At 36.3% G+C, this 70,608-nt stretch overlaps 1 protein-coding gene across 9 annotated transcripts; it reads right to left on the bottom strand.

Annotated features, from left to right (window-relative positions):
- Positions 1-11,100: 11,100 nt before the first annotated feature.
- On the bottom strand, positions 11,101-50,671 carry LOC131560487 (sodium channel protein type 2 subunit alpha-like). Of its 9 annotated transcripts, none has more exons than XM_058809243.1 (26): positions 50,399-50,671; positions 48,631-48,762; positions 47,252-47,346; positions 46,274-46,402; positions 45,548-45,639; positions 44,468-44,704; positions 43,385-43,448; positions 42,121-42,262; positions 41,092-41,298; positions 39,988-40,278; positions 38,963-39,343; positions 37,329-37,461; positions 36,264-36,502; positions 34,278-34,451; positions 33,152-33,508; positions 30,878-31,327; positions 24,394-24,511; positions 22,392-22,546; positions 21,057-21,230; positions 17,920-18,042; positions 17,375-17,656; positions 15,805-15,858; positions 14,872-15,009; positions 13,142-13,246; positions 12,467-12,737; positions 11,101-12,284 (listed from the first exon to the last, which is right to left on the bottom strand). In XM_058809243.1, exons 1-26 carry the CDS (start codon positions 50,669-50,671, stop codon positions 11,101-11,103), a joined length of 6,000 nt encoding a protein of 1,999 aa, XP_058665226.1. The 9 variants fall into 9 exon arrangements, with proteins under 9 accessions (XP_058665226.1, XP_058665228.1, XP_058665230.1 ...); XM_058809245.1 differs by lacking the exon at positions 45,548-45,639 and adding an exon at positions 45,739-45,830 and having other exon boundaries at positions 47,252-47,341; positions 48,644-48,762; XM_058809247.1 differs by lacking the exon at positions 45,548-45,639 and adding an exon at positions 45,739-45,830 and having other exon boundaries at positions 38,996-39,343; positions 47,252-47,341; positions 48,644-48,762.
- Between the last annotated feature and the right edge of the window lie 19,937 nt (positions 50,672-70,608).

Below are 70,608 nucleotides of genomic sequence, written 5' to 3'. Positions count from 1 at the left end.
CACACAGAACTGCAGCACAGCCTCTTCTGTGCTGAAATGGAAGTAGCCTGTGCTGACTTAGTCTATCTCAAACACCCCTTAACTTTCACTGGTGGAAGACAGTGTTTTCGGAAGCTGGAATAACCAGAATGAGCACATCTCAACAGGTGGAACTATGTATAAATTATGGACTGCATTGAAGCCATACTTAGGTCTAATTACTTGTGGCAACATTGGGCAGGGAGAGATATCCCCCAGGAAATGCTACAAAGGATTCAGGTTTAAAACTCATCAATCAGAAGTGAAATTGATCATCTACACAACTTTTAATTCTCTTACAGGCAGATGAAATGACTGGCTGGTAAATCAGTAGCTACACAGCTACAGTAGGAATAGCCTACTTTGGAGGTGACAAAAAAATAGATCATTGCGAATAAAACATTGAAAAAACACGAGAGCAGTTTTCTGTTGGGCAAAACTTTGAAGAAAGTAATGCCTGAGCTGCAAATTCAATGACTGAAAGACAAAATTAAGGAATTTTGCATCACGCTTTTGAGGCTATAAAACTGCCAGCGGCAGAGGCATGGAAAATAAAGCTATGTAATTTAAAGGCTGCTCCTGAATATGTTTAAATTATTATGATTACATTTATGGAAGAACATAAGACTTGCTATGAGGTAACACATCCAAACTACTGAGAAAGCTTAGAGCAATACAGTAACGGACAAAAATATTTCCCAAAAAATCATCTTAGCAGAACAAAAAATTATATACTGAAACTTGAAATATTAGGTGTACACAGACAAGTTTTCTATTGGTCATAAAGAATGAAAGTTCTAATAAAATGGTGTTGAGTTTCTGAGTTTCCATACACATTTTCTTGCGTTTTTACTTGTGGGTTTTTGAGGTGCTATTTTCCTGGGATTTGGGGTTGTTTTTTTTTTTTTTTTTTATTTCTTTCGTTTATTTGTTGTAGGGGTGCTTTTTTAATCAACATTATTTCATAACTTTGAAACTATGGTAGAGACAAATGAATCAGAAAAATATAACACACCATACTACTTGAAGTAGTGTGAATTGAATGGAAAAATTATCTAGGTTAAGGATAAACTTCTGTTCTCACTGAGTTTTTAGTTCCCCAATCCAGTCTGCTGTAGGAAAGTATAAATGGTTCTTCTAACTGGGGGGAAAGGACTTCTTCTTTCACATACATTGCCACCTTATGGCAGTTAAATATGTTTGTGAAACTATGGCCTAATTTAGACCTTCTACTTGACAATTAGTACGGATAAGCAAATTCAGAGATGTCAGCTGTCAGAAGTGCTACTGAAACAAAAATCACAGTGAGGCACCAGCATCAGAGCTTACTCACCAGAGATGTCTAGAATTCTAAAGAGGGAATGAGAAAGTCACAGAGATATAAAGCATACCTACATAAATGAAATTTTTACTTTATGATAACTAGATTTATAAACATTATGTCTGTCAGTATTACTTTTACTATATTCACACTCAATCAGGAGAGTCAAGACTGGTACATTGCATTTTAGGGAAGGAAACTGGAATGCTGGAAAATAATTTGATGTAAGTCAATAAAATAAGAAAATTATTTTGCATTAATAATATGTAAAGAATGACATCTTTTTCTAAATCGCTCAAGATCAAGAAAATACACTTTTTGGTCAGATTTGACCCTAACTTCCCTGTGCCCATTAACTACCCAGAAGCTGTGTTAATGCATCTCTTACATAAACCCAGAACATTGAAAGTACTTAACAGCAGTGAAACAAATTATTTTCATAAACACTTTGACATTGCTTTCCTCCAATGCCTTTTACAGCTGAGTTGTGAAGGATCTGCAAAATTGTCATCACATCCTAGCAAATTTTTGAGCCCCTTGGAGTATTCTTCAGTTATACCAGAACATAGAAGTGCCCATGTTTTTAAAACTTCTTCCAAAGTCTCAAACAATTGCAGTTTCTAAAAGTATCAGGACAGCATTGATAAAACCAATGAGCTGAACCAACTCCTCTGCTACAACTAAGATTAGGAAAAGATAATGATATGGAATGCTAATTGAAATACACCAACTATCTGTGATTGTAACAATTCCTCATAACATGTCAGTATAACTGACAGCAATTGATCTAGATGGTTTCAGACAAATCTTCAGTAATCCCTTAATATATAAACTGAGCAGAAGCAGGCAGAAACTCTTAAATCATGCATGTTTTAAAAATACAAAGAAAGCGGTGCAATTGCTCAATACCTCTTACACTAAAGAATCCTCACTGGTATCAAGTTTGTATTTTCAGTGGACTTATGATTTTCCAACTTTTGTTTTTTTTAATACTAAATTACACCAGTTAAGCTAGTTCAGTCTGTGACAGTCTGGAACAGAAGTTACTGCCCTGCTTAATTTTGTTCCTTTCCTACATCTTTATCCCCACTGTTCCAGCTCCTGTCAGCTTTCTGAACTGAGCTGCTTCTTCTCTTCCTTTCCATACCTTTACTTTTTTCCCTCACCTCACAGCCTGGTAAACAGAGCAGAAAAATGGGATGGAGAAACCCTGCCTCATCTACCAGAGAAATTGTTGGTTATGCACTCACAGCTCTCCCCACAGTGTGCAGGGTGGAGAAGGGACTCGTTGGCTGTTGTGCTTTTACAGACTTATTGAAGCATTAAGGTGCTGAGCAGTTGTTTGTGGCGTGCTGAAAGAACTTTCTCCTGCTTGGTAACTACCATGACTTATCCAGTGCATGTGCAATCAACAAGCTGGAAAGAATCAGAAAGCAATTGATTGGTCAGTCTCTCACCCTGGGAATCAGATAAACCTTGGATTAGCTTGGTAATGCCTCTGGTGGCTTTTTGGCACTAACATTTTTTTATTTTCACTGTCAGAATGGCCAGCAGCCAGTAATATTCAAGGAAGCTTTTTCAGACCAGCATTCCAGCTCTGCTCAGAAAGACAAGAAATTTAGTAGAAGTTTATATTACATTCTGCCTGATCAGTTACAGGTTAGCAAGCAATCAGAAAAGCCCTAAAGCATCATGAGAAAATTTTTAGAGCTAGGGCAGTTCATAGCTGAAATTGTCCTAACATTAACTAGAGACTTGAAACTGTTAGGAAAATGCAGTCACGTCTCAAGAAACTCTCATAAAGTTATGAACAAACCAGATACTTTACAAAAGTACTTCTTACTTTCATCAGATAGGACACTTCTTAAAGAGATAGAACCAAGTTCTCTGTATGAAAAATATAAATAAAAGGAGGAAGATGTTTATCAGTCTTGGAATATCAAATTTATCTGCCTCTGCTTACAGTTAAATGGGACATTTTAGGATGGTATTTTTGCCATGTTTTAACATTATTTAAAATCACCTCTAAATGTCCTTTACCTCCACAAGGGAGGTCTGAGTACTGTGCATCTCTTTTTTACAGAATTCATACATAAAGTTGTAATTTTATGTGGAATAAAATTACCTATAAAACCTAAAAGACCTTGTCTCCAATTTTTGTTCATAAACACCAATTATCTTCTCTCTTCACTCTTTAACATTCATTCTAATTGCTGCTGAAGTCTATTTGCTAATAGAGTTACCGTCCATCATTTGCTGGCGCTGTCACACATGAAAAAACTGCTGCAGCTGATCCAGTTACTCTTCAGCTCCACCATTTGAATCATCTGCAACAATAAATTGATTTGTGGTCTTCCTGCTTGAATAGCAACTCTTCTGTCTTCCAGACTGGGAACAGAGGAGAAAGGAAAAGGAAAGGAGACACAATTACACTCTACTAGAGCTGCTCGGAAGTCAGAAAGAAGCTACAGGTAGGGGGACAGGTATAGGCTCTTACCTACCAACTTACATTCTCTTCCTTTAGACTTCCACAAATTTACTCCTGTAAAACCAGAGGCAAAAGAGATTGCAGACTAAATGCAGCTCTGAAGAACTAATTTTTTATTCTATGTCCTCTGTATGAGGAAATACTGAGGAAACCTTTCAAATGCAGTTCCTATGACTTAATACAGAACTTTTAAAAAGCCAAGAATTGCACAAGTGGTTTTTGGACAGCATATTACTGACAATGCCAGGGAGACCTGGAAACTCAACCTTTTTCTGTTCTTCAGAGGAGAAAAGGCATTTTATTTTACTTCAACATGGATTTTTAAAAAGATTACATTCCACCACATCAGTCTGAATTGCCATGTGAAGCCTTCACCTCATGGAAAGGGATTGATAGTGGAACAGGGAATGGGAAGCTGGAATGTGAATAGGTACCAAGTCATACAGAAAAACTCAATCCACATGCCTTCCTATTATGCCTTTTCCCTTTTTTTCTTTATAAAATTTTGAGAATTTTTAAACTGTAAAATTATTAAAGACATTTATATAGTAATAGATGTGAATAAATAGGGTACATATACATAGACATGTTTTGGGTATTAACAGATACGTAAATTATTTTTTGATCCTAGCTTTTAGTATGAAGTATTCTCTCTAATCACAAAAGTAAAACAGTTTATGTGTAAGACAGTAATTTCTAATTGCATTCTGCTGCAGATTTTTCTTACTCCATGTTCTGTGGCACAATCTTTTATTTTCAGAGTTCATCAATTTCCAATTAACTTCTGCAAAAGACTTTATATTAATAACCTGTCAGCAAGTAATATCAGCACAATGATTTCTTTTCCTGTCACTTCCTCTATGTAGCTTTTGAAATTTCCTGTTGGATGCTCTCCTCATATGTGGTAGAGTTTAACTGTGAAAAACTGTTTTAATCCTGAAATACAAGTAAAAAAAATCATGTCAACACTGTATTATTTTGTCTTTGTATGTCATTGGTTACCATCTTTTCAAAGCAAACATTCTCCTTTCCTTGTTCTTCCAGTCTTTATATAAAAATAACAGAATTCTAAAAGATTGATGCAACATAGGTAAATGAAATTTCAAGTAACTGATTTCAAATAAATGAGAAAGAGTGCTAAAGCTGGTGAATTCACTTTAGCATCTTTAGCATCATTCTGGAATTTTATTTTTTTTTTTGGATGTACATGCAGTTCCAGACAGAGGCCATCAGGACCCTGCATTTTTCTGCCCTCCTATTCAGAATCACATAAATCACATCCAATTTCCAATGTTATATAGTTAGAGCATTAGCATCTGCTTTCCATCTGTATAAATTAATTTACTAGTATTTGCAGCAATGCTGCAGCAATCACTGTGAGACCACATTTGGCAACCATCAGGGCCATGAAGAAGTTAAGACAAGAGAAAGGGTATTCACAATGTCGATTATTGGAGAGATTATTTTATATTTTTGGCCTGCCTGAGACCACTGCTGGCATAGTTCAGTTTGCATTATGTTATTGATATAGCTACAATTTTCACTAAACACTATATAAAGACATATAAAGATATTAATATTCACTATATAAAGATATTAATGCAAGTATGGCTGCAGAATATTAACATAAAGCTACTATACATCTTGGCAATCAAAAAGTACCACATGATGGGTTGCTATGGTATCTGCAAGCATGACTTTTTTCTAAAGCAATATTGCAAATAGCAATACAGCATGTAATTCTCTGACCATTTTTAAGCATGACTGTTACAGAGACTTACTACTTTGGAAATCAAAACAGTTTATTACACTCGATTTCAGATATACATTGCTTGAAAAATATTTTGTGCTGTTTGTTAATCAGCCGTCACACTCCACAAAGATGATTATCAAGACTGCTGTTAAAGAGAAAGTAACATGCTTTTAAGACAATAGAAAATGGAAGTGCAGAGCATGTCTGGAACTGCAGGGTTTGATTGTTATAAATTGTTTATGAAATGCCACTCCTTATTTTCATCAAAAGCTTTTCTTGCAGCAGATATCATGTGTGCTTCAGCATGCAATTTTTCCTCTCCAGAGGGATGAGAATGTGCCGCAGTTTACTTTGCTTGGGCTACACTGCAGTCTTTTTTTTTAAGGCATGCACTAGAATATGTTTCTTTCCACCGTGCAACAGCTCCCACTGATCAGCGAGGAAAATTAAATATGCTGAGTGACAGAACCTGCATGCTGTATCACATAGACAAAACCTAGTTGCGCTCTAAGGATGAAAGAAATGGTACCATCCCCCACTGAAAAAGATGTTGCTAATGCAGAGGTTTGTGAGCCATTAAATATTCCTACACTGCAGAGATTTCAGATTATTTCTCCTAATGCCTTAGTGAGCTAGATAAGCCTTTCTGAATCTATACTATAGAATAAATATCGTAAGGATTTTCTATGTCCAAAAAAATCCCCTGCATTTTTAATAATACTTCATTATACATATTATATATATGTACATATATATATAAATATATATATATAATATGTATAATGAAGTGCAAATGACACAGATACTTTCATATATGATTCTTTAGAAGGCTGGGGCTGTTTCAGGGGTGCACCATAGGATTAGATGAATAATGCCTATTAAGAAAAGTAAACCCAAAGCTATTTGAGGAATTCCTCACTGCATCAAACCCTTCAGCTGTAGCCGTAAGCTCAGATGAGCACGGCAGTTGTCACCAACGTGGTATCAGGTCTGGATATAGGTCCACATGTCCTACAGGGTTCAGAACTGAAACCCAAGGAGCGGCTGTTTCAGTCACAGAAGCGCTGACAGTGACCATCTCCGCACCACCAGAGCGATTATCAGGCTGCACCGAGCGCAAGCCCGGTCGCTCAGTGCCAGCCGGGCTCTGGCGGTGCCCGTGCCCGGAGCTCGCCGGTGCCGCCCGTGGCTCCGAGCGGGCACGCCGGGCTCCGATCCGCCCCGCCCGCCCGCAGCAGCCGGGAGATGCTCCCACCGGCCCCTGGAATTCACGCAAATTCCTGTCTGAAAATACCAACTACCCCCGAACCTATTTTAGGTGTCTATGAAAACAAGCGAGAAGCAATATCCTACCTATTCCCCCTGCTATCTTCTCCCTTTTTCGTTTTTACAGGTGATTCCATATGATGGATGCGGGACTTGTCTTTAGAAGTGAAGCCTTGTCCTTAGAAGTGAAACATTTTTGTTACAAGATTGAGCCAGACCAGGATTTGAAAAATTCCAAAAATGGTTCACTTTTATGTTCCCATACAGGTTTGAGGAATAGTTGAGGGTTTTTTTGGAGGGTGGGGAGGGGAGTTGGAGGTTGATGACACCTTCAAAAAGTAAAATACACCAATATTCCTGGATTAGTAAGAGACAGCTCATTTCTTAGGCAGTTCTAAAGGAGGTTTTCTTACTAATTTTTCCTTCTCTGTGAGCTGGGACAATAAGAGAGTGGAGTGGCCTATTGCTCTAGGAATTTTGTTTAATATTTTGCATAATGATTTATGACTGATCCATTACCTGAAACCACTGTCTGGTATCAAAACTAAAGCACAGATTAATTTCATACCTGTGGGTTAAGGAGGAAGTCCGCAAGTCAACTGTGTCTTCCATAAGTTTTTTACTTTCAAGGTATACTGGAATGATTTCAAAGAAATACAGAAGTATCCAAATTTATTCAAATATATACACTTGGAATCCAAAAATATATTACTTTTTTGGTAAAGGTCTGAGATATTGCATTTAAGATACTAAAAATGGAGTGACTCCAGCTGTATTATTGTTTCAATAGCCATAACTTTAAAAATAACAGAAATTGTATAGGGTAAAATTATTTTATAAATGACCTTATATATTCCTGTGCCCTACCAAATTTGTAGAAAAATTATTACATAAATATTTTATGCTTATTCCACATAGAATTTTCAATTTACCTACACACACATCCAGCACTGACTTAACTTTAAACAGCAATTTAAGAGTATAAAGTATAATATTATTTTAAAGTATTCACATTATTACATTAGTAATAATTATTAGCAACTGCCATATTAAAATATTAGGTATTCTGGATTGAAAAAAACATCCATATTAATTCAAATCAGGTATAGTTACTAAAAACATGCATGTTATCTTTCAAAGCATAGCATAGTTCAGTGTTTTTTCCTGTTAGTTATATTGGCCCATGCATACAGCAGCTTCTCTTCACAAAAGAAATGAGAACACACACACACACACAAAAAAAGCATTCATCACGCCATGCCCACATCCAATGCACACACACCATGTCCCTCATCCTGCCACCTGTGTGCAGCAACCTCCAACCAGGGACCAGCCTGAGAGCCTTGCGAAGGCATCAGCTGCCTGACGACGGATGTGACACGGCCCCTAAAACCTCCAACAGCTCCTGTTCCCTCCTCTTGGCAAGGATGGATTTCTTCAGAGAGAAAGGAATTAAAGCAACTCTGTTATGCTCCCATGGGGTTATTTTGGTGACAGATCCAGGCTGCCCTATCCCACAGTGAGCAGTGTCTGCAGGAGCAGCTGTGGAGCCATCCCACACTGGACTTGCCCAACAGAGAATAACTCTAGAGCTCTTCCTGGACAACTCAAAAATTTGGCAAAAAGACACATAGTTGAAATACATTATTTTTTCTGAATTCTAGAAAACCTCCTCTGGTCAGGACAACATCAGCATTTCATTTCATCTTGATAGTGACAAGTTGAGACTGAGCTAAGTCATGAAGCAACACGTGATCTAGAATATAGATCACCTCACTGCTGAAGTGGCTCCCATTTAATTTTACCAACCATTACTTGTTAATACTTATAAAATTCATACAATAAAAGACAAAGACCAAAATAATTACATAAAAAGGTTATCTTTATTCTTTTGGGTTGTTAGCAATGTAGTTATTTTTGGTAAAACAACTTCCTGCATGCAGTTCATCAGTATACTACGAGCCAATAATTTCCATAAAAGCAGGAGCCCATCAATATTCTAGTTCTTTTATAAGAAATGCAAAGTGTTTCACTGTCCATTGCACAAGTTCACTATTCATCCTCATGAAGGAAGATTTTTGAATAACAAATTATATTTAAAGTGTTTCTACTGCAGTGTGCACCAATAAGCAAAGCAGACAGTGTGATATTAACTCTGGGGAAAAAGCAATGTTCCTATGACTAAGATCCCTGAAAATCAATAGACAGGATTATAACGTAAAAAAAGGCCTTCTATCTTGTTTCACATAAAAAGACCTACCAACAGATCAGGAAAAAAAAAATTGTACTGTCCATTTGTTTTAAAATTAATCCTTATTAAAAGCTATTTAAAGCAATTAGCAGAAATTTTCCATTACACATTGTATATTATGTTTCTGAACAGTAAAGTGCCAAAGACAGACAGCAATAAATATTAATAAGAACAGGAAAATATGTATAATTTCTTATAATGAGTTAAAAATGTTACAAAATAAACTATTCTTGAAATAAAAATAATAGATATACATTATAATTTTCTTCTAGCCCCATATTTTAAGCCATCTATTTGTCCTGTATAGTCCATTACCTTACTGCATATTTGCTGATTACAACACTCACACAAAATAAAATCTTTAATAGCAGCAAACTATTGCTTACTGGTATGAGGAATGACGGTCTTGTCAAACAGTTTTTCTTTTTAGCATTCACATTTCTTCCCATGTTAAACTTTAACAGCTGTAGGATAATAGCAGCAAGCATGCATCAGTTAGAGCTTCCAATTATTTAAAGTATCACAGAATATATCATAATATCTACTGAAATGTTGTAAGCTAACTTACTAGGGTACATATTTGACACATATATGGTAATTAGGTCATTGTCTCCTTGTTCAAAAAGGTACCACTGTGTAAAACAACTGATTAAATAACAGAGGGTATTTTACTTACATGTATATTGCCAGCCTGAATGCAAAAAAAAATCATCTAAATCCCAGTGCAGGACAAAGATGATTTCACTACATCTTTTTGGTCATCTCAAATCTCTATGGAAGGTTACATTACAGTGGAAACCTGTCTAAATTGCCAAGAGGGCGTCAAAACCACCTCTTTCATGCACATATTTTGTGTTGCTATGATCCATCCCTGCAAAGTAGAGAAAATGAAATCTGAGGTACATATTAAGGTAGTATTTGTCCCCAAAGGTACTCTGCTATCAACTTATACTCATAGCTTTATTTTCCTAAGTGGGATACACTCATGAGAAATGAGAAGTGTAGCAACAGACTTTGGAATAAAGTATGGAAGCTACTCACGATACTACAAGGTCAAACATACCATTTAAAAAATAGATATAATTTCCTATAGGCAGAATTTGTCATTTGTAGCTCTTCTGTGAAAAGAATTGTTTGAATGTTTCAGGAATTATCAGCTATCTTGTACACTGAAAGTAATTTTTTTAGTAGTTTCACAATTTTCCAAGCAGGAGCTCTATGTAGCATCATTTATTTGTATCTGAAATGGACAGTACAATAAATTAAAAACTACTAAAAGGTAATAAAAATAAATACATTAAACTTAAAGGCTAAGTTACCAACCTCTTTTCTGTGAGAATTATTCCCTTGTTTGATTTACTGACAAATTATTTATCTAGACTCTTGGCTTTTTTTATAGTTTGGTGCTTCTTTGATCTACACCCTGAGGTTTAGTAATCTGGAATTCTGGCTTTTTGCATTTAGAAGTGGCTTGAAGAGAACTATGTTCATATTATGATGCCATAATTACATATTCCTGACATTTGTGTTTCTCGGCACACAAGAGTATTATTTAGTGTTTATCGAAATAAAGAGTATTTAGATTTTTTTCTCAGCACAGCAGAACTAATAAAGCAGTATGTTATTAAAGCAAATGAAATCATGAACAAGAACTGACACATGTGGAACACAGAAAAGAGATGAAATTTACACAGTGGATACACTTACTCCACAAAAATACAGCCTTATTAGGACCCCTTAAGGGTTCCTATATTCCAAGTAGAAATTTTGTGTCTCCTCTCAATTAGTAACAGCTGATAATCAAAACTATTGTTCTGCAAGTTTGTTTCCCTGTTGCCACCGAGGGTTTACTAGTGATGGATCATTTTCTTGGACAGGCACTGTCTGCAGTAGTGGGTAAATATGTAAAAACTTATAATTTTGGCATAATCCTCCAGTAAGAGTGCTACTGACAAAAACATATTTTCAAGCTTGCAAACATTCATCATGGATAAAAGTGCCTTTTATTTTTTGTTTCCTCTTCTGTCTTTTCCTTTGTCTTCCTTTTCTGATTTGTCATCTTCATATTTTTCTTTTTCTGGTTTTGTTACACTATCATAAGAAGGCGGAGCTGTGGTGGATGCAGACATATTCATTTTCTCTGGAGATGAATTTTCACTCAGCTTACCAACAATCACATCCTTTTTGATAAGCTGATCACCCCCATCCTTCTGATACATAAATGAAAGCTTCTTTACTGACTGTCTCAGAAGATGACGTCTGTAAGCACGCTGAATGATAGTGGCAGAAACTTCTTCCTGCTTTCGTTTCAGTGTGGTTGTAATTGGTTCATAGGAAGCTTTAGAAGGATTGGATGCCATAAACCGATCTTCCATCTGTATTCTGAGGGTGTCCATCTCCCCACTTTCCCCCAAAACACGCTTTGTGAAAGCAAACAAGATGTCAAGGCAGTGAATTCTGTCACCGCTCACCACAGGTAGATCCATTGCAATGAGATGAATTGTGTTTGGTTTTGGTATATTAAGAGGAGGATCTAAAGAAGCTGCAAAATCAGACAGTTTGCTGTATTCTATGAATTGTGTTGCACCAGGATCATATTTTTCCCAAACCTCATAAAACATCTCAAAGTCATCCTCACCCAAGGGTTCAGCGCTTTCTTCAGTAGCAACACTGAAGTTCTCCAAAATCACAGCAATGTACATGTTCACCACTACCAGAAAGGATATGATAATGTAGCTGACAAAGAAGAAAATCCCAACAGAAGGGTTGCCACAGTCACCTTTCACAGGGCTCCCTGGATGATCTTTATGGGGGTCACAGTCTGGATCTCCACTGTTTAGAATTGGGTTGAGTAAATTATTCCAGCCAGCGGACGTGGTGATCTGGAACAGGCAGATCATGCTGTTGCCAAACGTTTCAAAGTTGAACATGTCATCAATCCCATCTTCCTTCTTGACATAGGCAAAGTTGGACATGCCAAATATGGCATAGATGAACATGACCAGGAAGAGCAGCAGCCCAATGTTGAACAAGGCAGGGAGAGACATCATCAAAGCAAAAAGCAGAGTGCGGATTCCCTTCGCGCCTTTAATGAGGCGCAGGATTCGACCGATCCTGGCAAGCCGTACAACTCGGAACAAAGTGGGTGACACAAAGTACTTTTCTATCACCTCAGCTAGAAACATACCTGTGAAAAACATAAAAATAAATTAAGAAAGTAAGTTTTTAACACAGATTACATTTTCCACAGAAAATGTAAAATAATCAAGAGAAATTAAAATTAAGTAACTCTTCTAATTTTTGCACAACTTGATAAAGCATTAAATACACGTATAACTATATTTCATTGTGAACATAGGAATTTCTTACCTATTATTGAAAGAATAACAACCACAAAATCAAAAATATTCCAGCCAATGGTGAAGTAATAATAACGGAGTGAAAATATTTTGAAGACACATTCACCAGTGAAAAGGACAACAAAGACCAAGTTAATCCAATATAAAATATTTTGCATCAGTTCAGACTGGTCATCTGTTTCAATCATCATTGTGATCATGTTAAGACAGATTAGAACCATAATGATGATGTCAAATAGTTGCTTGGTTACAATATCAAACACCAGACCTTGCAATTTGTTCTGAGGGAAGAAAAAAGAAAAGGTTATAGTATTTTTATGTAATAAACATCTGTTTCTTCCCTCCCATTTCATTCTTCCTCTCCCAAAATATACAACCAAGCAAAAGGCTCAAAAATCTAAGTAAACCATTGTCCAATAACTTATATGCTCGTTCAAAGTTTTTCTCTCAAAACTCAACAAGCCTATATATTTCTTCATGTTCTTTGATTCTCTGTTTTCTGAGGCATAACAAATATGAGAGATTTTTCCTGCAGAACAGACATGTGTACATTTCAATTCAGAATGAAGGGGTAACTAATTAGGCTGAAACCATTTAAGAGTTAAAGGAGAAATTTTATTGTAATTGATGTACCACTGAGATTTCTCTCCAAATACAGATGACATAAGAATTGCACTATTCTTACCATTGGTCGAGGTATAGGTTTTTGTGGTTTCTTGGAGCCCAGCTTCTTCATTGCATTGTAGTATTTCTTTTGCTCTTCAGTCATGAAAATGTCTTGGCCTCCAAGGTAAATTAATAAAAGAAACCCCAAATCTGATTACAGACAAGCCTTCATATCCATTAATTCACAGCATTGCAGCACATGGTTTAAAAAAGCCCTTTAGTCATCCTTATACATTGTTACCAAAACTGAAACATAATAATTATTTCAAAGATTGTTAAAATATCTGATGAATCTTGAAGGAAAAATGAAAGAAATTATGGAGCAAAGAAAATCCCCAAAAGTTCAATTTATTTCTTCTTAAAAAAAATACATACCTGATTAATTCCATTAAATAAATTTTAAAAACTAAACCCAACTTGGAAAATGCACATTTCATAGACACTTAATAAATCTAGCATCATGATCTCCACAGTGTAAATCAATCTATAAAAATAAAAAAGTTTCAAAGGTACAAAGATACACTGTGAGCATATATGCCTTCAGGTAAAACATACCAAGAGAAACAAATTACTGATTCTCCTTTTCAGGATGTGCATTTTACCATTTGGCTATAGGTATCTCAGTTCAAATGATATATGAACAGTGTGTATGAAGCTTGATCATCCCCCTACACTGTACCTAGATCATAAGAAGCATGGGTTTACTTTGGGGTTTCTTTTCTGAATAAAAGGATTTCTAGACTGGTGTAATGCACACATGGAACACCTCTCAGAAATACAATTTATATTTTCAAGTAACTTGTTTTATTCCTTTCATGCACTTGTTTGTAATTGTATTCCAGGTATGCATGATATCAAAGCAGTGGCATATGGAAATCAGCTTCAGAGTCAGGGGTGATTCTGTGACTTTGTCCCACTGAATTTGTCAAATGTAGTGCCAATCTTAGAGTAATGATAGGTCAGAATGAAGGTGTGTTTAACTTTCAGCTGTGTCTATACATTGACATGAAGTTTTAGAAGGCAAAAGAGACCATCTTTAACAAACTCTCCTCATAAATCAAATATTCAAGTAAAATTAACTTATTGGATAGTAGGAGTTTCGGAAGAAAAACAATAAATTGATTTGATAATTATGGTGGAAATATTCTGTGACTGTTGGAAGACTTCAGTTAGTGGGAAATAAAGAATAAAAGACGAGAGCCATAAAGAAAGTGGGAAGGGGTTGGGGATTTCTTCTGCTGTCTCCCTGATGTAATGGCTATCATTAGAGATCAAGCCATTCTTGTCTCAGTGCACTGTCCCCAGGGAGAGTAAAGGCCTCAAGGCAAGATAACACACAGGAACCACAGAAAAGCACAGTTTAACTACACAGAGACAGTATGTTGCAACACGAGCTCTTTTCCCATTCATATCCCAATGGGCCTAAGTGTCAGTGATATTAAAAAAGAACAATAGTAAGAAAAATACTGCCTTTCCTTTCCTTTCCTTTCCTTTCCTTTCCTTTCCTTTCCTTTCCTTTCCGTTTCCTTTCCTTTCCTTTCCTTTCCTTTCCTTTCCTTTCCTTTCCTTTCCTTTCCTTTCCTTTCCTTTCCTTTCCTTTCCTTTCCTTTCCTTTCCTTTCCTTTCCTTTCCTTTCCTTTCCTTCCTTCCACTATGAGAAATTTCAGACACTATAATTTATCCTTGCATACATTTACTGAATGCTCAATAACAATGAAGTATTGTGAAAATGAAACATGTGGTACTTATCTTCTTTTTTTGTTGGTTGAAGTTATCTATGATGACACCAATGAATAAGTTTAGGGTGAAAAATGATCCAAAAACGATAAAGGCCACAAAGTAAAGGTACATGTACAGGTTGTGTTCATACTTGGGCTGTTTCTCTACCTACATAACACAGGAAAACAGCAAAGCATCACAAATAACAGTTAAGACAAATCAAAGATCCTGAGCAGGAGAAGTTGCATCCAGATGTACAGGGGGGTAAACCCAACTCTTTTGGAGCATACGCTACACTTGCCTCATATTTGAACTTGAAAATCTATTTAATACAGGTTTCTGTAATTGCACACATTGCAGGACTTGCCATTCCTTCCCTCTCTGTCTGTTTTCTTTGATGACATTTGACATTTCATGTAGGTCCTACTAAATCTGACAGAAATGTACAAATCTCAAAAGCAATTCAGTTCCTACAGACTATATGCAAATCAAGAGCTGGACTGAGGAGAAATGCAAACAAATATCAAGATCAAAAGAAAAATAGGTAAAAATTAGCAGATTTGGTTTTTGAGATCATCAGAGTCTGCAGCTCTAGATTAGCTTTTGCAGTGATGCCTCTTGACTATTTGGGTTATTTTTGAGGACACAGAAAAAACTTTTTTCCTGATCTGTACAATCTCAGACATAAATGAATAGAAAACCAGATCCCATTATTTTGGATTTTTACAGAAGAATTATTAGATTAGTAGTAATTTATGTAGCTTACAGCTATAATTTTTGTTACCTGATAAAAGTATAAGCACTTTGTGGGCATAGATTGTAGAAAATTCATCAGGGCTTTATGCTTAATTTTTTATATTTTAGGTCATTTCAACTACCATTCAAGAAGTCTCACATCAGTCTTAGATTTGTTTTCCCTCAGTAAATTTTATATTTACATAGTAGATTTAATATTGCACTCACTTCTGTAGAATCAACTGCAGCATACATAATCTCCATCCATCCTTTAAATGTTGCCTAAAAACAAAATTTGTTAATATTTTCTATCACAGCTCCAGTTCTGAGAACATTCTAAATAAACCAGTGTCTTCTGCAATATATTTCTGTTCATAAATATAAAGAAAATATTAGAAGTCTGGTGCATTACGAGTGAAGCATTCACAGGAAGTTCATTGCTGCGGAATATCTCCCCCCAATTCTTAAAAAACACTGCATAAATTCTAATCTTCATGGAAATTCATATAAACACTCTGTGAGATGAGTTGCAATCAATATCATCATACCAGAGAGACAGTGATTTCTCTCCCAGGGAACAGTGATGTGCTGGCTGCCATCTGTAAAGCATTACCTGAACAGGAAAGGCACTGTGCTATGTGACATCCCAGTAGAGCCAAGTCTCTCGTGTCATGATACAGGGAACCTGCATGACCAGCTAGTCCACCTGCACAGGATGGTGTGGGTCACTCCACTGCAAACAGGGAGCTCCAAGCAGAGACTGAGTGAAGCTGCCCAGAGACTCAGTAGCTCCTTAAAGTGTGTGCCATCTAAGCCTATCACAAAACTCAGCCTGGTGTCATCTGCCAACTGCTGAGGGTGCACTCAATTCCAATACTGATGTCATTGATGGAGCTATCAGATAGTACTGGTCCTGGGGGAAATCTCTGAGAGACATCACTTACACTAAGCCACTGACTGTATGTCTTTCCACACAGCCATCCAACCAATTATTTATCCTTCTAGAGGGTCCTCATCAAACTTCCTCTGAGGGCAGGAAAGGTGTGAATGATGTTAACTGCAATCATTACACAGGTGAACTGTGGGTGCAATACATGCTACAAATACTAAAAGCAGTGCCACTCTCTAAGCTGGTAATTTATGCAATTGCCCACTGCTGTTTAGCAACAGCTACTGTTACCTCCAGAAGCAAACAGATGGCAGCCTGCTAGCACAATACTAACTACTAAACACTACCGGTTGGAAATTTTTAAAGGCAGAATAATTACCAATTGTTTACGAGTACAAATAATATCCAAGAAGCAGTTTGTCAAATGCATTCAATTATAAATATATATGCTTGTCTTATTGGCAATTTAAAGATACTTTCTCTAAAAAGGCTCATGCCTAGAAATCTACCGCTCTCTTTTTGTTTGAAGAGCAGATAAGTCCTAGAACCTATCTATGACAACCATGGTAAAAATATTAGTCAATAAGCCTTAACAGATAAAGAAAATCTAGCTGCAGTTTTTAACCAGATATTTTAGCTACATACTGTATTTCCATAGCACTTGAAAAGGTACTAGCAGCTGGGTGCCAAGCAATCTTTTATCCATCACGTAAATATTAGATATTCCTCCTCTTCCAAAATGGCCAGAGAATGTATCACATAATTATAATAAGCAATATTAATTAGCTCCATAGAACAAAATTATAAAGTCAAATCCATATCTATTTATTTATTTTAAAATAACATTGAAAATTATGGAATTAAATGATACCACCACTAAAACTAAGGGTGGAAAATTTATGCACTTACCACTTGAAGCAGAGAAAGATAACCAATTGCAACATTATCAAAGTTTACTTTCACATTTTTCCACCGAACATTTCCAGTAGTCCTGTTCATATCTTCACACATAGTTTTATTACTGACTTGTTCTGGTTTGAGCATCTCATTATTTGTGGTATTAACACAGTGGTAGAACTTGCCAGCAAACAAATTTACTCCCATGATGCTGAAAATTAGCCAGAATGTAAGACACACCAGAAGTACATTCATGATGGATGGGATTGCTCCAGTAAGAGCATTCACAACCACCTAGTCAATAAACAAAAAAAAAAAAAAAAATTAAAAACAACACAAGAGTTATTTGTTTTTTTAATCTAGAAGATGATTTAATGTAAAGCACTACATTACATTTAAATAATGCAAATAGAAAAGTAATAATGCATGTCATATAACCAAACATGCTACTGTTGGCCTTACTAATAGACATTAAATTAGTATTATTCCATGCTTTTATAATTTTGCATATTTTTAGGGATTTGTTTTACACATTATTTCCTTTTTATTTTCCTTACCCTCATGCCTTCAAAGCGTGACAAAGCTCTTAGAGGTCTCAAAGCTCTTAATGTTCGGAGAGATTTAATTGCACCAAATTCTGAGAAACCAAGGGCAGTAGCTACTAAGCTAACCAATGAGACCTAGAAGAAACAAAACAAAACAAAAGCACTTTCCTAAGTAGCTTCAAAATAGAAATGCCTTGAGGGGAAAAATTTTGATCTGGATATTGGCAAAAAAATTCACAGGTTCCCTAATTTTTCAGTGAAAATAAATTAAAAAAAAAGAAGAAGAAAAGGAAATTAAAGAAAAAATTAGTCTAATATTGCATGTAAATTTCAAAACAGTTTGAACAAAAACATACTTTAATCCATAATACTATCTGTGGATATGTGCGTATGTATATTTTTAATTTTTAAAAAAGTAATTTCCTCACCCTCCATGTGTTTGATTGTGGCTTGGACAGCCTGTGATACCAGTTATAAACTGGCTTCTACATACATAGAAATCCTAAATACAAAATTAGAAAACTGGAAAATTCAAAAGGTGTGTTGCAAAAAAGAAAAAAGGGGAAATATTACAAAACATCCTGTAATGATGTGCATGAGACAGAATCCCAACCTCAGCTTCATTTCAACTTTGTTTTGTAATTATCAAATAATATAATTTCACAAAAGTACACTGTTATCATAAGCTGGAAAAATCTTTGGATTTTAAAAATTGTTTGTATTTTGGACAATTAATGTGCCTACTTTTGTGGAAGAAAGGGTTTAATCCACAAGAATTTTTGAAACCTTCAGTACAGCTGGATTAACAGCTCAAAAGTTGATTTTCCTGGTGTTTTCCAGTGAAAGTCAATGACTTGTGTCCTCACTGAACCCCTCACTCCAGATGGCTATCTCCTGCTGTGTTTACACGAGGAAGTCTGCAGATTTCTTTCCTCTAAGGGTAGCTCAAACAAGCTGCCAAATACAGCACAATCCCATCTTTGCTCTTCTCTGTGATACCATTTGTAATTGCACATGGAAAGCAGAGCAAAATGAGCTTTTTTATTTGTTTCGGGGCTAATTACCTGTTTCTGAAATAACTGTGAACATAACAACGGGTAAGAACTTTTGTCTGTATACCATAAGTCCTTTCCCAAACAGGGAACAGCTGGAGAGCTTAGGCTGCTAGGTACAGAACAGTTTGCCTGAAAAGATTCTGTAAAATGTCTCACAGTGATAATTTAACTTGACTGGTACTGGCAAATTTTTTCAATGCTTAGCTGGATAAAGGCATAGGACAGAAAGATAAAATTAAGATCTATTTAAGCAGTTGAGGGCAGCACCTGCATGCTAAACCAGTAGGAAGAGAAATAATTATAATTCCTTGTTAGTGGCTGAAAACAATAGCAAGTAAGTCTAGCAATAATATCAGAAAAAAGCTAAGCAGACCACCATGACTTTAGGGGTGGAAGAAGTGGGTTTACAATACAGGAGGTCAAACACTGGAAATTGCATTGCTAAGTAAGGCTTTCTCCATTCAAAACAGAGTATCTGCCTGAGCTGTCTTGTCTAACCTTGAGGTTAGAGCTACTTGAAAACCTCCAGTGGTGCCCCCCAACACAAATTGTTATATAATCTGCTGTTGTAGGACCACAAAATGCAGACACTCTAAACAAAAGATTAAGATGGCTACATGAAAACACTAAGATTGCTAAAAAAATGAAGAGCCCATGCCTATCCACACGGATACACGGTATGCCTAATCAGAATTGATCTTAAAACTGAATTCAAGATCATCATTTCCCAATACAGGCTTGTACAGAGACACTAAATCTGAATACTCCTTAAATAGTAACAGATTTACTTATTTCTATTTTATTTTCTTTCTTTTTTACCAATGACCGTTGTAATGGGAAAAAACCTCAAAATTTACGTATCACAAGCTTCTGGAAACATACTGTCTGGTTATTCATAGTATGAAAAGAGTCTAAAACATGGCATCAACAATTTTATGCAAAGGTGACAGAGTCTATCTAGATGATTGCTGCTGATTTCCCATTGATTATATAATTTTCATAATTTTTCACTTAAGTTGTAATAAAGAAAAATCAGAATGCTATAGCATCCACAAAGAAAGCAAATATACAAAAATTATATATTCACCCTTACTCAAAGACAGTCCTAACTTTTTGTCCTTTCATGTGCTAAGGTTATCTTGTTTTGGAAAATTTAGTCTTAGGGGAGGGCCTTTATACTTGCTAAGTTTTTTACAGGTCAGTACATCTTTTCTGGGAATATGTTGACTTTTTTCTTGGTGTAAATATTAACTGGGAGTTCACAACAAAAGAAGTAGAGAGGCCATGAAAGTAAAAAGCAGGAAACTGCATATCCCAGAAAAAATATATCACATATTTTCTCAAGTCACTGAGTTAGTCCATTTGCTGAGAATGGGGATCCACTGGAAAAAGAAGCACAGTTAAATGAGGAAGACAAATAAAAAATGCCACTTGTGCCTTTTCTTCCAAAAAACCTACTTTAAAAAGGGCATTAGGTAAGTTTCAATTCTAAAGATAGGGGATAAAATTTCTGTCCTAGATTCCAGGTACCATCCAATCAATAGAGTTTTCTTTTGTCCACTTGTTGAATTTCTAGTCCAACATTTTCACAAAAAGAAAGAACTCCTTTAAATGAACATATCATGCAATGTCACTAATTTAGTTTCTCTGGAGTGCAATGTCAACACTAGCTTTTAATGTTATTGTTGAAAAACAATTCTCCCCTGAAGTTCTTTGTCAGTGCCCCATTAAGCCCAGGATCAAATGCCCAATCCCAAGTGCTCACTTAAATTCCCCTTTACCTTCCTGTGTCTGTGTCCTCCTTGCTCTCTGCTGCCACATCCAGTACACTGAAATCAAATCTGTAAATCGCGCTCCCTCACCAGCTGGGACTCCACACAGTAAAACACAGAACACATGGTGTCAATGGCAGCACAAAGGCAGATTTAGTTACACACTGGATAACTGCAGCAGGGTCTTATTCACCAGTATGTATTTTCCATTCCTTTAAACCAAACATATTATTCACTGCATGTATCTCTTATCAGACTGAAGCTACATAAAACCACCTGCCTAAACAACAGAAACAGACTACTTGGAAAGGATAGTACCTACATCAACAATCAGGAAGTCCAGCCAGCACCAAGCATTAGTGAAGTAAGTCTGAAAACCATAGGCCACCCATTTTAGCACCATTTCCAGAATAAAGATGTAAGTAAAGATTTTATCAGCATAGTCCAGCAGGACTTTTATGGTCTTGCGCTGTTCAATATATATATCTTCAAAAGCCTGTAAAGAATGGGTTACATATAAGTCAGATATTGAAAAGCCTTTGAACATTACAAATTAAGCCAGAACTAAATGAAAACAGCAAAGTAAAATCACTTTCAACTTTATATGCTTTACCTTGAAAAACCAAATAACAGAAATTACAATTACATTCTTTCTGAGTTTTAAATTTTATTTTTGTCTGAAAATGGAATTACAATAAAAAGTCAGAGGTTGCCCAAAAGCTTTTTAGAAATTTCAATAATATTCAACATAGAATTATAATTTTTCACCCTGAAAAGTCCAGCCAGGTTTGTCAGAAGCCACTCTCATTATTACATCAACTTCAATTAACAAGAGACCAGATACTATGTTGATGATCTCTAGTGAATTCCTGTGGCAGGAGCTGATGGCAAGGTTTTAGTAGTGGGAGGCTGTAGAGGTGGCCACTGTGAGAAGAGGCCAGGGGACTGCTTTGTGCCAGCTCCACCATTGACACCACACAGGGAACAGCTGGGCACAACAATGAAGCTGACAGTAACTCTGGGAAAACATGTTTAAGAAAGGGCAAAGCACTGCATAGCAGTATGAGCAGTGAGGGAAAAAGTGAGAGAAACTACCCTGCAAACACCAAGGCCAGCTAAGAAGGAAGGAAAGTACCTGGTGCTTTAGGTGCTGGAGCAGAGACCAAGACAATATACAACAAATCCTGTGTCAATTAGCAACCAAAATGAAACCAAATATGTGAAGCAACAAAAGTCCCTAAGAATAGTAAAAAGAAATTCGAGAGTTCCTATGTAACAGTCCAGAAATACTGCAACTAAAACTGTAGCAAAAAATTAACTAAGAACATGATGAATTCAGTATCTACTTTGCGGGACAATTTTCCGTTTAAGTAAAACAATTTTTTCATGCATACATTTCCCTTTTCACGATTTTTGTAATTTCTTAAGTAAGATTTTTAGCATAATCCCTTTCATAAACACACACGTCACCTAGCAGTCATCAACATTTTAATGTAATCTAAATTAAATGTAATACACAAAATATTCTGGGAATTTAGTTCGAAGTTTTCTTCAAAGGCAACTTCAATGTTTTATTCTTAAGGAATTCATGTGTTATAATACTACTTAGAAAAACATTTTTATAGGTACTATTTCTATGGGTGCAAGCTCTACTTACCAGAGCACCACTGCTGAGAAGAATCATGAAGACAATGAATGATTCAAACCAGTTGTGCTCTACTATGTTGTAACAGGTTTTTCGAAGGTTCCACCAGATTCTTCCTCTTGTGCTCTCTGTACTGCCTCTACAGCATTTAAACTTCCGTACACAGCCTAATTGCACAAACATTAAGAAACTGTTATATGCTACAATTTTTATTATCCTGAAAAATAAAATTATTCTTAGCTAGCTTCTGTTTCACAAAGTTCAAGTTACTTCAGGCCACTTATGCCACTTATCTTTTCAATTTTATACTTTGTTTTAACATGAGTGTACACAATTTTTCCTCTGATGCTACATCAAGTTTATAGTAAAGGACAGTCATCTAACGGAACTAATTTTCATTTACAAACACATTTTAAAATTTAATTATTCCGTTTATATACAGATAATTAAAGAATATATGCAAATTGTCAGGGAGTAGAAACAACAAGCATACATGGCAACTTCCACATGAACTTGTTCAAGAATACAGAAGGTTCTTTTAAAAGAACTGTTGCCTTTTAGAAAAGGTTTAAATAAATCAGACATTAATACTATTTTTTACAATGCTGAGGAACAACTGATGCTCCATGGGCAGATGAAGGATAACTCTTTACATAAGCAAATGTTTTAACAGGAGAAAATGAGAGCTTTTCCAATGTGATACAGATTTGTGGCAACTGTCCACAGAAATTTGCCTCACATTGGAGAGCTCCCAACTTTATCTTGGGGCCTTCAAGGCACTGTTGGTAATGAATCTCAGTAACTGCCTAATTAATTCTTTAAAAATTATGAATCACATAGAAACAAAACCAAGTTGACATGACTTTAACCGATCCTGAAGGCATTCTGGTTTTCCTGTGAAGTGTCATTAAGTTCATATGTTACAAATAAGTTACACTGTATTTCATCATCTCAGCTAAAACAGCTACCACTGTGAAGAACATGAACTACCTCACCTTCAACCACTCAACACGCTTATACTATGAAAAAATAAATCTTATGTCCAAGAATGAGTTGGACACACAAACAAGGATAAGGAAGAATTTTAATATATTGTCAAATTATTTGAGAAGGATACATTTTTTTGTTGGATTTTTTTTTAATTAAGAACTTGATATAGTCAATTCATCCCCACACTAACAATTCCGGTATATAAAGACCAGTAAAATAATACTTCAAAGGACAAAGGTTCCAGCCTAATATCAAAGATGTCTGCAAAACAGTGAACTAAAAAGCATGAACAAGATAGGGGAGTTAATCCTGGACCATATTTTGTTCTGAATTATTTTACTCATGATTTAAAAGGAAATTAAGATCCATAATATCAAAAAAACGCAGAAATTCTTTCCTACATAGTAAATTTCAGTAGTCCCCTAGAAGATGCAGCTATTCAGAACTAAAATAAATCAAAATATTTAAGGACCTGCAAGTATGCTGTTCTCACTTCTTTACTTAAATAGATACACAGGATCTCATCCACGTGTTTTAACCCACAGTATATTTATACAACCTCTCTCCCCATTAATGGTGCAATCTCAACAAAAGTTTATTGCTTGAGTCAAAATCTCCATCGAATGAATGATGGTGCATTAGGAAGTGATCAATCATATGATTTCATTTTAAATTTCTTAGTAAAGTGAGCCTAGTGTAGGGTTTGATCTTGCAGATTTCACTACTGACAAAGTAATTTAAATTAACAGAATTACTGTCTGCTGAGAATAAGTTTGTAGAATTGAGCCTAGTGATTATTTTGAAATATTAAAAAATTACTACATACACACATATTGAACTTTGCTTTAACAAATAGTACTTTGTAGATGTCAGTATTGCTATCTACAGCAGGCAAAGTTAATCATACCCTAAGACTTGATGAATTACGATCCAGGACTGCTATAGCAAATAGCTTCCTTGAAGAGCCAATGTTTGTTGCAAACAAGCAAAATGTAATTGCTAGGCCCAAATTTTATTTCCATACCTTCTGTAAAGCATGCTTGTATTTCTGATGCTTTTTCTGGTTCACTTTCGCTTTTTTCTTCTCCAAAGACAGTTAAATTAACTGTACTTCCTTCTGATGAGCTGGAAAAATCTAGCTTCTGAAAATAAAATTCAGTTATATTTTTACTTTATTAATATTGATATTTTTAGAAGTGTAATTAACCAAGCATGCAACACCATGTGTCGATAATAAGAACAACAATGTTTTTCACCGGAAATACAAAAAAACATCCACACGTAGCAGTCAATGCTGTTGAAATGTGCATAAATTGCCACTTTCTATCTACAGATTGTACAGCGTCTCATGGAATCTTTCATGGAATTTCAGAATTTCTAGAACATTAACTGTTACCAAGTTGATTTGCTGGTACATATTCTATTTATTTTGCTTCCTACTATTACTTTCTTATACATTTCAACTGGCATTAATTTGCATTCTTCTTTGCCAATGCACATATGTAGTACATTGTGCATTCTGAAACTACCCATTACTCTGGTACACATACCTGTACAGTCAACACCCAGAAATAATTTTGGGTTTTTTCTGGGTTTTTTAAATAATTAATATTATAATTAAGTAAGTCATATTATTAAAATGATCCTCAAACATAAAAACAAACATTCACACACAAAACCCCAGCCCCATTCCAATACAAGAATAAGAAATATATTATTTTGCAATCCGCCTGTGTACTGCAGAGATGTGGACATTTTAAGGGAATATGTGGTGTCCTGTACACTTAAGTTAAGTATGAGTACCAAACTAAATCAGAGTAGTTTTGGTCACAGCATTCTCTGACATTTTACAATGTTACCATCAAGAGGTATAAAACATCTGTAATGAAGTCACACAAGTAAATGTCTGTAGGGAATGATGTAAGCACACTTTATAAAACAACCTCAGTTTTGCTAAATCAACACCAATTTTACTAATTTAGTTATATTTTTATGATTAAGAGATATCTAAGAGATAAATGCAGATAAGTTACTATCCAATCAAGTTGTATTTACATCTCAACTGTTAAATGTGAAAGGACACGATTATTTTTGTTAATAAATAATTTTTTGTTTGTAAAAGAATAGTCAATATGATAAAAATAAGCAACAGTATTCTTCATTAACTTAAATTAAAATTTTTTTTTCATATTGCCTACTTTCCTATTACTTTACAAACTGATTATCTGGAATAGAACACCCATAATACTTATGTTTACTGTAAAAATGTATTTTCTTTTTCAGCAACATAATTTCAAAACAGCAATATTCACATCAAACAACTTTTCCTATCATTACCTCTACTGAACCCAGGGATAGCACAATATGCCTTCCACAATTCTAATATTATGCTGCTTTCATCATTCCATGACATAGCATATATAATGCAAAATGTTGCAGTGGTGGTGAGTAAACTAAAACAATTAAGTCACACTATTACTTTTAAAATATATTCTTTTTAAGAATAAAGAAGTTTTTTGTCATATTATTAATAAAAAAATGAAAGCAATGTGAAGTACCCTAAGTAATTTGAGCTGTAAGCTTAGCAGATGACATTAATTCAAATGAAAATATAAAAGATGAAAAACTGCAAACAAAATAGTAACTGAAAAGAATCAATATGTTTAGAACATGAAGTTATGTATTTCATTTAACTCATGGTAGAAGAATCAGAGTTTAGAGCTTTTTAAAATTTATTTTTAATTTCAAAGGGCAATTTTCTTTACTCTAGAAATAAAACTAGAGATTCTGTGAACTATTTTGATATAAACCAGGTAGTCTGGTCTCCTCTTCTACAGATGGTGTAGAGTATAATCCTACTGGTTGAAGAGTTACAGATTTAATTAAACATTAGTTCTCTTTTTTATGTGAAGGGCTCATACTTTTCACTATGATACAGGTATCAAACAACAACAGCAACAACAACAACAAAAAGTGATCATAAAAATCAATGTGCATAGCAGAGTTTCTCCCTCTAATTAAAAATTAGAAGTCTAGTTTATTTGTTATTTACAACAGAAGTCTTTGCAGAAGTCTAACTGATCTGGGGAATAACTCCAGGAAGAGAACTTTTAGGAAAGACAGAAATGTTTCTCCTTAAACTTCCAAGGCCCTTAGCTGCTGTTCAGTTTACTAAATAGAGGTAAGAAGGCCACATTAGATGTACACTAAACACTGGATTGAATGGAATTACTTAGAAAAAATTGCCACACTTATCTATTAGAAAAAAGCATGGCCTTATTATGCAGGGAAGGGTAAGTAAGACAAAGTGACATTCAAATGAAAAAAGATTTGTGTATTTTTCAGTCAAATGACTGGAAGGTCCCAGTTTACTGGTTTGCATGCTGCTCTACACTGGTCCAGACTCATGTAAGCAGAAGCTTGAGTTAGGAGCAGTGTCACAAAATCAACATCCATCAAATAAGACTCATCCCCTAATACCTGGACCAGTAGGATGGGATATCACGATTCCACTCTTCCCTACTCAAGTGCCTTTTTGAAAATAGCTTCAAAAATCCCTAGAAAGATAATTTTCTATTCTTTCTCAACAGTTTAGTGTCCCCTTGTACACCGAAGAGAGACCTAAATACTTCCAATATGTAATACAGTGCAAAAGAATAGATGGAATATAATGATTCCACAACAAATCCACACAAATAAAAGCTGTATTTTCAAAAGGATTATCTCAATGGTAAAGAGCAGAACTGTCAAACTACAGAGAAGAGATCATCAGGAATAAGAAATGCATAGCTTGGTACAATTAAGTGAAATAAAAAACTTTTGTAAGTTTTATGGTTCTAGAGTTTCTGAACTTAGAGGTTTGGGAGTGTAGTAACTCCTATTTTGTCTTTCTAAAGGTTGTCTTAATTTGATCCTTATTCCGAGTTTTCCTATTTTATATTTCTTTCTTTTTTGAACATCCTTATTTATGTAGTTTTAAACCATCCAGATTTATTTAGATACCTGCATAGAAATTTTGATTAATGTTTTATGATTGTCTTGATAAAAATAAAGCAATTGGATTATGTTCACAAAGAAAAAATCATTTATGCTGAAGAACAAAACTTACATAAATGATTCCCTACATTCCAACCTTGCAGACATATATAAACTTCATGACTAGAATATAACTACATCATTACACCCATATTCAAGGGAACTATGCATATGTATAAAAAATTACATTTGATTTTTCCTAGGAGTGTATCTTTCATCTTATGTTTTAGCTTCTCTTACATGAGAAAACTGAAATGTGAATTACAAAAACATTGTGAACAAACACAAAACAATTTATATAAAGGTTACTAACATTTTAGCATACAAGTAACTGTATATATGTAATATTACAGAGGCATTGGTCAAAATGAATGTGATCAGAAGATGTTCATAATTACATGACAGCTAAAAACATAGTACAACAGATGAACAGAAAATATCAAGTGAGGACAACCTTCCCATTGTCATAAAATCATAGGTTGTTAACCTCTTTTGATCTTGAAAAGTGCTGATGCTTAATCATTCAGTTAACAAGAATAAAACTTACAAAGCATGCATGTTATGCCACAAATATAGTACAGAAAATACCAAAGATGCAACAAGGAGAGAAGGAGGTGTGGGCGTTGCCCTCGGTCATGCTGTGATGTGAGTCATGGGACTCAGCTTACAGAGCTGCACATGTTCCCACTACATTGCAACATATGGGGAAAAAGATACTGGAGCTGAGTAGCATGCAGGCCAATCAATCTCAGAAGTGATCAAATATGTATGATTTGTTTAGGTAACCTGTGTAAACATGCTGACACGCTGCTCTGCCTGGTTTAAAAGCACCAGTCTTGACTGATCCAGCTTGATTTTACTCCTGTGAGAGAATGGCACGCAATGAAATTAAAATATGGTACCCCTGAGGTTGTTTGAGTAATGGAAACAGAAGTGTGGATTCCTACTTACTTAATATATGTCACACATTTGCAAAACATAATATTTTTAGGTGTGGATTAGAGCTTTAGGCATATCCAAATATATAATGGAAAAGGTAAGATTAGGAGAACATCTGATGCTCATAGATGGAAACTGGACTTGGGCCTGAACATAAATAACACCCGACAAACAAAAAGCCAAACCACCACCGAAAATCCCTTCACCCTCAAATCTTCCTCCTCCAGAAAAAAAAAAAAAGACCCAAACGAAAAAGAAATACAGATGCACCCACACTATTTCAGCTTTAGGTATCCTTTAAGTGGTAGTAATTAGACATTAAAAACAACAGAACATATTTCTCCTTGCATTTCATTTTCAAGGTCTTCGCTAGATGTTAATTAGGATACATCTAGGTCCTTTCTTTCAGAAAAGAGCTGCAGGCAAAATAAAAAGTAAATCATACCATTTTAAAAATGGAAACTTCTGCATAAGATTTCCCCAGCATCTTTAAATATTTAACTGAATGATTTTAAGAAAAATGTCAAACAGTTCATTATGGATTGTAGCAGACATAGCAATGAAAAACAAAACCTTATGCTGAGCAATCAACCTGTAAGTTCCTCAATTTGTCTTCTGGTATAAATCTGATCTCACTTCTTAGCAATGGCTTCTCAAGGGTTCATCCTATAATGTGGCTATGTAACAACTCCGACACAAACTGCTCCATTTAAAGGGGAAGTCTGAAAGAAAAAGCTGAACTAATCTACAAGAAGAAAGACCATTTCCCTACTGACTATGAACAAGTGTACACAAATAAGGGGTGTTTTCTTAGTTTATGTATCTCCTGTGGTTGCCAATTCTCAGCCAGTTTTCCAAATCTGAGGAAGTGAATAGTGATACTGGATAACAGTATCCTATAAATGGCTAGTGCTTATGTATCATCTTGAATATCAGATGTAAGAAGGCACAGAATTTGTCACTCAGTTCTACAATATAAAATACTGAAGAAATAGGTGTCTTCAACTGAAGGCTAATTTCCAGGCAAGTGGTAGATTTCAAGTTAAATTACCCAGATTCATTAAATATTCCTTCCACAAAACCCAAGTTTTATTAAAACACTAAGAAATCCAATATTCTTCAGTCAGATAATAATATGTAAAAGTTGGAGTAGTTATTCAGCAAATATTATAGCTTCATTACATAGAGTAGTTTCTGTTTTAAATGGGTAACAATACTGATGCTTTGCTATAAAGAAGCCTCTTACTAATCTACAGTCTTCTCAACTGAGTGGTCAATGTAACATCTGCAGCAACACAATCTTCAAAAAGTAGATGGAACAAATCAAGGATCAGGAAACAAGCTACTGAAATAACAAAAATAAGTGTAATACGGCTGAACACTGTAATCTGTAATAAAAGAAACACCTAAAGAATACTTTGTTACACCTTTCTAAATTTAATTTCACTACATTTCCCAGGAACGAAATTATTTTCTAAACATTAGAAGCAATACTGGCAAATTAACTGCCCATTCAAAACAAAACATCTGAAAACCTAAAAAGCACACAACCAATCAAAAATCTCTCAGACTCATCAACTGAATGCCCAAAAACCAACCATACACAAAGAAAACCCAAAAAACCCCAAAAGTAAACAAAAAAAAAAAAACAAAAAACCCCAAAACAACGCAGACAAAGCAATCCAGACTGGAGAACAGCTGTCTGCACAAGTGATGATATTCTATTTATGTCCTCGTGTCTTCAGGTGCCAGAAATGGTGATACCACACACAGTCTGCTCAAGCCACAGATTGCAATCTGAATTTTTAGTGTCTTTGAAAATCCTGCCAAAATCCATGATTTTGCTTTTCCCCTCAGACTGAAGCTGCTAACAAATGACTACTGTCCTAGAGATGACCCAGTTTAAAATGAGACAGTTTTCTTAGAAATGACTGGTTTGAAACTCCCCCCCCCAAAAAATAAGAAATTAGTATTTTTTCATTCAGTAATTCTGGTTTTTTTCCTTGAGTTTTTAGTTGATACATTCATATTATAATACAAACATTGCTCCCTTGGCTTTCCCCCATTATTTTGATTTCAGAACATGAAAACTGTTGCTACTGCTCTCATCAGCCTGAGTCAGCACCTCTGTTAAGCTGATTTTCCTTTAAGAATATTAATATTCTTTATTATTATCTTCCCTAATATTTTTAAATAGCAGTTTACCTACATTTAGCTCAAAGAAACAATTATAAAAAACCCAGGCTTTTGACACTTTATTCTCTACATAAGTACTAATTTCCCTATTCAACTAACAGTTTAGTAGTTGGCTTTTCAAACATCTTTATAAATGGGTTCACATAAATTTATACAGTTCTATCAGGATTTCCTACTCTCTCAAACTCCACTTTCCCACTTCAGATTATTCATACTCTGTACAGTCCAAGAATCTTGAGTTACAATTGCTTTGCATTTCTAAGCAGGAAGAATTGCACTATGAAACAATACAGTCAGTATAATTAATTTGTCTAAAATATAAAATTTTTAAATTTTACCTCCTTGCTTTCATCCGTATCTGAGTCACTGCTAAACTCTTCTGTATTCAGACGTTCAAAATCAGACTCTCCAACAGCTATTGGTACCGTAACAGTAAGGCTTGGGTTGGTTATGAATGGTGCATAATCATTGTCACCTATAACAGTGGCCATTCCATTTTCAGTTTTGCCATAATTTTTATCTATCCTTCGTTCAGTGGCAGTGCAGTTGGGAATGCAATGGTTTCTCTCATCATTCTGATCTGTTGCTGTTCTTTGATTTACAGCAGCTTGTTTTCCCAAACAAGGCCTTCGGATGCATTCACCTGCTTTTTTCTTCACATAATCTATTCCCCTTTGAATCCTTGCCACAGCAATCTGCAAGTTGTTCATTTCATTATCATCGTCTGTAGCAGCAAGGTTGTCTGAACTAAATGAACTCAGCAGCAAGGCCAGAAAAAGATTCAATACCTAAGTAAAATAAAAAAAACCAAAGACAACAGAGCTGATTTTTCCCATTTTTCATCTACATGCTTATTATGAACACATTATAAACACAGGCTTTGTGTTTTCATCTACAGTAACGATTCTGAAAGTACACAGTAAATAAAATGCAAATTCAATTTAAGTAAAATACCTTCCCTATACCTCAACAGAGGGGATTTTGTGGCTTTACATTGCTTTTGTTTGTAGAAGGTCAGAAATTATTGATTCTTTGGCATTGTCTGAAGAGATTCAACATGTTTACCTTTCTGGCAAATCACAGCACTCTGATCTATACAGGAAACAGATTTTCTATGTGCTGGTCCAAACACACACAAATAATTTTTTTGTATGCAACTTAAAAAATGAGGAATGCACCCTGCCTTTCAATGCCCAAGTCATCCTTTTCCCACAACAAGACAAAACATAGAACACACATCAGTCACAAAACCCCAGAGGTTACCAGGAACTCAAATGCCAAAGCAGCAGAGTACCAGCTCTTAAAATCTTGAAATCAGCTCTCCCATCAGCTTGGAATGCAAGATGATAAAATATTTTAGGAATACATAAAGACAAATGGACAAAACAGCCATGAACATACAGCAGGGATGTGTGCTCATGTAAGAAGTTTTCCCAGAGCTATGGAATAAAATCAGAATATAGTAAACACTGTGGAAATATTCACATAGGTGGATACTTCATTCCACAAAATTCAATCTTCTGGTATAGAAAACTACTTATGGAGTTTAATCAAACAACTTCACAGTTCTCTTCATTATAAGACAATAGATTAATAGAAAATCCTGAAGCAAGTGGCTGTGCAACTAGAAGCAGGGCTGTCTTAAAGATACTTACCTGACTCCTCTCAGAAATTTTATTCTTAAAGAATATGCACAGGATGGCTAATTTAAAATCTCCTCTGCAACAGAAAATAACTTAAAGCAGAGATGTTTAATAACAGAGGGAATGAGAAAAGTGGTGCAATAGGGAGAGCAAATAATGTCTTAAATACTGGTGAGTTAAAAAATATAAATAAAACATTTAAAAAGAGAAATTTATATAAACTAGTGCAAATCTGATGCTTTCCTCTGAAAAAGAAAAATGAAGATATAATACAGGCCATGTCAGAAATATCTGTAGAAAGCGCTTATGAAATAGCAAGCAAAAAAGTGAAGCAGCAAAAGAAAACCTGAAGTAATTGAAGCTGAGATTTTTCCTGCATAACAACTTTCCTTCTAATTCAAGTTTCCTTACTCCATTTGTGTAAAATGCTGGTGGTGCAGCATGCAGGTCTCAAAATGGCATATGCTTCGGAGTCTTAAGAATGCAATAGCAGTCATTTAGACAGGAGAGATCAGAAGATGATTTACAGAAAGGCCCAATAACCTGCCTAAGTGTGATTGGAAGCAAGGACTAAATGGATTAGGGAGAAAAGGCCCTGCTATATCCTCTCCTGCAAATAGGAAACTTCCACTCTGGATGTCCACCACTGAGGGTGCCCTTACTCTTCTCTCCCACTCTAGGTAAGCAGGAGTAGCCCACAACACCCTGAGCACCTGGAGCTGCACACTCTCACCCACATCCTCTGAACTGCACTCTGGACCCGGCGGGGTTCATCCTCCAAGCCGAGGACTCTAGGTAGGACCAGAAATCTAACAAACAGAAAACTCCATTTCAAAACCCACACTCATAACAAATCCAGACAATAAAATAATATTTAAAAATCACATTAAATAATACTTTTATAATTAATTACTGGTTCTCTTACCTCTCATATTCTAAATGAATTGTAAAATTGTTTTGACTACATACCACTAGGTTTCCAATCACCATGACCATCATGAAAACAATAAGGCACATGGCTTGGCCTGCCACCTCCATGCAGTCCCACATGGTTTCTATCCATTCCCCACACAGCACTCGGAATACAATCAGGAAAGAGTGGAAAAAGTCGTGCATGTGCCAGCGAGGCAGTTCACAGTCACTGGAGATCTTGCAGACACATTCCTTGTAGCTCTTCCCAAAGAGCTGCATCCCAACCACAGCGAAAATGAACACAATGATGGCCAGCACCAGGGTCAGGTTCCCCAGAGCCCCCACTGAGTTGCCAATAATCTTAATCAGCATATTTAGAGTTGGCCAAGATTTTGCCAATTTGAAAACTCGCAACTGGAAAAAAAAAATACAGGGATTATTAGCAGTAGTTACAAAAATGTTATAGAGGTAGCAGTGTGTTACAAACTAGTGACTCTAGCAAGAGCAAAAAGAAAAACTTCAACATGATTCCAACAACCATAACTTCCATAGCATTTCATGAAACCCACACTTTTAAAATGTAATAAATTTTAGACGTTGGTTTTTTCCCCCTGTGTGTTTTTTTTTGTAGTGTTTTGCTTGTTTGTTTTAGCATATTTATGCTTTTCCAGATGAAAGAAACAGCACACTAGTTGTATTTGTTCAGACAGTGGATTCTGAATACATACACTTTGGATATTACATGTAGAAACAAAAATATTTTTCTAATAAAATAAAGATTTTTTTTTGCTAAGGGGAAAAGAAAAATCAATCTTCTTAAAATTTATTAAACCCATGAATTTTTTAATTCCTACATTTTAAAAGAACACCTCTAGCCTTCTTACTACTTCCAGACATGAAAGCCAACAAGACTACAAAGTTTTCTACTTCTCAATATACTCTAAAAAAATTGTACATTTCACTAAACTTCACTCATTCATGTTTAAACAATTACAATAAAATTACAGCTCTTAATTCTGAACAGTAAAATGGCACACAGTATTCAATGATAAATAATTTTTAAAACAACCTGCAGATATACCCTGTGTCAATTACTAAAAAGTATACTAAAAGGTGTCTTATTTATATGAACAGAGTTGAAATACAAACATAATTCATTAATTAATGCAGATGTACTATTTACCAATCGGAATGACCGGAGAACGGATAATCCATCCACGTTTGACAAAAAAAGCTCCACCAAACTAAGAGTAACTATAAAGCTATCAAAAATATTCCAGCCAACTTGGAAATAATTAAAAGGATGCATGGCAATTATCTTGAGAACCATTTCTGCTGCAAAAATTCCAGTAAAAACCTGAAGAAAAAAGCATTACTGTTACTTTATGGATGAATATGAAGAAGCTGAACCCACTGATAAAGAACAACTGAAGTAAGAAGTAGCATCCCTCTTACAGCAGGATGTCACTAATTAAAATTATCACAAACTGAACCCCAGAGAGAAGGTAAGTAGCGACATCAAAAAGAGCTCCAGCATAAATATGTAACATCAGTTAAAGCTAAGGTACATTTAGTATCTACTGAAGAATAAGCTACTCCTAACAGGCTTCAGTTTGCTCCTTTTATCTGCCATCTATCTAATTAAATCTAATTAAAGGAACTTTCCCCAGCAAGATAATGCACTTGCTCTTGTCAGAATGGAAGCTGCTTTAACAAAGGTGTGTTGGAAAACATGAATTGGTCATAAATTGAAGTGATGTACCATTAACAAAGTCTATAGAACAACTCATAAATAAGCTTATCTTCTCTAACGGCCAAAAAAAGCTCAATTATGCCAAGGCTTGAGTAAGTAAAACTCCTTTCTGACTCTGAATGCCTCTGACATCTTCTGAAGCAGCAGGCAAACCACACCTCTGAAATAAATTCATTGTATTTACTATAGATGCATGACCACCAGTATCTACAAAACTGCATAAATTGCTATCATTCATGAGAAAGATCAAAAAAAGTTCAAAAAAGTCAGGAGCATTTTACAGTCTCTAAAATGCAGAGCTACAGAGTCCAAAAAGGAAGAAAGCAACTGCTGATACCATACCAATGTCATAGAGGCATACAGATTGACTGGGAGCACACACAAATTCCTGGCATGAAGGAACACATACACTCACACATACTAAACTACTCCATTACATAGGAAAGGTAGGAATGGGAGTTTTCTGGGTAAAACATACAAACACAATCACAAGACAGCTCTCTGAAACAGTTACTGATCCTCATCTATTTGTCTGCCTTATCTTTTCCTCAAAGGCATCCTGCATGTATTTTAAACAGCAACATGAGATATTTCTCTTGTACAGATAAGGATCTCTAATTCCAGGTTAAGGTGTAAAAAGTGAAATATATCCATATTGGATTAAAAAAAATCAGCATATAATTTAAATGCTGATACTTTGACTCTTTAAGTCTGAGTATGTTACCAACATGTATTAGAATTTCACATATTCCAATAACCAAATTGTTTTATTATTTTTTTAGATCATAATCACCAGAATAACCACTTAGAATAAGCATGAGTTAAGAAGTATAACATACCTGTATTATTGCTTTTATAAACCAAAATAAAGCTACCTCACCAAACCCAACTCACACACTGTGTCCACTAAGGAACAAAACTCAGCTGCACCAACAGATACTCTTAGAATAAGTCACGCATTCTTTGCCTTCCAAATTGTTATGGTCCAATCAAATAAATGGTCTTCAAGAAAATCAACACATAGTAATAGCAGTGAAAAATAATAATAGAAATTAGCATTCAGCTCTTTTTTTGTTGTCAATGGTACTTACACTAAAAAGGATCTAACTTGACTCCTACTTATTTTTGTAATACTAAACAAAAACATGTCAGATTTCCTTCAGTTTCATGTAATTCAAACTCTGGCTTTTGGAAACTCTATTGAAGAAGTTGTAATACAGAAGACAAAATCTAAGATGCAACACCTCTCAAATACTCTTATATACAATATATTCCAAATGGCATTTTTAGACTATTTTTAGTACAAATAACCCTTTAATATTTATTTTATGGGATGACAAAAACTATAAAAGCAATTCTATTCCAAAGAGAAATCAGGTTCCACCAGTATAAAATTTTATAGATTGAAGGACTTACCAGATTTCCTACTGTAAGTACAGTCTCAAACTGGTTAGTCATTGGATAATGTTCCATGGCCATAAATAATGTGTTTAAAACTATGCAAACAGTGACAGCCAGATCAACAAATGGATCCATTACAATAAATTCAACTATACTCTTCACTTTTAACCAGGGCTCACAACAATCCCAAATCAAGAAAGTATGGGCAAACTTATCCCAGCAAGGTGGACATTTTTGTCTAGATCCTTCAAGTTCTGGGGAAAAAGAGAAATTTACAGTGAACAAGTTTTGGAGAATGTTCAAGTAATTTTTTATCTGGTTTTTCAAGTTTTAAACTTTATACCTGGAACCACTAAGGACACTTGGAGGAACGTCCTCAGATTTCCAGGAACTTAATTTATTGTTTCTGACACAAAAGCTTTTAGAAGACTTACAGAAAAACCTCAAGTGTTCTGAGCAAATACTTTAAAAACATGTCTATTTTTAATAACATATGATCTTGTTTAAAAAAACACAAAAAGCCATAAGAATTATGCTTAAGATTAGGGATCTTTTTTTCAATTAATCTTTCAACTTCAAAGTCCTTTTAAATGTCTAAGTACTTATTTTCAGGAAAAAATAACATTAATTTTAACCTTAAAATGATTTTGAAAATTATTCAAGCTTTTTTCATTATTTTCACTAGTAGTCATTCCACTGTTCAAAGCAATCCTTGGAGAAATTTTCTTCTCCTTATTAACTAAAGCCTGGCCTGGAATTTTCTCTAATATCTTTATGGTATGGTTAGTGGCAAATGTATCACAAGGCATTTCTTCCAATAACTGCATTGCTAAGCATGAATAACAAGCATAAAACACATACATAGTACCCATTTTAATTACAATGAGTTTTCTACGTCAGCCTGCTTACCTGCTTCCTTTCTTTTTTCACTATGCGCATGCATTTTGTTTCCTGTTATTCAATTTATATATTTGCAATGACTACATATTTTTTTTCTTCTCTGTTTGTATTGTGGTATAATACCTTCAAGCAATCTAAGACTATGTCAAGAAAGTTCAAGTGTCTGCAGCTATAACATACCTTCCATTCTGTTTGTGATAACATCAGCTAGACTCATGGCCCTTTCCCTTAAATCAGGATCCTCCAGCAACTCCATTGGTATTTGATATGAACTTGTACGTCTGTTTTTTATTCCTATTTCTGTGGTAGTGCTCTAAAAAAAAAAATAAATTAAAAGGTGTGTAAATTAAATTAAACTTTAGAAATACTAGAAATACTGTGGATTTTTAAAAATTTCTATTTTCATTATATACATCCTAATACAACTAATACTTTTAAAACGTTAAGAAAAACATTTGGATACTTAGTTCCCATACTTCCACTGCATTATACTCAAATAACATTACTCCACTTTAGACACCAATAAATTTTGGAGGGGGCTACAGCCAAGAAAACAAAGAAAGACTTGCAGAACTTGTGTAAAAACAATTCCCAGTTCCATACTTGCTCTACCAATATTTCCATTCTAAACTAGTTCATTCACAAGACCCTTCTAACAAGGGAATAATGCTAGGAAGATTCTGCAGCAACTATTCCATAAAATAGTTTTAAAGATCAGTTTTGATCTCTGTACCCATTCAAAACTTAATTTAAATTATATTTTCTAAATTCAATCATTATCAACTCTGATTTATTTTATGAATTTCAACTGAAGTAACAGCATAGGTCTGACTTCATTGATCCCAAAAATAAATACTTGTTTTTCATGACTTAATTTTAAAAAATGAAAGTTGTGTTCTAACTATAGTCTTGAGCACATCTCAGTTATGAAGAATTTTTGAATGCCCAAAGGATGGGGACACTTTTTTCCAGTCCATTAAATAAATGCATTAAAATAAACGTGTAATAAACTGCAAGAAAATTATAACTGCAAGGCATCTGGCTGATAACTGCAAGGAAGCTGGCTCATGTACTTTCAGGTGCTATGACACACAGAAATTGACCAAAAAATTTAGTAAAATAATAATTTTGGGAAAAAATATGCAGATGTCTCTGCTCCATTCCCAAAGCAGACTGAGGGAAAAGGAAAAACAGAGCAGAATTAAAATGTTTCGTTGTTTTGGGGTTTTTGGGTTTTTTTTAATTATACCCTGATCCTAGGCAGTGAGCAACTCAGTCTTTGAAACCCAGGAGGAAAAAATGCTTTCAGGACTTTTAAGGCGTCAAAATAATCTTTAAGACTATGCTATATTTGCACAATACCAAACGTATGAACAAATGCACATTACTGACTGCATATTTACTGCAGAATAATGCATATTACTGACTTTTCTTTACTAAGAAAAATACACTTAAAAGGAGACTAAAACCACAAAGAAAAAAAATTGAAATAATCTAATAATGTACAGGAAGCTTAGAGTTGGACATCCTATTTTGCACTCAAAAACAGATTTAGCAATGGAACATTACTAATCTGATTCATTAAGCAGATGTATTTACATCTTTTCTTTGCAGGTATGTAAAACTTACTGCTTTATTCTCTTTCATGCTTTAGCCTCTCACTTTTGACTAAATCACTTCAAACCCATTTCAACACAGTAAGATTCCAAAAGCATTCACAACTTCCCATCTATTTTCAAAGCAATAATTTTTGAAACATTGTCCACGCAATAAAGAAAGGACATGAAACCTGGAGTAATTTTAAACTTTCTTACATTGCCATCAGTTGATGGTTTATCTATTATCACCTCTGGCAGAAGTTGTCCAGTAGGAGACAACAGACCTGGTGGTCCATCCACCAAGGAAACCACTCCATTGCAATCTACAGTGCTGTGCATCTTCCCATTCACTGGGAAGACTGTCAGCCTTCTGGATGACCCACTGGCCTGGCTGATGTTGCTGCTGCGCCGCTCTGCGTGCCTGCGCGGCACAAACAGAGACCCTCTCCTGCTCGAGTTATCCTCAAACGTGCTGTGCTCATCGTCAGCAAACTCATTTTCTGAGCCTCTCTCTCGTCCGTCGCCTCTAAAACTGAACAGACTTGTTCTGCTACTAGGCCTGGGAGAAAACAGGGAGCCATGAACACTCAGCAAAGACTGCAAAGGAAACATAAAAAACGACCATCTGAAGATTATAAGCATACAAAATTCATGTCTATGTACAAGAAAAACAATAATAATTTATATTCCCCTGGAATTTTTCAGTGTTATCTTTAATACACTGCCTCAGGCTGGTCTCAAAGATGCATTACAGATGAAAGTCAACTGAATGGGTAAATTTACAGTGTACCTAAAATAATGACTGCGGAGAAAAAAAAATAACCTACATTAGGCCACTGCTTTTTCATGCTCTAAAGAGAAAAACCAAGCTTTACATAAACTCTCAATGATCCACAAAGATCATGCATTATGTTAAAAGATACCAATACCTTTAGTCTTCTACATTCATACATTATACTTAATTATTCCATTTATGAATTAAGAAGGCATTTCTAGCTCAGATCAACTAGGAAAATGCAATACTGCTGTGCGCGTTCAGGTCCTAAATAATAAAATGAGAGGCAACAAAACACTTTTTGAAGGTACACTTGAGAAAATAATACCAATTTACAGTTGGTATTTAAGAGAATGCTACATTATTTTTACTTTGTTGCCTTACATTGCAAAGTTGCAGTGAAGTTTGTTGTATATGACAATAATCTCACAAATTCCAAAAATTACAATTGCATTACTCACAGTACCTGGTGGGATGATATAAATGGCTTCCCATAAGTTAGTCTGTTCCCATCAAAAGAAAAACGGAAACCTTTCTTTTTGATACTGCCATCTGATTCAGATTTTGGAAGCTTTTCATCCTTCATGTCATCCTCTTCTCCAGAGAGCTCTCTCTGCCTCCTTTTCTTCCTTCTATTTCTTCTTTCTTTGGCACTTTTTGAACTAAGCTTGGATGCATCTGAAGAACTATCTGAGGGTGCAGCATTCCCACTTTCACAGCTGTACTCAGTCATCTCTGCTGCAGCTGCTGCTATTGCCTGCCACAGCAATTATTTAATAAGATACTTTATAAATCACATCATTTTAAAAGAAAGATAATCTTATTCCTAAGATTTGTATCAAATTACTTCTAGTAAACAGTGCAGTTGGATTTGTGCAAAGCTACAAATGAAATTCTGTAGTATGAATGGAATTTGAATGGAGTTCTACTTAGCACCCATGTCATGGAGTCAGCCCACATTGTCTACAGTCACAAAGTTCATTAGAAAATATTTGAAAATTATTAAATTTATTAATTATAGTGAATGCAACTGAAAACAAAAGAGCCAAACAGAGTCACACTTCCGCCTGTAATTATTTAGTAAACTAATCCTAGTTTTATTGTAAATTTTATTGTAATCCTAGCTTTTATTGTAAGTAGCCTCCTTAAGCTGCTGCCAGTCTTAGATTCGCTAGTAGCAGCACAGGTAGCAAAAATGAATCAGAAATTTATAGATGAAAATATTCTACACTCTAATCAAGGGCTGAAAAGTATTGAAATTATTTCTAAGATGAGAATTTCAAAAATCATCATGACAGTTTACAAGCTACTACCCCAAGATAACAGAGATTCATTTAAAACTATTATTCTGATTTGGATGCTACTCTTTGTTATCAGTTCAGAAATTGATTACCACTTTAGATATTATCTATTTTAAAAACAATAAAGAGGCATAGAAAAAGCAGTCTACAGTATTTGCAAGTTATGTTAAAGAATGGATTTTTTTAATATGTAAATTTATTATTGGTTCTATTTTAACAAATAGCAGGCAAAGGAACACACTAAGGCCCAGATTCTTGATAGAAAATACCTGAGCTTCTTCTTGCTGCTTCCGCAGTTGTTCAAGCTTCAGTTTAAAGTCTGCCTCCCTCTGCTCTGCTTCAACAAGAGTTGCTTGATTTTGTTCTTCATAGGCCATGGCAACCACAGCCAAGATCAAGTTAATCAAATAGAAGGAACCCAGAAAAATCACCACAACAAAAAATATCATGTATGATTTGCCAACAGCTCGCAGTGTCTATAGGAGGAGAAGAGAAATCCAGCTGGTGAAGAAATGTATCACTTCTGCAGTTCCCAAGCATTAATGACTTTGAAAAGTTCAAAACTTAGTTGGTTTTCCTTCTGTAGTAAAATCATACACGTTTTCTGAATTACAAAGTAATTGTAATTCAGAAACATAAATATAAAGGGAACATTCTTTTAGGTGAAAACCATGCCTAAGGATCATGCTGCTTTGGGACAAACCTCTTTCAATGCCTAATAATCTTGGGAAGTATGTGGGATCAGAGTTCTTAAGGTCAGTCACATATCACAGGTTGGATGCTTAGAATGCTTACCATGTATTAGCATGAGTTCTCTTTGAAACAAACAAATGATCTAAAAATGGCACAATTGGCTAGATAATGAGAAGATAGTATTTATTATAATTGACACATTTGCATACACCATATAATGAAAAGCTTGTGTAAGAATCTTAATTTGTATCAAGTCATGCATTCTAAGTTATAAAAATAGGACTAAGGGTACTGAAATTAAATTTCAGATTTTGCTGTCATTAAGTCTTTTTAAACTCAATATTGACTATTTTGAAAATATCACGAGGCACAAAATGAAATATACACTGCAAAAATTAAATTATGGACCAAAAAACTCTTCATGTGCCTCTTCAGAAATCATGTGAGATTCTGTATCAAGTGGCCACATCTGCTTAGTTTTGCAACTGAATTTGCTTCCTTTGAAAAATGTTAATGGCTAACAATAGCAATGGTATGTAATACAAATAAGAACGATTGATTTGGGCCCAGTAATACATTGACCACAATTTTAAAAATACACTCACCAACTGATAAAGATTTTCCCAATAGTCCTGTGTCATCAGTCGAAACAGTGACAAGAAAGCCCAACTGAATGTGTCAAAGCTAGTATATCCATAGTTGGGGTTTTTACCAGCTTTCACACAGATAAACTCTTCTGGGCATTTACTAGAAGAGGGAAACAAAACAAAACAAAAGAGGCAAAACAATCCATACACAAATTTCATATAACACTATTTAAAAAAAATTATTGTTTCTTGAGCTTCTTATGAGGCTTACTCTGTGGATGGTGCTGCTATTTATGGCTTAAAACAATTCAAAGATTAGTGAGGAAATTAAAAGTCTGTTCTTTAAAAAATAATCCAGAGAGTAAACAAGTGATGACAATATTTCCTTCTATTGTCTTTCAAAATTTTAAACAAAATAAAGTTTTTTATCAACAGTTTGATATTACCTCTGAAAATATCTCTTCAATGAAAATAATAAATGTACTTAACATAGATATTCCAATAGGTGGATACTTCCATGCAGGAAAAAGACAGCCAGCACACATATTTTATGCTTAACTTTGTCAGTGAGGCTGGCATACCAGATTTCTTGGCTTCTTCACATGAGCCTAATTAACAAATTCTACCAATTTGTCAAGAGCAAATAACCAGCACAAGGACACTTTTATCTCAATAAATTTTTCATATTGGTTTTGAGAGTAGGTGATGCAATCTTGATATCAAATGTAAGTACACTGTTTCAATTAGGACAGAAGACCCTCTTGTCCCCAAAACCTCTATAGAAAAACACTGTGAAGATTTCTTTTCATGTATGTGTGCCCGTTTGATGTGCATTTATACACGTACACAAAATATCTCATAGTTAGACACAAGTTAAATGTTTACTAAAATAGTTTGAATGTTTTAAAATTATTACCAGCCAAAACCAAGGGATGGACTGATACTTCATAAGCATGTAGAATGATACGATTTGGTTATTATATGATTGCTCTTTTAGGGTTGAGAAATGGCAGGAAACCCATGGCAAACAATGTTCTTAAGTCTTCATAACACAAGGTCTACCAGCTACATGGAATTTTCCAGTTACATATGAGCTTTTAAAACAAATTTCCAGCAAAGTATTTTGTCATTTAACATTTTTATTCATTCAAGTGTCCAGCTGCTAGGAACCATGACCATATTATTATTAACCATGACATTAGGTAACTAAATTATCTTTTTAAAGTTTAGATTGATATTTTTTACATGTTTAGACAGATATGTCATTTTCAGTGTACCTTACCCTGCATCTGAGCTATTGCCACAAAGCAGAAAATCCGTTGCTCCTTCTGGGCGGTAGAAATGACCTAAAGAAAAAATAGAAATAACATGTTTACAAATGAAAGGAGGTTGGGGTTTTGGTTTTTTTTTTTGTGAGGATGAATCTGTGTTCAAGTCATCAGGTTTTGAATGCTCATAATCTCCCATTAGTGTTTTCCCAACAGTGGGTTTAAATACTGGCAGAATCATATAACTGCTTGGGTTGGAAGTGACCTCAAAGATCTGTTTCCAAAACACCTGCCAGGGGCAGGAAAGCCACTTAATAGATCGGGGCCCCATGCAACCTGGCCTTGAACACTTCCAGGGATGGGGCATCCACAGCTTCTCTGGGCAACAAAATAAAAATATATTGCAAAAATAAAGTCCTAGAACAATGTCTTTTTTATACCCTAAAGATACAAAAAGAGCCTAAAAGAATTGGTTTTGTGAGGCCTTGAGAAGACCAGGGAGGGAGCAGGCAGGGAGGGAGATATGTGCAAAGATCTTCACTCTACCTGCAAGTATAAAATGAAAGCTGTAATGAGGATGAAGCCTGACTCATCTCAGGAGCGTACTCCTGAAAGATAAGAGGCCACTAATCAAAGTTTGAGCATGGGAAATTCTGAAGTGATTTTCAAGAAAGTTTCTGTGAGACTGGTTGAATGCTGGCATATGCTGCCCAGAAGAAGCTGTGGTATCTCAATCCTTAGAGATGCTAAAAACTTGCCTGGAACAAGAGATTGAGCAGTCTGCTCTAACTGGACCTGCAGCTGAGCAGCAGTTGGTCTGGACTGTGGAGATCCTGTCCAACCCACATGATTCCATGACCCTAAAACTAACCTAAGCCACTACATACATCTCTAAGTGCAGTTAAAGGAAAGAGCAATCACGTCAGCATGAGTTCGGGATGCAATATACACAAATTCCTATTCTTTGCCAGCCAATTTCACTGGCTTTTTTTAATCTTTAGCCGGCAGTATAAAACAGGCTAAAGAGAACATATTATCTTGTGATTGTGTGTTGGTTTACATACAAATTTTAGCAAATTACAAAAAGTATTTCTTACTTTCGTCATTAATGTACGCATCCCAGTTCAATTCTGTATCATTGAAGTATGGAACTACATGTGTTTCAAAGGCTGTTGAATTTTTTGATGGCCAGAACAGGCATTTATTCTTCAAGTTGCCCATGAACAGCTGCAGTCCTATCAGTGCAAATACACTCAGGCAAAACACAGTCAGGATCATCACATCCGAGAGCTTCTTCACAGACTGAATTAAGGCTCCAACAATAGTCTTCAGGCCTGCAAACAGAGGCAGATTTTTATTATAATATTAAATATTTAACTAAGCTAAAATGTAATCTAACCAATCTAGTCTCCAAGACACTACTAAATACCATGCACAGCTTAAATAAAACAGTCTTAAAACATTTTCCAAAGGAAAAGCTACCGACAAGTTTCATCATTCCTGAAAAATAATTTGAAAATATGAATGGGAATGAATGGCATACATTCCAAAGCACCGGCTCTTCAAACCAGGAGCTTTGAATTCATGCTCTCTATACATGTACACTACATCTAAAGAAAACAGTTTACTTTTTTTTCTTTTTGATGCCTCTTGCTCCAAACCTCTGCCAGTATTCTATTACAATACACAACATTTGGTTCTATAACAGCAAACAAAGAGACCACAATTTTATTTCAGTAGCAATTTTAATGTCTGCATTCTAATGCTTCTCTCTTGGAGGTGGGGTTTGGTGAAGATCGGCATCATAAGATAATAATTACATCATGCAATCCCCATGCTACTCATTATTATCTTATTCCTCTGTCAGAAATTCAACTTTTACAAAACTCCAAAATTTTCAATCCCAAATGTCTTTCATAAATATGTATATTTAAAAGACTTAGTTTTGATCCTTAATGTGGGAGAGAAAATTTGAAATTATTAAATGGAGGAATATACAGGCTATGCAAATGAGTTCTTCATGCAATTGACTATTAAACTCTGAGGCTGACTGTTTTACAGAATTAGAAAATGAAATTAAATTGAAATTAAGACAAAATCCTGGATGTTTCTGTTAAAAACATGAGTTCAGCTTCTGTGCAGTTTCAGTCAGCCTCGGTGTTTAACCTCGCTCTCACCTGGAATGACTGATATTGTTTTCAAAACTCGGAGAACTCTGAATGTTCTCAACGCTGAGACATTGCCCAGGTCCACAAACTCTGTCACATATCTGTAGTGAGGGATTCCACACACAAACACAATGACAGCACACACAAAATTAAATAGAGGTGATGTAGAGTGTCTACTATTTTACACAGTTACTTCTTACCTGGAATTACAGAAATAGTTTTCAAAGCTCTCAACACTCTGAAAGTTCGAAGAGCTGAAAGATTGCCTAGGTTTACAAATTCTGTTATATACCTGTAGGATTAAATCACAGTTATTCAGAATTGAGGCAGAGCTTATACTACTTACCTGGACCTGAAATCCAGAAACCCTGGGGCTTTTTTTTATTTTTTAAGGAATAAGTTAAAGACTTGCATTCATATTTTCACGTTTCAATTAAGTTTTCCCTAAGAAATTCACCCTTAAGATTTACTATTAACTGCAAATTTAAAATTAAACCTATAGACCTGCTTTTGTTTTTAAAATCCTATTTTAAATTGATTGTTAGTGGTATCCTCTGTACTGTGGAATAGTCCACTAATTCTGCTATGTGCTACACTAGTGTAAAATATTCTAGTGGAAATACTTGAAGCACAATCCAGCCACAAGTAATTTAATATGAACTAATATAAGCCAACAAAACTATTACAGGTTCAAAAAGCTTGGTTATTTAACTTTAAAAAATATTATATACTTACGCAAAGGAAATGACAACAAAATCAAGCCAGTTCCAGGGGTCACGAAGGCACGTAAAATCATTTATACAGAAGCCTCTTGCAAAGACTTTTACTAGAAATTCAAAAGTATAAATTCCAGTGAAAGTGTACCTATGAGAAAACATGCAAGCAAAAGTTAGAGATTGTTGTGTTGTTCAGTGATATAACATGAACATACAGGAAATTAACTCAAACCCAGTAATTAGTACATGCACTGAACACAAGTTATAAACTCACAAAGTATGACTGGTTTTCCACCATTCTTTTGTGAGATAATAGGATTATACTTTTCCATTTTGTCAGAAAAATATTTTTGCAGTTTCTAGCACATAAGATTTTTTAATTTCAGCACTAATAATGATAACCATGAATAACATGGAAAAAAATTTTTGTTCAAATAACATTTGAGCATGGTTGCCACATCAGAAATAAAGTCCATGGGCAAGTAAAACCTAGTACTTACTGAAGGTGCTTTACAGTTGACCATGTAGACTTAAGAATGATAAACAATAATCCTCAGCAGAGGTATTTTCTTTAAAGAGTGGGCGTGTCCCATAATTAGATTTTGCTACACAAAATTAAGGTGTTTCGGAGGGGCTATGGAAAGCATTTTCCACACTGAAAAGCAGTAGTTTTGGGTGGAATGACCGATTTCTTTTTTTCTTTTTTTAATGAAAAAGAACAGCTCAGGAAGGAGAATGCATGAAAACACTGCTTGTACGAACGTTCTGAGGAAATGTATTTATCAGCATTTTGTTCAGAGAAAAAGGTTAACAATGTCAAAGCTTCCTTCCTTCGCAGAGCTTGCAGGACTGTGCTGCTTTGGGATGATCAAACTCCAAGCAGGAAAAAGTGGATACTGGTATTACACAAGTAAGTAAAACTGCATGGTCTAGCTCTTAATTTGCTTTTCATTTTTAAAGCATTTTAAAAATTATTAGCCTTTTTAAGTATACTTACTCTACATATTTTGCCCATTCTGGAAGATTTCTCCATGTCATTAATACACAATTTGCCAAAATAGTGAGCATAATGACCTTGTTGAACAATGTTGACTGTAGTTAAGGAACATACCCCTTTTAAAAGCCAAATTTGCATAACACAACATACAAGGAATTGACCAGGACATAGAATACCGACAACATATATAATACAAATCAGTTTACTATCACCAGCAATGTCATAAATAATGCAAAGACATTTCACAAGAATGATGGTTATACACCTATCACAGAATCATTTAGGTTGGAAAAGACTGCTGAGGCCACCAAATTCAACTTTTGACTCTTGACTTGTCAACTAGACCATACGTGCCACATCCAGTCACTTCCTGAACACCTCCAGGGATAGTGAGTTTACCACTTCCCTTGGAAGTCAATTCCAATGCTTGACAACCTCTTTTGTGAAGAAATTCCTCCTGATGTCTAACATGGACTTCCCCTGGCGCAGCTTGAGGCCAGTTCCTCTTGTCCTGTCACTGGTTACCCGGGAGAAGAGCCTGCCCCCCACTTGGCAACACCCTTCTTCCAGCGAGTTGTAGACAGCAGTAAGGTCCCTCTGAGCCTCCTCTTCTCCAGGCTAAACACTCCCAGATCCCTCAGCAGCTCCTCCTAGGACTCACACCCTTCACCAGCTTTGCTGCCCTTCTCTGGACCTGTTCCAACACCTCCATGTCCTTTCTGAATTGAGGTGCCCAGAACTGGACACAGCACCCAAGGTGTGACCTCACCAGTGCCGAGTACAGGGGGACAGTCATTGTCCCAGCCTTGCTGGCCACACTATTCCTGACACAGGCCAGGATTGCCCCTGGCTTTCTTGGCCACCTGGGCATGCACTGGCTCATGTTCAGCTGCTGCCTACCAGCACCCCAAGCCCTTTCCCACCGGGCAACTTTCCAGCCACTCTGCCCCCAGCCTGTAGCACTGCATGAGTCAATTTGAAGTCAATTTGTAGGATCCAGCACTTGGTCGTGTTGAACCTCATGCTCTTGGTCTGGCCCATCCATACAGCCTGTCCAGGTCCCTCCACTTTTCCTGTCCTCCAGCAGATCAACACTCCCACACAACTTGGTGATATCCACAAACTTACCAAGGGTACACTCGCCCCCGTCATCCAGATCATCCATAAAGATTTTAGACAGGGTTGGGTTCAATACTGCATCTTAGGGAACTCTACTAATGACTTATCTGGATTTAATCAGCAGGTTAAGTGACTAATCTTAGCTCAGATTGATTTTGAAAGAATCTTTTTTTTTTGGCAGGAATAGATTCAAACACTAAATCAAAACTCCTAGTATTAACATTAGTAATATTAATCAGTAACCATTTTTAACAAACCACTTGAAAAGGATATGAATGAACCAAAATCTTAATAGCTAGTCTTCTAGTGATATTGAAAGGAGATAAAAGGTACAAGGCAGGTGTGGCACTGAACCTGTGGATTGTCTTCGCTTTATCCAGTACTATAAATGTCTTTAAAAAACAGACAAAAAGGGCATGAGGGTAGTGGGGTTAGGAAATTAAGGATTTTAGAAACCTTGTCATAGTACAGGCTGCTTACACACATCTAAGTAGCTAAATTTATTTTCAGTAGAATTGCAGAAGGAAATCACAGATTCTAAATTTTCATATGAGCAAAGAAAATGCTACACCACACATTCTTTGTCTCTGTGCTCTTAAAATCTGCATTTCAGATTTTCTAGTATTAAGTAATTACATTAAAACGATAATTTAAAATATGACTTTTTAAATTTAAAGAAGCTCTTTTACTTGCATGTCAGAACAAAATTGGCAATGCAAAACAAAGCACCTAAGTAACCATTTTTGAGACCTCACAAAGAACTATTTAAACATTCCAGCATGTTAAAACTGGTTTTGGGGGAGACATCCTTGACTTTTAAAATCCTTGGCTTTATTGCTTGTGCAACCGCTACTAATAAATGCAATAATTTTTTATTTTAAATAGGAGACACAATGAAATGTTCATCTAATGAAATCTTAATTCAATCTACATTTAATGATTATTCTCCCAAAATCTATAGTCTGGAAATAAGCAGGTTATAACACTGAATATTTCTGTTTTCCAATGACATTTAACTATAAAAGAAACAGGTCATTTGTCAATAGTGTTTGTGAAGTTAAGAGAACAAAAACTAAAACAACTAAAAAATCTGCATGATTATTAGTCTTCAACATTTTATACTAGAAAAAAACTGCTTTAATTAGGTTGTTATTACTGATATAATACAGCTGTTTTGTTAAATTCCTATCTTGCAAGACACTATTTTGTTGATTATTGAGTACTTAATTTCAAAAACCTGTTCTATGGTTTTAATTCAACAAGTCTTTTATTTAGTACACAATAAAATAGCCACTTGCTGCTTATTTTTTACTGCCTTTTTAATGTAAACTCAGTTTTGTATTCCTTCTTGACATCATTTCACTTCACATGCATATATAAAAATAACTTTCCTTCATCTGCACTTGCCAAAGTAAACACCTTGCTCTTTTCTTCCTTTTTATCAGTATATCTATAAATGAAACTGAATCAGTATATATTAATTTAGATTTTGTCATTGCCTGTAACACAGACCCAATACTGAAACACAAAAACTGGTTTAGTCTTTAATATTTTTTTTAATTTTGTAAAACAAATATTTTTATGATATTTTCAGGAATGTTTGACAGTGATTGTTCTGTCATAAGACTGAGTGAGGATTTTGTCTAAACATGTCTGTAATAAACTAAATCTCAGGCATCATGTTTCTTACAAAAATCCAAAGAGCAGCCAGAGAGATGGAAAGTTTTCAAATGGTTCAGCATTAAATCAGATCTGCAGAGATTACAGGACATTTAATATAAAATCCATTAACTAAAATACCGTAATATGAGACATTAAAAGAAAAGTGTCTTTTCTTTTCTCTTTTTAAAAAGCACAATTTTACCAAGAGTTACAGTTGTCTTTATAGAGAAATCAAAATAACTAACATAATAGCACCTACTGCATAATACTTCCAACCAGTGCCTCTGACCAACTCCCCAGCAGAGCATTTATCAGGTTATAGTAAAACAGGAGTATCTAATTACATTCTTAGTACAAAACACTTACTTTTTTATTGATGTAATATGGGTCCAGGTCCTCCAGGGGTTCACACACCATTCCTGGAGGAATATCACCATAAATAAATGGCAGTGTCTTTCCTGCCTCTAAGTCATTATTTGGCTCTAGGTGATCTGCTTCATGACCAGCATCATCTGCAGGCTCCTCTTGGTGGCAATGAAATTTTTCATCAGCAATACGTTTTTCAATGGCTGCAAGAGATTCTTCAGTGAAATAGAAGAAGCTGTCAGGTCCTGGTGGTACCAGCATTGCCTGCGCCATCTTCTCATTCTGCAAATTTTAAATGCTTTTTGGCTCTTGTGTAAGAAGATCCTAGGAGGACATGTAGGAGAAGGAAAGAAGAAACAGCAGGTCACACCACCAACAAAATCCCCAAATATAAGCTTTAGGCATAGTCAGAATCTGCCTCTTTTCTCTTTATAAAGCCCTGTAGCAAGAAATATTTCAAATAACAGTCAGATATTTAATAGAAAAGTAGCTACCCATGGCAAAGAGATAGAAGTTAAGAAGTAAAGAAAAAAAATAAAAAAAGAAACAAGATCAAATTCTCTTACAGTTTGTCAACTCAGGGTAATACCTCACAACAAAAGAAGAAAAAAATCTAACTTTTCCTGGCCTAACATTAAGTTACATTATTGTGAAAAAGTAAAAAGTGTTTCAGCACAGCTAATTATTGCAATGGTCACAACCTCTACCATACAGATGTCTGCATTTTTGGCACACCATCTTAAAAAATCTTTCATTTATATTACAAAAGTAGAAAGAAAAAACATGCTATTTTTATTACTGTCAATTTCTTATGGCAACATTGCTCCATCTGGTGGCTTATACTATGACCGCCAAACAAATGTTTATATTTTATTATCAGGTACTACACAAACACATTCTATCTATAAAGCCATATTCACAGGCAGAAAGCAACTGGCCTGAAATTCAGTCTTTCCCTTTTAGGCTTTCTGATTCATATCTACCTGATTTTCAATTGTAGCTTTGATAGTGCTATCCCTCTGTAATTAAGGAAGTTATGATGGATGAAGTGTTTTAGATTTATATAAAAAGCACGGCACAATCAAAAGTAAAGTACTCTCTTTGAGACCAAGGTTATTTTCAAAATACTTAAAAATAAGAAATTCATTAAATTCATTAATTGATAATTTCTTTCTAGGTTATATTTTCCACAGTGAGTGTACAGTTAGCACCTAAGGGTGCTAACAACTTCAGAATAAACCAATTTTTTTGAATGGACACAAGATGGAGTCCAGTCCTACTTGCTGACAGTCATTAAGTGTTGTGGCCTTTGTCAACACAACATTGTGATGAGTTGACCTTGGCTGGCTGCTCTCCCACTCACGTTCCACAAAATGAACTGCACAGGGGAGAATGTCATGAAAGAGCCCAGGTTTTATTAAAATAAAGACAAGCAGATCATTTACAAATTACTGTCATGGGCAAAATAGACTCACTTTAGGAAAAATAACTTACTGTCAATTAAAACAGAATTGGAAGATAAAAAACATAAATCCTAGAAGAATTTTCCCTCTGCCTCTTTGCTCCAGGCTCAACTTCACTGTTCACACTCAACTCCTACACCTCCACCCCCAACAAGAGGCATGGGGAGGGTGGGGAATGGGGCTGGCATCAGTTCATTGCTGTTCTTTGCCACTCCCTCCTCCTGTTTTTCCCTTGCTCCAGCATGTGTCCCTCACACAGGCTGTGAAGCTCTGGGATAAGGTTGCTCCAGCATGGCCTTTGCAGTGTCTCTCCCTGAAGGAACATTCACTTTCTCCAGGCTGGAGTCCCCCAGGGCTGCAGGCTGGGTATCTGCTCTGGCACTCCCCTCCCCTATGGACTGCAGGGAAACCCCTGCTCCAGCATGGCCTGTCCCACAGCTTCCAGGGAGCTTCTGGAACCTGCAGCCCCCTCCTTGCACTCCTGTTCCCCTGGCCCTGGAGCTGTTTCTCACAGCCTCTCACAGAGTGCTCCTCACACTGACCTGTGGCATTTTGCTCTTTTCCAGGTGTGTTTTCCCATCCTGCCTGAGCTGGGCACAGGGTAGCCCTGGGCTCTCCACTCAGGGCCTGCCTGGCAGCCCTGAAACACCACGGCCACTGCTCAGAGTCACCACAGGCCTCAGTGTCAAAAACACAGGCCTCAGTGTCAAAAACTTAAAGCAGATTGAGGTGACGGCAAATGCCATAGGTTCCTGCCACCACAAAAGCCACAGAGTGAGCCAGTTCTCCTGACCCCAGTGTGTGCAGGGAAGATGCACTGAGAAGGAAAAATACTGATGGAAAATATCGATGGCAGACTTTTTCAGGAAGTGTAACAGCTCCAAAGTCAAATAACCCATGACACAGCAAATCCCAGATAGCTGCCTCTTCTATGCCAACTTCTAGGTCAACTTAATGTTAGTTGAGGAAATTCTCTATTTCTAACAATTTTACAGCAGGAATTACATTGCCATGGACAGGCAGACAACCCATGATGCAAGCCATCTACTCTTCAAAATTAGTCAGCTGAGGTTATGGACAGGCTTCAAATCCCTGCTTTTTCAGCTGAGCCACCACAGGTTCCAAGGCTTTGGCACATACCACAATAGACACAAAAAGAGTGGGGGGGCTCTTTATACTGACTACTAAAGAGGTGAGAAATTTCCTTATAAATAATTATAGAAATCAGACATTTTTCATGTCACCTGCTAAGCACTTTAAGAAAACACAGACAGTTTTTTACTCTGGAAAAGAAAGCCTGAGAATGCCAAGTCTTTCCTTATCTATTTAAAAATGCCTCATCTCATCTGTTCCATCTTAAAGAAATTCACCATTTTCAAATGCAGGATTTGATTGCTGTTTAGCCTTTTGGGGCAAATCGTTCTCAAATCCATAGCACCAGTGAATCTGAAGATCTGACCAGTCCTACTTGGACTGAGAATCAGCTGTGTCCCAAAAGGTACTTTGCCTTCAGAAGCTGAATAACAGCTGTGGCTCTAAACCTTCACCAGCAAAAAGGGAGAGAGATCTGTCTTCCAAAGAAGAACACCAGGATTTCTTTCCTTCAGCTTCCTTTTCACCTAAGAACTAAGGTAACACAAATATTACTTGGTACCTTTAGGTCATTTATTTAGCTTATAACTCTGGGTTTGTTTTTTGTTTTATAAAATGGAGGGGTAGGTATTATCTGCTTCTTCATTTGTAAGCTGAAAATTCAGGAAAATAATTTCATTAGTGCAAGTAGCTGAGTCTATATATTTTTTTTTGAAGTCAAGGAAAGTTCCTACTAGTAGGGGCTTCCTCCTACAACAAGGTGGTAGCAGTATTAAGTCCTAAAAAAAAAAGTCTGTAACATATAGGAATGAATTTTTTTATACCACTACTACATGTACTGTAACAGATTCTGAGAACAGCACTTGTAATAAAATTTGTATTTCATGAATGATGCAAAGAGTTAATGCCATTGTAAGTAGTCCACACACAGTTATTATCTAAAATGGTTAGATGGTTGCACAAAGTCTTTTAGAGGCTGAAGACACAAAAAAGCAAGATCTACAGCTATTAGACCAACTTCTACCTTATAAACAAATAGAACAGGAGTTTTACAAATGGTGCTGCCCTGTCACAGGAATGGTGCTCTTTACAGGCTGAATAAAATACAAGCTTTTCAGCACAGCAACACACCACTGACCAGTCTACTATGCCTATGAACAAGTAGGAGTCTAAGAAATACTTAGGCAACTTTGTGTTTCAATGATTATCTTCAGAAGCAAGCATGTCAACAACCAAAACCAACCAACAAAACAAAACAAAAAAAAAAAAAAAAAAAAGGGAGACACTGGATGAGAGTGTAAATATATAACGTAACATTCAGCTAGTCTTTTAGAGGATGTTTAGATGGATAAAGACTCTACAAAACTTGAAAAACAGTCTTCTAGTCCATGTTAGGAATATAGACTTGGAAAGTGATGAATGTGATGCCCACAGAAACTACTCAAATCAAACATGTACTTGAAAATGTCACTAACTGTTCTGTCTATGCATTTTGTCTAAATTTACTCTTTAAAGGTTTATAAAGCGTAAAACTAAAAGTTCATGACTGCTCATTTTAGCAAATACCATTACAGCCTTATGGCAGTTTTATTGCAGTGGTTATCAGAATGAAAGCCAGCCCTTCCACTTGCATGTTCATATTCTGCTGGTTTATGCAGCAAGGCTGAAGTGGGACCCTCAGGGCTGACATGAACTCCAGCATTTCTCTCTAGAGATACCACAGCCAATGTTTGCAGCACAGTTCCCAATGTTAACACAAAACAAACAAAAAAAAGTTATTTTCCACTACATGACAATCTCTTCTGTGAATGCCTCATTCTAGCAGTCTAATCACAGCCCATGTTTGGAAAAAACCCCACACCTATTAAATACTTCCTGAGTTTCAGTTCAGTGACAATTTACTTTTCATGGCTTTTTTAAAGTACTGCAAATATATAAATGTTGTAGCACTGTGGAAGAAAGTGATGCTGCTTATACTGTTATCTCATGAAGAGAAAGAAAGAAATGGAATGAAAAAAAAAAAAAAGATAAAGCAGGATGGATTGGTTCAATGACTTAAATGTGTCTCTTTCCTGCAATTTTGACAGCATTTGTATTAAAAACTAAGGTAATAACCATCAAATCAGAAAACCATATTTAATGTGAATCCTGAAGAAACTGTTACCCTTCCATCCAAAAATCCCACAAAGGTCCTTCTGAAAGCCTTCTGAAAAATCAACATCAGTAAAAACAAAACCCAACACATAAATCCCCATTTTCTCAGCTTACTGTTAAAAAACAGGCTTCTAATCTTTCATGGCTACGTTGTGCATGTGAGGCTGATTGGAGACTGTCCATCAAGCAGGACAGAAAATTCAAACTACAAATGAAAGATTACAGGAAACTGCTACAAACCACAGACTCTGTAGCAGCATGGTACTAGGAGGAAACTCCTGGGGCAGGAATGAGCCAGTTAGCAACCTGATACTAATGTTATCATAAATATATTCTTATGGAACATGGCTGAGTGAGCAAGAATAATTTTTAAAATATCTTTTAGAAAATATTCTTCATACATTTACAAAGAAAAGCATCACGGTCACTTATATCAAGTCAGGAGTTTTAAGCTTGTGTCCAGGATATGAAAAAAGGCACAAATTTATAGTTTTTATTGTTTCCATATATATAAAAAATTAAAATATTGAAATATATTTATTTCTATATATTACTTTTAATATTTGCAAAAATAATAGTCAAGCTTAAAACCTAACCAGCCAGCAACAAGCCCTCAATACTTACAAAATGCGTTTCCCTAACGCAGCATTTTTATCTTAACATTCTTCAAATGTAGAAATAGGACATCTGCTCTTCCTACTATATATTCTACAACATAATGACCAATTTTTTACAGTATTGTTTCCAATGTTCTCTCTGCTATGGTACATTTCATAGTGTTATTTGAGTTATTTGAATCAAGCTTTCAGTGTACTAAAGAAGCCATACTACTGAAATTACTACGCCTCAAAAAACATCTTAGCCTCACATGTATTGAAATTTCATTAAAAATAAGGCAGTCAGGTAAAGATGTTCAGTGAATTTCATTTAGGCAAGTCATCAAATCTGACGAGTCATAAACAAATTTACAGATTTTTTTTTCGCTATGCTCTTTTTTGTGCATTTCTGTATATTAAAAAAAAAGTGTTTTTTCCATGGACATTTAATTCTACTATATAAATTAAGACTTACTCTATTAACTAATATAATGTCATTGAGCAGTGATGCAGCCTTCAATTTCTACAGAAAATAAGCTGGGTTCATTACTGCTATGTCAATTGCACAACTGTGTGAAATTCACAATCTGTGACTGCAAAACAAGCAGGAGGCTATAAAACAAATCCAGAAAATTCTTAGGACGGTGGTTTAATCTAGAAAGCATCTGCTCCTAAACATCAATAAGAACTAAAAGGTTTCTGAATTATTTATTGCTTTGAGACTGAATAGATTAGACCTATGCTATATTTCACCCCTGGTACTTCTCAACAAAAGATTGTGCTAATGCAATAGCACTAAGTGGGACAGCTGATTTTTAAGGAAAATTTTTACCATGTCATTCTTTTGTCTGTAAGTCACTTCATTCTCTATACCTTGTCCATGAAAATAATTTTAAACCGCAGTAAATGCTTATGGAGGACAAAATTAATTTCTGTTCAGTTTAATGGATTCTACTCCTTATATGAAAATTGCCTTACATGACCTCTAATTCTTCCAAAGGTATTCTAAACTAGATATTTTCAATTCAATAGCCTCTGATGTCAATTTATGAACTTATGGTAATACACAGAAGACATCAAAAATATTAATATTGCAGGAATGAAAAATGCTTAAAAGATACAGGATGCTACAGCTGACCTTCAAAAATAAGAATTCTCTAATATAAGCCCATTTTCAGAATCTGCAGCCACTTAGAGGCAGATCTAAAGTTTGTCTTTCCTTTATGTCAGAAAATGCATTAATTTGGTGCAGATCTAGGAAATTCAGTCCTCACAAACAAGCAATTCAATCCCCACGTATCAAGCGGCCACTTTGGAACAGAGCCAATACACAGCAAATAAAAAACCATAAGAGATTTTACTACTGGCAAGGCATGGAAGAACCGTGAAAAACATGCTACATTGCCACAAATGTGATATGCACATACGATGATGTTTCTGTTATTTGCATGACTACTTGGACATATTTCCAGGCCAGAAGAACACTGCTCAAAACATCAAGACCCTGCTTCTAGTTAGGTCCAAATAAGTCATGTAGCCAACTCTCTGCATAATAAGCCTAATTTAAAGCTTCCTCAGCCTGTTAACTCCTCTTACAATCCAAAGACAAGTTTATATCAGATTTGCCCCCACACTAAGGCTGTTATTCACTTCAATAGCCCATCAGTGCTTCTTGCTTTCATGTATTTATAATAAAAAATCTTCTCAGAATTTTCATTTGGTGACATCAGTTCAGTAAACCTACTGATGTCAAGTCTTCTCCCTCAAATTTTTGAATACTTTTTTTTTCCTTTTGGCAAATAGGAGAACACAGGAAAAAAGAATGTGGGGGGGATGAGGGGCAGGGGGAGGTAGAAAGCAACTCTCCCACCAAAGTAAACACACAGAATGGGAAAACTGGCTGCATAATGTAAAAGAGATAAAGCAAGGAGTACAGCCAGACCTCTTTCCATTCCTCTTCCTGGCCAGACAGGCTCCCTATATCTCATTTAATGGCCTCATTAGTGTAATCTGAGTCTACTTTCTGTGCTGGTCTGATTTCCTAGAAAGACTCAGCTACTGTTCTGCAAACGGATACAGGCTGGGATGATTGGTAAAACCTGGCTCAGTTTATAGCAATGTGGGGGCAAAATTCCCACATCCATTCTAGGGCTTCCTGCAAACACACCAAAAGGGGAAAACGGCATCAGCATACATCAACACAGAGATTTATGGTAGGATGTTCTTGAAAAGGTTCACCTGTTAGGTTCAAAAAGGATTTTGCTCCTTCCAGTATATGACTGAATTTTTGTATGTATCAGAAAAAAAATGTTTACTAATGACATCCATTAAAAAAGCCACATAAGCAGAATAAGCCTGTAAAACTGAAATGAGAGTTCAATACCAATTACTCTGTTTAGTTCAACAGCCTGAAACACAATGCTCTGTTAGTACAAGAGAATTTCAGGCTGTCAGCCTGACTGACAAAGTTCACCATCTGCTTCCCAATGAACATGAGAGCATGAGAAAGAAAGCAAGAATATGCTAGAATACTTGACACCATGATGGCATTCAAAAGTGCATTCATTCATTTTTTGGTTGATTTGGTTTTTGTTTTAGTGGAGATTCAATTATTTATAAAGAAAAGCTTTTTTAGTGCAGATTGCCATGTGCTCTGGGATGACTCTCCTTGAGCAGGGAGGTTGGACATGATGACCCACTGTGGTCCCTTCCAACCTGATCTATTCTGTGATTCTGTAATGGGGTGCAGTATAAACAGTGGCATCAGCATCACTCCAAAATATCTCATTCCTGTGGACAGAACTTTTAAATGGAAGGCTTTGTCATGGAAGGAAGCTTCTCTTACACGTCTGCTTTGGTCCTTACCTCGTGTGACTTGTGTTCCATAGAATGTTACTGGCTTGTACCTTGTTACTTGTCCTCTACATATTCTGTCCTAACTAATTCAATTTATATGGCAGATTAATACTAAAAACTCAAATTATTCAAACTTCACTTAATATTAAAATTTCACTTACTGTACATTTCCATGAGTTTACAAAAACCACTGTTTTTTATAAATATGAAAACTAATGTAAGACCATGTCTTCTCTTGGACACATTAGCTGTGGAATAGCCACAGAATAACCATCAAGCAAAGGTGCCAGGAGGGTATAGACAAATCAAAGTGTTTTGGAGAGCCAAAGAAACTCCTCTAGCTGAAGCAGAAAATATATACACAAAATATGTACATGTTAATAGTGCTGTAGGAAATTGCAGAACACACTAAAATTACAAATAGCACAGCACTTAGAGTGGACATAACAGAATTAGAGGAAGCACTGATAGCCTTTTTCCTCATGCCAAGTTCATCCCAAAAAAACCCCAGACAAACCAGGCACCCTCATCACCATCATCCTCATTTTAAGCCAAGTGTTAACCAAACTAAATCCACAACTATGCCAGGGGCTGAACTAAAGAGCTAGAAATCATTTCCTTTGGTTTTTCCTGTTTTTCCTCCATGTTCTAACAATCAGAACTAGTTTAATACAGAATTGCTTCCTATCACAAGTGAAAGACAAATGGAAAAGAGATTCTGAAAGAAACTGGAGAACAGGTTACTTGAATTTAAAGTGTTAGAAAGTATCAAGGTGAAACTAGTTTGATAAGCACAGGCCTCTTTCACAAACAAATAAGCCCTGGATTTATTACACTGTCTGTTCTGCTCAGTTGTGTTCAGGGATGTAATTATTTTTAAAAGGAAATTTTTTCTTATGAGCACTGATTTTTTCCTATAAATAATGGTAATTCTCTTAGTCTTTATCAGTCATTTTCAGACATTCATGTGATCATAAGCCAGAACAAAGGAACTTCAAGGCAAATTTGGCAGTGGTTTTCTCTGGGGCTTCAATCCAAAAGTCTTAACATTTTCTGAAGTATTTGTCCTCCTTCATTCCCTTTTATTCTTGGCTTTATATTGTGAGACAGGTCTGCATTCAAATGTATCTGACATTACATCCAGTTGGCAAGAATTCAACAGGAGACTTTCTCATACAAAACCCTCACCACTGAGACTAAAGGACAGCTGGAAACACATCTCATGTTTTCATTTACTTCCCATATTTACTTGCTTTTGAAAATTACTCCTTTTCTATATTGTGTAAACAAAAATTATGGACAAGAAAATGAACTGGATTAGATTAAGCTATTATTAAAAAAAAAACAAAAACCAAGTTATTACTACTCTTGTGCCTGCAGAGGAAATGATAAATAAATAAACAGATATGACAGTATGCTCCAAAAGAAAACAAAACCTCCTGAAAGAAAAAAGGGAAGAAAATTCTGAAATATTAATCTAATTTCATACTTGTTTTTTTTTTTCCCACTGAACATGTTTTACCTTTTTTTCCCCACTGAACATGTTCTACCTTCTGCATTTAAATTTAGATTTTCAAAATTAAGACTGCACTGGCTGATACCAACTGCCAGCTGAAAAATGAACAAGAGACAGCAGTAAAACACTGTATCACATTGGATTATTGAAAAATACTGAAATATTGACAATTATTAATGAAGTATTACCATTAATAGTACTAGAATCTAGCCAGGGAAATACATTTTACAACCAATTTACCTGATTGAAAATCCATTTTAAAGGATTTCACTGCTTGTACAACGAGAAGTAACATTCAGCAATTAAGTATAAAAGATTCCTGAAGATCAGAAAGAAAAGGATAGACTTCTATGACCTTTTTCATTATAATCTTTAGACAAAGAAAAATGCAGTGTTCTGGTTCAATCTCCTCTTCTGGTCACTAACAACATACTGAGCAATTGAAAAAAAATTCTTTTTCACCTCAGGTTAGAATGCCAGATATCCATATTTTCCTGAAGCATGCTTAAAAACTCAGTGATTAAATATAAGGAGACAAAGTTGGTAGTTTTATTGCCCTAGGTTTTGTAAATTGTGAAATATTCATATTGCTTGCAATCATTTTATTACCAGCATACATATATTAAAAAAATCTGCCAAGTTCACACTGCCTTATCAAGGCGTGCTACTTAGTAAAAGAAAAAGAACTGCATAGAAAAGTGTCTGCCAGTAATAATTATTCTGAAGTCACAGAACCATCTACTGGCTTGGAATCACCTGCCTTGAACTCAGTGATTCATAACCCTTCTGAACAAACGCACCTGGACCCTGGGGGTGGCTCAGCACATCAGGCTGGACAGGGCTCTGAGCAGCCTGATGGGGTGGAAGATGTCCCTGCGTGCCCCAGATGACAGGCCTGTCCCTGTCCCCAGCACAGAGAGCTAAAAACCCTTCTGACCAGCAAAGGCCCCACCTCCCACCATGAAAGCACTTGCTGAGAGTCTCACTTGTGTTACTACTGCAGGATCAGCACAGGCAACATCCAAAGATGGCCTGACAGTTATCAGTGTTTGTTCATCATAAAATCTAGAGGCATTAGGAATCCTTTCAGAAATTACACTTGATAATCATTTACTTTGCACAAAAAAGCACCAGATGAATATCTGGTGGCATCTACAGGCAGATGTTTGAAAATTTACCTACAGCAACAGTGACTAGAAGTAGTCACGAGCTTATAGGGGACAGAGCGTAAGAGCACTCCCTCCCTCACTAGCCCCAAAAACCCATAAAACCCAACCAAAACTAACTCGAATCTTGTTCCTCTCTGTAGGCACACAACTTTTCTTAGTACATGTGCCATAGTAACAAGGGAATCTTCACCTGAACTGCAGTGATTATTTATATTGTTGTTGTGTAATATAAAAAAGAATTGCAAGGCATTCACAGAAAACAGTCATTAAAAGAGCAGGATCTAAAGTGCAGCAGTTTGTTTTAAAAAAGTAATTTTCTTTTTTTTTTTTTTTTTTGCATAATATGCTGCCATTTTCTATTTCAGACAAATGGAAAACAGCTGTTTCAGTCCAGACCACCAGAGCCACTGTACTTTGTCAGCACTGTGGAATGACATTCAGCTTCAAAACCTTCTGTTTCTTCCTTCCCAATCATAGAGTAGGAATCAATAATTTAATCAAGTATTCATCAGGAGAGGGGAATATCCTATTAGTCAGTGCCTGCATTCCTTACCCCTCACTTCTCTGCATCACTTAGATTTCCAGAAGAGTACATAAGTCTTTTTAGCTTAGCCAAAACCAAAGCTCTATGAGTTTAAGAAAAAAAGCAAACTCATGTACAGCTTTCTAAAGCTAGAAGTGAATACATACCCATTATAAACATAAGGTTAAAACTTTTAAAAAAGAGCCAGAAAATTCACAATGTGAAAGAAACTGAGGAAAGGCATTAAAACACCATTTTGGAAAAACAGTTACTAGAGACTTTTTCAATCAAACACCCATCTCCATCTAAAAGATTCCAGCAAGCACACATCACCATCACCATGATGCAAAAACCATGAAAAAGGATTTTGTGGCTAGTTGATTTGCTGATAAACACATTTACATCTCTTAAATTACTTGCAAAGTACTAAGCTACTGTCACTTGACACATTTGTCCAAAGATAGAAGGAACATCGTCCTCAATCTGCCTGAGAACAGATTTTTAACAGAAAAACTTGAAGATCATCCTTTTTTATTATTTTCTGAAGGCTGTAATTTTTTTCTTTTTCATCATTCATGAAGTAGTATCTTCACTACAAAGGAGAGAACTCTGATTGAATTTAGTGAAAGGACAAAGATATAACAAGATAAGAAAATAAAATATGCCTCCAGTGACCAGATGGAAGGAGAATGAAGGAAATACAAAATAGGTGACCATGGCTATTAGGTGGTTGAGACAAAAGGCCTCTTCTTTCATTAAATTTATTTAATCTAATTAAAAAGATAGTCTTTAGTAGGTCACAGAAACCTCCATATAATATTGTCAAATATTATCTCTAAAACATTTTAAACCTCTTCTTGCCTATGACAGTCTTTGTCTAACAAAAATAATTGGTAATTGATATATCCCTTGAAAGAGATAAGATTTAAATCCTTAAGATCATAAAAGAAAATTATAATAAAAATTCTTATTGGTTTTATTTCCTTATAAATTCTTTAAAATCATGCAAGACATCACTCCAATTTTGAATTATGTTTTCCAACAAAAACTGAGGTTCATATTATTAATGAATTGAATAACTTGAAAGTAAGTCAAGAGCTTTTTTTATAAAAAAGACCTGTATAATCTTTTTAACAAGGGAAAAATGTAGTAACTCCTTACAAATACATCAGTTGACCTGTAAAAAGAAAACTAAGCTTCCAAGAAATAGGATCTGAATCCAAATGTAAGTTCATTAATATATTTTTCTTAACACAAATGGTATACAACACAGAACTCAAATTTATCTAACACAGCAGTCCACTATGTCATGTATTTACATGCCTGGAAATCTCTTGTGGAGGCTCTGGAAGAAATCCAGGCTGTGTTGATCAAGGCTATTGTACCTAACAGGATTGCCTGCAGGGAGAGGTCAAGGTCTCTTATATCCTCTAGGACAGAACAGGAGATCAACAGAAGTTTAACACAACTCAGTACCACCACTGCTCTACACAAAAGGAGTCCAAGTCTCAAAGCAGAAATACTCTAACAGAAAAGAAACTGTCTTTTGATTGGGATAGAAGGAAAAAAAAACAAACTACACTATGAAAACTGGTATGTCCTAGCTAGTAAGGGGCTCTAATCTTGGATGAGATTCCTCTGACTGCTGAACCTGAGGTGTTAATTGTCATAAAGACTTCTCAGATTTTGATGGATTTATATGGAAAGCAGTCACCTTCATGTTACCCTTAATATGAGGTGATTCCAAGTATGAAGTTCCTTTGTTTCCACTGGACCTTGTATGGACACGTTATCCTTAGTGCCTTCACCTGTTATCTTCCTCATTAAGGACCACCTCACTGTGCCAGTTGTTCCACCCCTCCTCTCTCCTTCCTCCTGTCCTGGTTGGCCTGTATGTAATCAAAGACAACCAACACTAGAAATACTCTGTCCAGTGATTCAGTTCTCAGGTAATGACACTCTCCTTCCCCCACCATCTAGGTAGGAAAAAACCTCAAAACCTTATAACACCCTGTGCACCAGATGAGTAAATCCAGAAAAACCTGTAGCAAATCAGAAGGTTTGGGGTTTTTTTCAACAGAATGCTGCAAAGCCTTTATAAACAAATTGTAGATAAACACATTCTAAATGCTTCCTTCTGTCTCTTATTGTACCAATTAATCTGGCTATACATCCTAAAAACACTAAAGGTACTGCACATTTTAAAAAATTTGATTTATTTAATTTCCTTTGATGTTTTATTTTCAATGTAAACCTTGCTGTAAGAGAAGGGTTCCCAGACAGAATCAGGGTGGAGATACAAAAGCTGAGGCAGAGCATAAAACCACATCCCTTGTTGAACACCCACAATCCCAAAGCTGAGCAAACGTGCAGCTCCCAGGCAGCAGGTCCCAGAGAAGCCACTGATGGATTAAGGGCAAAGAAGGACAGGTCCCTGCTAGGTGGAACACCTTCAAAATAAACAGCTCCTCACTGGCTGGCCAGCTGCTCACAAGGCACATTTCTCATTATTATAAAGAATTTGCATGCTAGCTGAGCAAGCCAGATGGTTAAGAAGCATATTCACATTCATTATTTGGGTACTAGAAACAGAAAGCCCCTTCCTGGCTGCTGTTTGATTAAATATCAAACATTTCCTCTACACATGCAGCATGAGAAGAGAACAACTGGGTCTCACCTGGGAGGGAAATCAGTGCAGAGGGTGGAGGCAGCGGGTGGGGGTACATCAGAAGGAGAGAGCAGCTATGGTAAGGGAGGTGAGGTGTGAAACAGCCAAGAATTACTAAAGAAATTGTGGAAAGAAAAGAAATACAGCAAAGGCAGGAGGAAGGGAAAGATGCAGCCTTTATACAATCTGTAATAACCTAACCCCTGGTATATAAGTTTTTATACACAGCAAAATAGTTTGGCAAAATACTTCCCAGGGATGTCGTAAATATTCTAAGACATATATTACACATTCAGAAAATATATTATAAGTATATCTTACATTATTGTATCTTCAAACTTGAAGATATAATAATGAACACAGTAGGATTTCATATTTCACACTTAAGGCACAAAAACCCCCACCTTATCAATGATACTGTTGCAAGGTAAATCAGTATCTATAAAAGCATTGTAAAGTTACATGCACTTTAAAATTAAATCAAAGTGAGTGTCAAGATTGTGCTTGTATTCAGTTATTTCTTCTCTGTAGTATATCATCACTGATTATCTACTCATTTTCATATCAGGATAATGTGTTCAGTGAATCACAGCTGTCCAGACACAAAGCCAAGCAGGGAGACAAATGCAAAGGGGTTGCCTGTTTTGTCCCAGAACTCGGTGGGGTCTTGGGAGCGCCCAAGACAGAAAAAAGCTAGAGATGATCTGCCAGGTCCTGCTTTGGGTGCAGCATAAATGGCATCATCTCTGCCTGCTGGCAAGCTCCTGGGCACAGCACCAGTCCTGAGGGACCCCCGCACTGCCCAGCCCTGCGCGCACACAGGGGACAGCTGCTGGAGGACACTGCTCCAGCCCCTCTGCAGCAGCAGGTAACACTGCAAGGACACACAGGGACACTTTAGGTCTCTTGGCCACTCAGGCCCCACTCAGATATGGCAACTTCAAACAAGAATTTTACAGGATAACACTAGATAATGATTCTGCAAATGCATAATCTGAGAAACCTGTAGTTTCAAGCTAAAGAAACCCCAGCCTAGATCTATACATCACTGGTTTCATCAACACAGTAAGAACCCAAGAATAAATTAAAACTTTAGATACAGAAGGGACTCCAATTTAATATATGTCACAAATACATTACAAAAGGGCACAAAAGAGGCTTGGTGGAGCATAACTGCTGAATTTCCTTACTTAACTTGTTGAATCGAATTTCACAGTGAGATTTTCAGAGAGAGCCCAGTCCTCACAGGAAACATGACAGAGCTTCTATGGAAATAACTGTATTAAATCTATCTTTTCACATATGAAAATATATTCAAATTTCTGTTGGGGGGAAGGGGCCTTGTTTAGTACACAACAACTGCATCCAAGAAAATTTAATTTTTCTTTTAAACATCTGCTTCAATACCAAACTTCTAGAATGGATTCCTTCCACAACTTTAAGAAAACTATACTGAACTTATTACCTCACACGGGAAAATGCAACCTGTACTTAAAAATTTGAGAAAGAGTTAGTTTCCTGTTAGACATCAACTAGTTAACACTGACAGAAACTTTTACAAGAGTAACAAGACAATTAATGGAAGATCTTCCCTGGTAGCAGACAGTGTGCTTTGAACACAATTGCTTCAACCAGTGCAATCACTCATTACTGAGGATGACTCAACCCTCTCTGTGGAGCATGACATCTGTGATTATTATTGATAAATACATCCTTGTCCTGGGCTGAGTTTACCATTTATTTCAACAGGAAAGGAAAACATTTTTGAAGATTAAATTATACCAGTTCTGTCTCCATGCGTTCTGGATTATATGCACTTGTGCAGTCCCAAAGGACATGCTGCAAAAGGCACTAACTCAGTGTCCCTATAAAACAGTTAAATGAGGACACATATTCTTGAAGGATTAGATCCAGGTACAGTATTTTCCTTTGGACTGGCTTAAGATGAAATGTTTTCTACATGCTATCACCACTTATTAGCAGTGAGTATGTATTAACAAGAAATGAAATTTACTTATATGAAGGGAAAAAAAGCGTTTTTCAACATTACCTCAAAGCTTCATCCTTGCCTCAAATAAGAGAAACAAGTTTTATGATAAAATATTGAAGGCAAAAGCTGTCAATGTCGATACTGCACTGCTGGTAATAAAACCTTAGGCTAACAAAATCTGTTTAAAAGGCCAGAAAATTGTTCATGTCTCATACTATTTATCTGCACTTAGTATTTCTTTTGATGTATGCAGTTTTAAAAGCAACAACCTGTTTTACCCACTTCCATTTCTCTCTGTTGAATTTCATCTGCAAACACCAAATAATGTTTTAAATATGGAAAGGGCAATGTTTGCTTTTGTGTCTCTTAGGAATAACATAAAATTATCAATGCCTAAGATTTACACAAAAATTGTATTTTCATCAAGTCTTCACTTGTATAAACTTTTGCTAAATACACCTTTAGAGGGCCAGTTAAAAGCCACAGTTTTTTTAAATATAGATAAGAAGAAAAAAAAAAAAAAACAAGAGCCTACATAAAACTATCCTCTTGAACTCCCAACACAGAGAAAGGGCAGGGATGGAGTGGGGCGAAGAAGTGGGTGACATCAAAGCCCTCGGAGTGCTAATGGCCAGCACGGCCCTTGGCAAATCTTGCAGCATCTGGTACACAGCTCTGACCATGCCGACCCTCCGTGTGAGATGCACACCCGGAGCTCTGCTCCCACCCCGACACACCCTTCTTCCATCAGGAGCAGCCAAGCAGCCGCCGTGTCTCTCACACGGGGATCAGAGCCAGGATGGATTCCTCCTGTTTGCCCACAGCAGCTGCGCTTGGCAGACAACAGCAACAACGCAGCAACTGATCCAGTTCTGACAAAAGTAAATTTTCAGTCCACTTAAAAGCTGAAAAACGTTTAGGCAAAGATACAAATGACATGAAAATGGCACTGTCAGAACTGCCTTTCACTGCATATGAAAATTCTCACCTTAAATGGTGCTGTGGTGCTACGCATCAAATCGTAAACATGTCATACAGTAACATTAATTTGGGGGGGGGGGTTAGTGGGTGGTTTTGGTTTGGTTTGGGGTTTTTGTTGATTGCTGTTTTTTTGGGGGTTTTTTGTTGCTGTTTGTATGGGGGTTTTTGTTGTTAATACCTCATATGCTCAAGATCAACAAGTTCAGCTGGTAAAAATAATATTAGATCTATCCTTCCACTACTTAATTTTTCTTTTTTCATCCCACTCAGACTAGAAGTTTGTTTATTTTAATCCAGAAACTATGAGATATATTTTGGTGAACAAAGAAACATGGAATACATCAGCATCTTCAAGTTCAACAGCACAATCTGATTTTACAAAAGAAGGGGGAAAGGGTACTGAAATTAATTGTTGTAACTAAAAGCTTTCTTTTTATAAATCACTTGACAGTTTCATGTAAGGATTATTCCCATCATTTGTTTTCCTATCAAGACTTTTTTTTCTTGAGGCTGAAGCAGCGCCACTAACAGGAAGCACAAAGTGCACTTATGTATAAATGACTTCTCTTTGTATAAAAGTCATGACAAACCAATTTGGTTGAACGAAATAACTTTGCTGCACCTGAACTATAAACTGGAATGCTAAAAGTTTAGAGTTAAAGAAACAGGCATGTAAGAAGGACTAATGCATTGGTTTTAATTCTCTACAAGAATACCCAGCAGATAAGGCTGCCCGAGAGGAGATTCTGCTGTTCTTCCTGGCTTTCCCTGTTGCTCTCTCCTCTGTGCTTCTTCCATCTTTTCACAGATGTGGTCACCACTGCTTAGCAACCAAGGGGACATGATGACAGAGGAAAATCCTCCATCTAGAGCTCACCCTGCTCCACCGACAAAGCAGCAAACTATCTTTCACAGCAAATTAGGAGAAATATGTTTTCTTTGTTACCACAGAGGTACCCAGTGGGACCTCCTATGTAGCTTCATGTGAGACGAATTTTCTCTCCTTAGTGGATGCACAGGGGAGAACTTAAGCTGGAGGAGAATCTGAAACTTGTCGGTGAAAAAGCTCCCCAAATACTAATGCCAGGTAAATAAATACATAAGTAAATATAAGGAAAAGAAAAGAAAGAAAAAAAAAAAAAAAAAGAGAAAGCTCCGATACCGCGGAGATGTCAAAGAGAAAAGCGAAGACAAGAGACTCAGCCGAACACCCTACCTACTTATACTCAAGTGCTCCAGCCCACCTCCAGGGAGAGCCCAGGCAGCTTAGACCCAAGTCCGGGCAAGACCCCCGCCAAGGCGCCGGCGGAGCGCCGCACTCACCTCTGCCATGCCACAGGTAGGTGCGGTCCGGGCGCCGCCGCTCCGGGCTCCGCTCCGGGCTCCGCTCCGAGCGCCGCCCGCTCCGCTCCGGGCTCCGCCGGCTCCGGCAGCCCCGCCCGGCCCCGCCCGGCCTCGCCGCCAGCGCCGCAGCGCCCCCTCGCGGAGCCCGCGGGCGAAGCTGCTGCCGGCAGGCAGACAGAAACGTGAGGGCTGGACAGCGCCTTCCCGCCGGGAGGCCATCTCCAGCCGCCCGCCCCGACCTGCAGTCCCAGGGGGAGTCGGAGCGGGTCCGACCGCCGCCAGGGACAGGCGGGAGCTGAGGCGGGAGCTGGGCCGGGGGCCGGGCCGGGCCGATGGAGAGCGAGGGGCGGCCGCGTCCCCCGTTCCTGCCCGCAGCGCCTCCCGGCCGCTGCCTCTGCTGGCGCCCCCGCCGTGGCGGCGTGGGTCGGTTCCAGTAAGCGCACAGCCACTCTTCCCTCTGCCATCCATTCACGTCCAAGGCTAAACGGGTTTCCGAGAGGAAGTCATGGTGTCCTTGGTTGTAATACAAGGTAGTAACATAATACAATTTGCCTTATGAGCTTTTAAAAGCGTTTATGTGTGTTTTTTCTACTGATGACTAACTAATACCTTCTGAATCTCTCTTGGAAACCTGCAATGACAAACAAGCTAGTTTGCAGCTCAGGCAGAGAAGAGGTGTTTTATGTGACACATTACTTAAGGAAGTGTCTCAGAGGAGTTACGTTCTTGTTTAGAGACTATGTCCCTTGCTTCTGGATGTGGACAACAGACAATAATTCTGTGCAGGTTTTAGGGGAACGTCAGCACCTGAAGAGCGCTAAGCATGAGAGCCATAGAGCATCAATTTCACAATGTGTATTTAAACCCCTTAGAGATGACCAGCTGCAACTAAAGCCACAGCTAAGCCTAAGTCAAAGTGCTTAGTCCCTCAGGTAAAATGCCAGCCTACCACTGCTGTCCAGCACTTTTCACAATCAGTCCTTCTATTCCTGACGGCCTCCTGCTGTGGCCTGGGCACATTGCATCGATTCCCTTGTTCCAATGTTCATAAAGCTTTGGTGCATCCTGAGGGCTGTATAAATAGGTCACAGCTGTAGGTTTTGTCTGTGGTCATATCGTAAAACCATGAAAATCACTGGAAATACCTTAAATTCCCCGCTGCTTGCAGGGCAGGGAAGGGAAAAACAAGATAGTTTTGTCAAGAGAGTATGAAAATTCCATATATACCATATCTGTCAAAACAGAATGCCAATTCTGTAATACCAATTGTTCTTCCTATCTTTAGAAATAAATCTTCACCTCCATTAGAACAATAAATTATCAAAACTCACAAGCATATTTGAAAATATTCTTGTCTGATCTGATTTCTGCGCTCATGTTTTCTCACCCAAAATCTCACTTTTCTTGATGCAGCATTAGCATGCCATGATAGGGAGGAGGAGATGCCAAGAAGGCATTCTCCTCTTCACTTCTGTTATTTTAGGAGACAGCAGGTCACGAGTCTCTATAGCCCACTTAAGACATTTCCCCATTACCTGATTTGGTAGGAGCACCCAGCCACATGGAACCTGCTTGAAACAGTATCCATATGATTCCTGACTGGCTGCAAGAAACCAGCGCCTTGACTACATCTGTGTAAATCAAAACAAAAAAGGCACTCATTCCCTGCACTATTGTTATTGTAACACTATTTGATAACATATATCCTAAGAAGCTGTAGTTTAGTACAGGAGACACCTGATTTCGGTGTCTACAAATGAAATCCTTTAGATTTCTACGTGCATTTAAAATATAATGTTAAAGTGAAAGAGATCACATGCAGAGGAAAATTGGTTTTTTCCTCATCTCTCAAAATTCA

This window comes from Ammospiza caudacuta, chromosome 8 (assembly GCF_027887145.1).
Source record: "Ammospiza caudacuta isolate bAmmCau1 chromosome 8, bAmmCau1.pri, whole genome shotgun sequence".
Taxonomy (NCBI): Eukaryota; Metazoa; Chordata; class Aves; order Passeriformes; family Passerellidae; genus Ammospiza; species Ammospiza caudacuta.
This window is presented reverse-complemented; position numbering and strand designations above follow the sequence as displayed.

Excerpts from the sequence above, each read along its gene's own strand:
- LOC131560487 (XM_058809243.1), bottom strand. The coding sequence starts at position 50,671 with ATGGCGCAGGCAATGCTGGTACCACCAGGACCTGACAGCTTCTTCTAT. Across the intron at positions 37,462-38,962 it reads AACCATCAACTGATGGCAAT|AGCACTACCACAGAAATAGG; the intron begins GTAAGAAAGTTT and ends TTTTTTTTTTAG. Across the intron at positions 13,247-14,871 it reads TCAACCAACAAAAAAAGAAG|CTTGGAGGCCAAGACATTTT; the intron begins ATAAGTACCACA and ends TTATTAATTTAC.